Here is a 72,089-nt window from a genome sequence, read left to right as displayed (position 1 = left end):
CAGAATCACAGAATCGTCCTGTCGTGAGAACCGTGATGTCAAGCTAGCAGTTAACTCCTCGGCTGCTAAACACGTGCATCCACTGCAGTCAACTGACTGTTTGTTACAGCTGGGAACTGCCGTTGGCCGTTGCTGGTCCAGTCTGTGTTTTCACATCATCTGTCTATCTGTGGAGAAGTGGGGCTAAAGTCACAGGTGCTGCCTTTACTTTCCCTGGGTGGCACATAATGGAATGTTTTTCTCAACCTGAAGCAGACAGAACAAGGCCTGTCCTCAGATTTGACCTCAATCCTTTTCCAAAAAATGCAAACTGCCAAAAAAATAAATAAATAAAAAATGTTTTTGATACAAAGAGCATCTTTCATGTTTCTTCCTGTTGTCATCATCAGGGTACCGTCATCCAGTTTGCAAACTTGTAGGCTCCTTTATCTCCTTTATTTTTGTATCTCATAACTGATGGCTATGATGCTTGGAAAAGTTAACTTGAGCACTGAAAATAGCACAGAGCCGTGCTCTACATCACTTGTTTATCAATGTATTCTCAGTCTATTTTAGAAGCTTCCTCCTCCATATTGACAGCTCCGTCAGTGAAGGTGTTACAGGGTGAGGTTGTTCTCCAAGGAGCAAAAGCTATTGTGACAGGTATTCTCTTAAATTAGTTAGGGAATGCAGCAGTTGTTATGGTTACAGGTTATAAATAGAGAAGCTGGCCTTGTATGTGACAGCAGCAACTGAGAGTGCCAGGATGAAAGAAAAAACTGAGAGCCATCCCAGAATTCATTTCTCTGAGTTCCCTCAATGAAGTGGAAAATCACTCTGAAAACTTGTTGGGTTAAACACACATACTTCAGGCGTGTGCTTTTATAAAAAGCTTGTAAAGCAATCATAGGCTAATATAGATTGCACAGCACTTGAGAATTTGAATGGAATATTTTAAATCCACTTATTTAAATTATAATTGATGTCCATTATATGTTATTTTAATGTGCTTTTCAACTTGGAATCCTTTTTGAACAGTTTACATGAGCTATCACAAAATTCTGTATCAATGTTTTGCTCACTCTGTCATTGGTTTCTTCCCCCTGACCTGCGACAAAATGTTTGTCCTTCACTTTAATCCACATACCAATGAAGGGAAGACACTGGCAGTAATTAGAAGCAGCTCACGACTTTAACAATGAGGAGTTTGCTTTGTGGCAGAAGTGCACGAGACATCGCCAGTGGCTCCAACATCAAAGTGGTTGATATGGTTTCTGTGCAAGGGACTCGGAAGGCAAAGTGGAGATAAGAAGTCATGACTTTGATTTGTAGTTCGTTTCCGTGGCACCAGAGCCATCCCTAGACGTTTGGGGGCCCTAGGCAAAAAATAATGTGGGGGGGGGGGCTTCAAAACACTGGCACCTTCTTATTCTTCTGTTTGGAAACCAATGCTGCTGCTTCTGCAGCTGTCTGTGCAAGATTAATAAGTATGTAGGCTGGTGGGCAAAACGCCCTCTCTCCACCTGAGAGAGACAAAGAAAAAACACTTGTTTTAAGCATTTACTGTTTCACATTTATTTCACTACATGCTGACATAAATTGCATCACAGTGAGCTAAGGGGAGCTAAGCTACTATTTTTATGAAATGTTCATTATTATTATTAATTTGACAGAAACAACTGATGGCAACATAAACCTGCTTTGACGAATTAAATGACTGAGAAGGCTTTGTTGATTAATACCACTATGAATTCGGGAGTCATGCAAAGATTTTTTACAGATCGATTTGTGAGGAAGGAAGGCGGGGCTCTACGCACAGTGCATGGTCTACCTTGTGGGAGGGACGGTTCTGTGTGGCACTCAGGCTATACGTGTTTGATGGGGAAGAGAGACATGCTAGTGAGGACACGGTTGGTTTTGGCATGAGACATGCTACTCAAACAAATCTCATGCCAAATAAAAAATACTGCAACGAAAAAGAAAGCCGCTCCCTGATTAAACAAATTATCTACCAGCTGGCAGGACAAAGTAAATGTTTGTCAGCATGGCAAACCGAGAAACATTCCAGAGAGACTGTCAGTTGGCTACCAACCCTCTTCTCCCCCCATCCATGAACACAGCCCCACACCCCCTCACCATCCCACACCCCCACCCACCCCTACCCAATCTGCGAACGCAGTAAATCTTAAATCTCACTCCAGCCAACTGACCTAAGTTGGCAAGCCCGGTTTTCAGCTGTGTTCTACATCGTTTGTTGTGTGAACTCACAGAGCAGGTATACTGAATGTGATGTCAAAAGCACAGTTCTCATTTTACAATGTGTACAAGAAAGAAAATATCATTTTTATTTTATTCTGTGATGACTGGGTATGAAAAGCTCTGTAAAAATTAATTTCTCATTAGCATGGATTGCAATGCTTGCTTTGAAGCTAGCATTACAAATTTTGTAGAAACTCACACAAAATGATTAAATAGAGGACCAGCTCTTAGCTGACATAAATTAAGGCACAGTATGTGGTTGTTCAGTAGTGCTGGCTTGAAAGCTATATATAATAGTAAATCAGCTATCTAGCTAGGTTATTTAGCTAGCCAGATAAAGAGAATATTGAATGGCAATTTTGCAAGTAATATGATTTTTTATTTAAACAAACCATATGTAGCTGGGTAGTGCAGTGTATAAATGTAGCATGTGAGCGAGAGGGTTAAATTAAGATTCATGGTGGTGTTAGGGTTGCCAGATTTAGGATTTCTCAAAACCGGACAACCAAGGTAGGAAGCTGTCAAACTGGAACGTGGAGTGCTGATTTCTCCTCGGAACTGGAGTTGGACCAGGGTGCCGTTCGGGGACTCATTGACATGCCAGTTCATTACAAACATATAGGGGCTGTTTATTCCTTTAATTGATAAAGAAGTGTTCCAGGAACATTTAAATGTGCATCATAAGCCCAAGGACTGAAATTTTCCTTCAGTTCAAAACCCCACCATCTGTGTTGGAGTTTACCAGATTAAGGAGAAGCGATCCTGAAATATCCCTTAATCATGATGGCCACAGGTGAAAGTATCAGATGGTGGGTGTTTTTATGCCGTCAATAAACCAGTATCTGAGAACAGAATACAACATTCACTAGTCAGACTACAGGAAACCCAGAGCCATGGCACTGATGACATTTACTTTTGGTTTTGTGGTGGCATTATGTACCTCGTGTATACAGACACTCTGTGTCAGAAGAATTTATTAGTGCTCATGCAGCAATGATGCTATGGTCCAGCCTGCTGGATCTGTTTGTGAAAAAGAGATGTTTTCAACTGCATTTGATCAATAGCAGGCCCTGAAACTCTTTGCTTCATCGAATCCCTACGACTGACTTTGCTCTTGACATTCCCATTTTATTTTTTATTTATATAGTGAGAGCAGACAGTGCACCCTCCTTTTGTATTTTTTACTTTATTCAGATGGGGAAAGGGGAGAGAGAAGCAGACAGAGAAGGGAACCGGCACAGGAAGAGCCATGGCAAGGATAACACCTCCATGTCAGGGGAATTTGTGTATGACTTGGGAGTCCAAGTCAAGTTTGTTCATACCATGGGTTAGTTTGTCTGATAAGTTTGTCATATCACAGCTGTACCATCCAGCTTTAAGTTGTTCCTCATTGAACTCTAACTGAAAATAAGGATAATCTTTAGGGTAGGTCACTAGTGCAGAGGCGTGATCACCAACAATATGAGGTGTCTGTCAGAACTCACTGAGTCAGATATCAGAATTAGTGGGCCAATTTTATTGTGAACATTACACATCATGTGTGCACAGGTACTTGAGACATAAAGGTGAGTGTGTTTGAATTTGAATGACACAGTCTTTGTTTTGGTGTAGCAACATGCTCTTCATTATTTAGCAGGCAGTGGAGAGGTGGATATGCACTCCACAGTGATATTTTGCATGCTCTGATTGGATAAAAAAATCAGCATAATTCATTCCTAATGCCCCTGACTGCCCATCCAGCAGAGTCTCACTTTTGCACACATTTCTGCCTCTCTCAACAGCATGTCATCAGAGAAGAAGTGTACTGATTAAAACAGTGTTGTACATACACATTATTCCTGGCCTAGCTTTTTTCAGTTTTATAAACAGAACCTTATAATCTTATTTTACGAACTAATGAATCCGCTATCACACTGAAATTCTTCCATTACTGAGATTACTTTCCATAATCCTCTACCCATCACCATCCTTGCCCTCTCAAAAGTGTTAGGACAGCAAAGTTGCAAACTGATATAAGGAAAACAGCACTGCTGCCAAGTATTTCTTTTTTAAGAATTTTCCCCTTTGGGCTAGATATTCCCTAGTGTTTTAAAAATGCACCTCATTTGACATCTTTTATTTATTTAGCAAGGTTAGTAAGGCACATTTGTTTCAGTGTGTCCCAAAGGTGAAGGGACAGAACTGATAAATGAAGTGAATTTGGATGTGTCTAAAAGCAGTCTTTTGTGGCTTAATTGGTACCAGTTTTCAGAACAATGCTTTCCTTTCAATGGCATATTCTAGTTACTCTTTTCTTGAATGTCCATTATTGGCCTGTCGTCTTAGTTTTGTACTATTAGCTGTAGAAAAATTCAGTGGGACCCGTCCATAATTAAATATCCTCACGTCAACTTTTAGTAGAAAACGTCTGCGCTATAATTGAAGTATCTGCTGTTGCTGTCACCAACCCTTTTCATCTTGCTCCTCCAGTTAATTTAATTGGGAGTTTCTCCAATCACAGTTATCCAATAAGTGTGGCCTTGATAGAACACATATTTGCAGTTGACATAACTATGGAAAACTGATTAAGAGCTTGGATGGCTTCAGAGTCCCTCCTAACTGTGAGATAGGCGTGGGGGTGTTATTTAAATGGGATGACAGAGTGTGTGCCCGGGTGTGTAGCCCGTGTGCACTCTCAGCGTCCCGTGAGAGCTGGACCCCAGCGGGGGCTGTGGGGAGCCAGGGTTCCAGGCCTCCCAGGCTTTGATGTTCAGGCCAACAGCTGCATGTTCTTGGGGGCAAAACAACTCGGTTCTCTCGACATGCCAAGTGAAAAAAGACAAAAATACATCTTGTTGTCACCCAAGCCAGTTTAAAGCCAGTGGAAAGCATTTTGTTTTCATTTTTCTGTTGATATATATTGAGAATATATTGAATTCCATAGCAATAATACAGTACACACTAAGTAAGCAAGTAAATTTTATTTGTAAAGCACATTTAAAAACAACGGCGTTGACCAAAGTGCTGTACACAAATAAAAACGCAAATAAATAATACACTAGTGTGATACTAGTACATCAAGTGCAGTAGGGATTTGTGTTTTTGTCTGGATGTCCGTCTCAAATACATGTTTTAGAACTGCCCAAGACATACTGTATACTATGAAAGCATAACCCAAAAGTGACTCAGCAGATATATGTAAACTCAAACAGACATGATATTATCATCTAATATTTTCTCTACTGAGAAAATTGTTGCATATGATTTTTTAAAGTAATATGCAGCTGAACTGACTGGATTGAACTATAAAAAACAACAACAGTCCATTGGTGATAAGTGACTCCATCTGTAGCCTCTGGGTGAAAACATAAAAACTGGGAAACTGGATATCATTTATTTAACTTTTCAAGTGCATACAGGTTCTGACCTTTTGTTTTTGATGCATCATGGCTTCAGTGAATTTAGCTGACCTGCGTTCCCTTCAATGTGATTATTCATGTGGATGAAAACCAGAAAGAATCTGGCACGAACGCATAACGTTCACTCATCTCTCCCCGGAATAACTGCTCGGTACGTGCCCTTTGCTGGGCTTTTGCTGAGCACAACACTTGCCAAATTTGCTGTCGTGTTTTAATATCACGACCGTCTGGGATGTGCAAAGACAGGGGCAGCAAAAGCTCTTTTCTTTCACCTGCCCCTGTCTGTGCTCTTCTGCTAGAGGAGACGTGCAAACCTGAGCACCGGCTACAGCATTAATCAGCCACAGCATGACGCTAGTTACCCCATCAGTGGGGAGGCACTTCTCTAAAAAAGATGCAAAGTTGTTTATGTTGCTGTGAAGGTCTCCAAGCCTTTTATAATCGTGTTCATCTTCTTCAGTCCCTCGAGTGGCCTGTGAGTGTTCTTCTGAGCTCCCACACAGGACCACGCAGGGTAATAATAAGACACAGAACAGGATGTTCTGGCTTCAAGTGGAGTATTCATCCACTGTCCTTGCATCTTTAGACAGGTCGTCATTGATATTTGGTGTCTATATAACCAGGGCATAGTGGACACATGGAAAAATGGATGGTGTAGGGTAGAGACAAGCATAAATGCTTCTAAGGTACATATGTGGTGCCCAGTGCAATACAAAATACATTTATTACAAATTTTGTAATTTGGTCCCTATTAAAGATCAATATTGTTATACCATATTTAACAAAAACTCACAAAATATTTTTGTAAGACTTCAAAGGTTTTATATAGAAATTCAAGTATTTTAACAGGCTTTTAAATAATGTTATGACAAAATAAAATGAAAGCTACATGTTAATTATGCGAATTATCTTTATTTTCCAATATTTAATATATCTTTGAAGTTAAATATCTATTGCAGTAAAAATATTTAATAAATGTGTGTACTGTTTCAGTATATGAATATGTCATAGTAAATGCATTCACCAAATGTTTATTTAATTTACATTAATTTAGTGAATGTTTTCATGCATAGTCTTGAAAAGAGTAAGTAGTCTGTAATTAATTCTAGGCTGTTTCATTTAACAATTCTTGTAACTTGCATGAAACAAATCACTTTTTTTTTCTTTTTTTTTGCTGTTTGTACTATATAGTGAGTAATGTGCAAGGAAACCCGTTGGTATTTGAAAATGAAATATATGGCCTAACATTACTGAACTTCAGAAAGAGGTTACGTAACCAGATTTTGTAGCTCATTATTTGGTTAAACCTGAAACTTCAGGGTTAGGTGAGGACAGAATTGATGGATTATTTCAATCAGGAATTTTTAAGAACAACATATTATTGAAGCAATACAATAACACCAATTTATATACTCAACAGTATTTATGACCATTGACCAAGAGGACCAAAATGAAACCACAAACTTTGAAGATCAAAGTTTTTTTTTTCTAGATCACTCCAGATATTCCCCTACATATGAAAATAAACAACAATACAAAAAAAGAGGGTAAAAAAAAAGAGATTTGAAATGGCTGCCATGTTAAAATCACAGGCAGCCAATAAAACATTCCCCATAATATCTGCTCAACATTATTATGGAATATTTTAATCAAAAGAAGAATCTAGTAGTAGCCACTCACTCAAAATAATGTTTCCTTTGACTTTCTGGTCACTTGAGTTTTAATTAAACTGTCATCATGGTGGCTGAGAAGTGTAAATAACCCAAACACAGACACTTTCCCTCACCATCTCGATATCTCCCTAATTAACCGCTGCACATGTCACAGAGGGATTCTCTTTTGGCAGCGTGATGCTGTGCTCCCTGCCTCTGCTGTCTCCCTGTCTGTGCTTCGGGCTGTGTCTCAGTAGAGTTCTCTCTCCGTGCTTCAGATGATTCTCTTACACACCTGACAGACGGAGGCGTCGCTGGCTCTGTGTGCATCCCTTTGTTGATATTTATATGAAACCAGGGAGTCGGGAAAGTAATCACCCAGAACGCACGCCGGCTTTGTTATCCGAGTTTAGTGCACGGCAGTTTCCATGGGAATGCTGTGGATCGCGCGGTGAGAGCTTGAGTTTTAGTTATAATCAGCTCAGCCTGCTCTGTGCTTTTAATAGCTCACCGGCGAAGATGGGTCTGTGGTATACCTTTACAGCTTTCATTTAGTACGTCTGTCAAATCCCGGCTTGAAGTTGACTGTAAGTTTTCATGGCAGAAAGTCAATATTTATTTGGAAGTGAACACCAGGGAAAGTGCTTAGCAGGACACAATAAACACACACCTTGTCAGTACAGAGTGGATTTATAAATGTGTTGTGTTGTGTGTGTGTGTGTGTGTGTAACTGATTGGTTTTTACCTGGTTTTTGTAAAACCCTTGGTACATTAACTGAAGGCCAATTGGACCACTCGTAAAAGCTGCTGCTAGTACGTCTTCGTCTTGCCAAATCGATGCAATAATAGTTTTGTTTATTCATAAAGGCTGATTGCTGCAGGGGTGTCATTTTATTGTTATGGTGTGTTAATATGCAGATAATAACAGCCTATGGATCCTTATATTTACAGTAAGAAAGGTGCATCGGTCCATTGCAGCAGTGCAGGCAGTGCAAGTAACACCCAGTAACACATCTGTAAACTGAAAATCACATGCAATGTGACACATCAGCTCTGAAATAATTTCACAGGGATGGAAATTATTTCACAGTGTCCCACTACATATTTTAGCTGGCATTTAAGAAGATGAATGGCTACGTAGTAAAATGTCCGGTGTTAATTCAACTCCAACAGTGTTAATGAAACATTCCCATTGGGACCAAATGTTATCTGTTATCGTTGAATGGACATTTTACTGTGTAATGTGTCAGAATATGGTGAAGTCATAAATGATTATATATTATTAATACTTATTCACATTCATGGTTAGTTGAACATTCATATTCTTTAGTAGCTATGCTATTATGATGGACTCCAGGGTTTGTATTAAAATTAAATGTAATAAAAGTCCAGTGATGTAATAAAATGATGTCATGTAACAGCATTTTTGCCAATAAAGCCAATTATGTAATAACTTATTTCTTTATTGAACATATACTACTACCAATGTCAGTTCCACAATGCTAGTATATGAACATTCATGACCAACCCAGGCTTTGTAGCCTTCCAGGCATGTGTAAGTCTATAAAGAATCACTTGAGTAGGCCACTTGGAGAGAAAATGTATCCAGTAGATCTAAAGAACTATCACTAGGGGAATGACATGTTTAGGCTGAATCCAAGAAAAAACAGAGGAATAATATGATGTGTTTTACTTCACATTGGCACCCCATAATTAACAACCTGCATTTAATCCAGTTAACTCCGCAATGTTAGATGCAATGCACTTGTTTCTTTAACTGCAGTGTATATCATATATATCATCTCAACCATAAAATGATAGTGTTTTCTCTGGAAGTTCACAGCAGGACCTGCTGTCCTCTGTGATTTCCTCAGCTGTGACAGTATAATCAGTTTCCTTCCAAAGAGCAGAAATGACCCTTGAAATGCTCAAACCCGGGTAATGCTGAGTTTCAACTGTATCTGCTTTCCATCTGAGTGCATGCGTCAGGATAATACACCCACAGCCCATGCTGGGTGTGATTCAGTTAGTACCATAGCAACAGTCAAAGCCCTGTGCTGTCCTCTCCCTATCTTTTGGATGTACTGTATTGACAAAAATTCCTTCTAACAATCACTCAGAGAAATGTATTTTGAGTTCCTTGCTGGTAACCTTTTGTTGCTTTGTTGTTGATCCTTTGCAGCCTGTTCCAGCACTACTGGTACTCTCAAGGGGGCATTTGTCACACCTCCAACATCTGCATCAGTGGAGGGTGAAGCTAATCCCGTCAAGCAGGACAACTGTGGGTTTGCTGGCGTCGGGTGCATCAGAGAGTGGTACAGAGAGCCAGAGAGAGAGAGAGAGCGAAAGGGCCTGCAATCGCTCTTCAATCTCCTTTATGAACTTTCAGTTCACACAGCCATGGCCATCTGCTAAGCATGCATATATGTTCTTCTCTGTCCCTGCATGTTTCTCTGCCTGTATCATAGACACAGTGTTCATAACAGGCAAGTGTTCCCGTCTGGCCGCTGGGATTGTTTCAGGCTTTCAGTTCAAGGCTCCACAGTTCTGCTCTGTGCTCAGTGCTCAGAGCCATCAGCTGGCAGTGGGAATAAAGATTTAGGCTCTTTAGTTCGTATCACGGTGAAGCTTGGCACACTGGGGAGGGGATTCTCAGCATGCGTGCTCAAGCCAGCACTGTGACTGTACACTGGGGTGCCTCTCTATGCACGGTTTAGGCAACTGTCCTGTGTTCCTGGATCATCTGTCTAATTACATGTCTTATGAGAGACAGCTGTTGCACGTAGGGGCTTGAAATCTTTCAAGCAGTGCCCAGTGTGAAAAATGTAAAATACAGTGTGATCAGTGTAATGATTTGTTTATATAGATGCCATGGTGTTGTATACATTGCTTATTCATGTATGATGGTGTTCTGTTGGTGATGAGTTAACTGCACCATTCTCCATACCACAGGTCTCCTGCACTCAATGTCACAGAAGAGCACACTGCACTCACTTAAGCATCAAAGCGTCTGTCAATAGAGGGATGGAATTATGGATACAAATCTGCTGTAACCAACAAAGTATCATGGTCAAAGCAGTTTTCTCTCGCAAAAAGTAATTTTACTCCATGTTTGATTCATTATCAATATGCATCTGTATGTATTTCATTATTGGTAGACTATTTTTTCTGTTTTCTTGTCCTGCACAGTCCCCAGATCTTAATCCAATAGCGCACATTTGGGTTGAGGTGGAATGGGAGGTGTGCAGCTCATGTGTGGCTGAAAAATCTGCTGGAACTGCGTGATGCTATTGAGTCAGCATGGACCAAAATCCCTAATGTTTCCAGCACCTTGTTGAATCCATGAAGCAAAGAATCCTGGCTGTTCCAGAAGTAAAACAGGGTCCCGCTCAATATTTGATAGGTGTGCATAATAAAGTGGCTGGTGGTTGTAATACATTGACAGTTACAGTACAATGATCCTTCTTTAAATCACCAAAACAACGCTCCTGTATTATGGTTACCAAGGTATCCCTAGTAACAAGGCCATTGAGGGAGGAGGCATGTGGTAAGTCATTTTATTGAACAATTACTTACAAGTGTTTACCAGCCTGTAATCCCAACTGAATGCCTGCTGAAGACACTTGTTCCAACTTACCTTAACTATGGGCTTTGCCTCTGCTTTTTTCACATATTTTCTGTGATTGCTGTCTTTCAGCAATCCAATCATTTCTAATGGTTTGTTGTTGAATGGATGTATTTAGTGAGACACCTCCCTCTTGTGTTCATTTTTTGGAACTACATCACTTTTTTGTACTCAGAGATGCTATGTACTGAATTGTAACAAATGTGTTTTTACAAGCACTAAAACTAGTACAGGTTTACATGGGCAGCTAAAACAGTAAATAATTTTCTGTATACACTGCATATGGGGGCACAGTGTACTCTTAGTAAAGACTATTTCTGGAGCTTATTTATACATGATTATTTTATATCTGCTTCTCATAATTAGATGTAGCACAACTTTCATGTGAAAAACAATATTGTTTCACACAATACTGAAAGACTGAATTTATTCATGCAGGTCTGTATAAATGCATTCATTTTTAATTTTGCGTGGTAATGTGAGAACCATGCTTAATCATGGTACTAGAAGTCAACAAAAATCAAACAAAAACCATGGCTTCTTTGAAATTTGCCCCCCAAAACTCCCCCTACAATCATATTCATTCTATGTTGCAAAACGATTTGTAAATGAGTCTAGCACAGCTTATAGGACATTGCAAATGGATGCGTTTTGAATATTTCAGTGCTTGCAGTTTGTGCATATGGGCCATTGTAAATTAAAAACCTTTAAAATGAACCTTTGTAATGGCAACAGTGCACAACATAGCCTCCACCAATCTCTAATTAAATAAAGCAGTTTAATCATTCCGAGTAAAGATAAATGTTAATGCCAACATTTGTAACCTAATGAGGACATGGTCAGCTTAATGCCTTTCTATCCATCACCAATAATGAACAGGAAATGGAAAGTGCTGAGTGCTAATGAGAGCATTAACTTTTGATTCTAGTCGTAACTGTCGCTTATAAAAATACTGTATTGCAAGAAGAGGATATAACTATTTTGGGTGTGGGTAAAAATTATCAGGGCGTATAGGCCATTCATTGAACATGGAATATCTTTTTAATAATGTACAGCATTAGTGTACAAGATGTCCAAGTGATATAGCATATTAAAAGCCAAATTTTTTGTATACCTCTTGTTAAAAAATGCCCTAAAATAATGAGTATTATGACCTGCATGTAGCTTATGAATATTTTGGCATGAATGGGTTTGTTTAGATAGAAACAATACTGGTATTTGTATTATAGTTGGTTCACCACTTTCTGTCAGACAAACAGTTTTCATTTCAGGTCTAGCCATTTAAAAAATTATAATAAAAGAGCCCCATATATCTACCTTAGCTTTTACTCCAGAATGTACCACTGTCCAGGTAACCAGCACAGTAACAGAGAGGGCAGTGTGTGATCCTGAAGCTGGTGCCCATGGGTTTTTCATGTAGATTGAAATTGGCCTAGTATTCAGGCTACACATGCTTTGGATTATTTTGCAGTCTGTTTGACATGGTGTGGGGTTGGGTTTTACTGTCTCACCTGTGACGTGATTCTTCCCAGCCAAAGGTAAGTTCACACCAATCCTAAGTTCCTTCTGCTCTCTACAAGCTGTCATTAAACCAGGAACTGTCATTTTTGTCTACCAGCTGAATCTCTAACTTCTGTTACACTCTGTGAATTAAAAATAAACACAACTAGAATACAGCTTTTACCGCTATAATATCACCAGACGCTTGTTTTTTATTTGAAGTTGCTTCTTTATCATATTTCTAGTAATGTCCCACTTCAATTCAAACACATACACTTGTGTATACCCTGAGGACTGAAGCAGTTTTAAAAACCAATGCCTTTTAATAAGTGCCTGTGAATCTGAATGGTGCATTGAATAAGATCTCTCTCTCTCTCTCATTGAAATAAATATTTTATTTAACCTAAGGATGGAGCAGAAAGCAGTTCAGTGAAATGCTTCCTTTCACAGCGTTGTTTCTGGAATAATCTCAGCTCTGTTCTTCCCAGCAGTGATAGATACGTGAGCACGGTCACTGATCACTCTCTCAGTGCATCCTGGATATCACTGCAGAGCCCGGCTCTCTGTAATTTAAGCACTGGGCCTGATTCAAAATCTTCCACCTTTTCTGTGGAAAAAACGTTCATTATTTATGAATGCACGGCATCCCTCTAGCGCACATGAAAGGTGTACATGACTGCAAAGCAAAACTATCTCTGTTCAATGTCCAGTACACGTGATAACATACGTCATGAACACTACAGTGTGCCCCATATAAAAGAATGTATTAGGTCTACATCACAATATGTGTGCTGGCAGGGATTGCTTTGCCTATTTTTATTATCTTATTTTAATAATGAATAAATTATGAAATGCACATTTAAAAAAATTACTTAATTGTAACACATTTAGGAATGTGGTAAAATTGTTGCCATTGCATTACAACACAAGGATGTATAGTATATCCTTTGCACATATAAATTATTGATCTTTTAATTCATTTAAAAATAAATTAAACAGTTGTCAATTAACTTAAAATGAGTTTACTGTAAGAATCTTTTTCAGAAATGGCAGCTGTGCAGGCTTGAAAAATGAATTGCACTCAGTTCTACCTCTATAGGTGTGCAGCAGAGCAGCTTGGTAGATGGACACCTGAACTCATAACCAGAAGGATGTAGGCTTGTGTCTCAGAGAAGACAGTGCCGTTAAAGTTGCTTCATGGAATGCAAGACCCCAGCTGAATAAATTTAAATGTCATAATGTATGCCGTGCTCTGACAGCAGTACTGACTAAGCAATTAAACAGTGCAATCTAGCAAATCCCAGTTAGATTCAGGTCTGCCATCTGGCTTCAATTTATTTATTTGTTTATTTATTTATTTGCTTACTAACTAACTCATCGTTTATTATTTAATGTCTGAAAGAGGCCTGACTCTGGGGCCCTGTACTTCTCCCATTTCCTCCTCACTTCCCCTCCATTGCTGCAGTGGCAGAGGAGACAGCTGGGTGAACACGCTGCTGACACAGACCCGGGAGACAGTGACAGGTACAGACTGCAATACCAGCTACTTTTGCCACTGATTCTGTGCCGACCGGGTGCCATGGAAACCCCTCAGAGTAAATGAGCAGATCACCAGGGCACCAGATCACCATGGCCAGCAATGCTGATGAGATGTTTGGGGCACTGTCTTGTCTTGTCTTGTATTGTTCCATTTGAATATGAAACAGACACTCAGTATGTGTTAATAATTAACACATACTGAGTGTTGGCTTCATATTCAAATACATGTATTACTTAGAATGTAAAATAGGGTAATCTAATTATAATTATAAAGGACAACTCATTGCTTTTCTTGTTTTCCTTGAATTTTTTGTCCCTAATTATAAAGCAGACAGGCAACAAAATCAGTGGAATAAACTCTTGGGTTCTAATTGTCTGAATTTTGTGCATGTGTACTGAAACCGCACATTTGGTTTTGTTCATCACAGAACAGTTTTACCATTCTTTTTCCATGTTAGTTACAAGCTAAATTCCAGGTATCTCAACAATTCAGTATCTTAGTACTTTTTTCTTGGCTTGAGCCCCTGCCCCTCAAAATGTCTGTTGACATTTGACATATGATTTCCACTTCACCTTGTTATTTTCTATTAATCATTTGAATAACCAAATTATACAGTGACGTTGTTTAAAATGAACAGAATGATCAATTAGGATTAGGATAAATAACATCCCTCGCCAAGGTTTCTACATAATTTGATTGAAGCACAGGGTGCAATGCATTCCTGCACCCTTCTGTGTCTCCCAGATCAGTCATAAACAGCACTCATAAGGCATCATGCTTGAGCAAAGCTCTCCAATCCAACGTTACTGAGTCAAGCCCTCATATTCCACAGTAGACACCAAAGCAGGAATCAGCAACACACAATTTACAAAAGAGGCCTTCTCATGATAATGTAATTCCGCAACAAATAATGTGCTAAAATAATTTCTGTGCCAGAGCCATTCACATTGTGCTAAAATAATTTCTGTGCCAGAGCCATTCACATTGCTATCACTGGAGTACTTTGGAGCAAGATAAAGATAAGCAAGTGCTTGGATTGTAGATACTGACATTTTTAACATTAAATGTGCATTACAGTGGGAATGTGCTTTTCTTTTACAATATATGATCAGATAAATTCTGTAATGTCCCATACTGTATGTAAATCATATGGCTTTATGGATATTTCCAAGGACCATGCAAATTGACCTAAGGATAAGCAAATTAAGAAAAATCTTAAAGGTAATACTGATAAAAGCTTTTACTCCTGTAAGCTTTCAGAAGTAAGAGCCCATTATTTTTTATTTATTTATTTCACCATATAGCAAATATAGTGTGGAGGGACATTAATTGCTATGGTACAGAGGTTATTATTATTTGATAAGTAAAACATATGTTCCAGTCACAAGTAATCAGATGTTACATGTCACATGCATACTTCGCAGTTTTTTTATGAATGAAGTTCCCAGGGGTCCAAAATCTTATCCATTTGACTACTATATGCATGGCTCTGCTTAAAGCACAATCGTCCCTGGTGTAGCACAGGCAATCTAGATTCTAGTGGTGCACTATATATTTTTCCAATTAACTTGGTGGTTGTACCAATCAGAAACATGTAACGTGCATAATTTGGCCAATGGGATCTAAATTTTTGCTGCTGAGAATGTGAATTTGGCCACCATAGGCAATGTCTGCAGATGATTGATTGCAGTCTTCTTTCAGTGGTCTAATTGTTGACAGGATGATCGTTGAGTCCCAATGGACAGGATGACTCTCTGCAGTCTAGTGTCTGCATTCTTCATCTCCAGGAGGACTGCCATGTGATAGCTTTCCCCCAGGGCAGCTGCCAATGGTGAGGTCTGCTCCATTGATGACCTGGATCCAGGAGAGGGTGGAGTCTTCTAGGATTAAACTGAGTTTTCATGTAGTGATATCCCTGTTTATCCCTTAATTTACTGTCCAATCTGGTATGTCTGGTGTATGTGTGCACATTGACTGTTCTTCCATGGTTGCTAGGGTCTGAAATAGTTTATGGTTGAGGAAAAAATTGCAGCTAGGGTTAAGGTTGGAGAGGTTAAAAATAAATATCTCATATAAACAATAAAAAAGGATAAAAAAGAAAATAAAAAAATCTACTTCACTGAAAAAAGCAACATTTTCAAGGCGAAAGTCTTTTGTAAAAAAAAGTAAAACTAAATAAGGAAAATTCAACATTAGTTTGAATCATTTAGTGAGAAAAATTCAGCAAAATACATTATTCTTACGTCCAAGGAATGAAGATGAAGCAAAATTGTAAAAATTCCATTTTTTAATGCAGATAGAATAGAAATCACATTTATTGAACAACCACAGTGAAATATTTCACACAGTTGAGTGGGAAATCACACATCACACAGAAATAAATGAACAAAAATGTGTTTGAAGACATTTATGATGAATAATGTGTTTCACTGGAATATCAGCAAAATACATAAGACTATAGTCTTATGTCCAAAAAGTGAATATCATCTAAAAAATTTAAATATGAATGATTTTCACACAGTTTGGTGGGATATCACTTTTATTTAAGTCCCACACAGAAATAAATGAACAGAAATGTGTTTGAAGACATTTATGATGAATAATGTGTTTCACTGGAATATCAGCAAAATACATAAGACTATAGTCTTATGTCCAAAAAGTGAATATTATCCAAACATTTTAAATACGAATGATTTTCACACAGTTGGGAGGGAAATCACTTTTATTCAAGCCCCACGCAGAAATAAATGAACAAAAATGTCTTTGAAGACATTTATGATGAATAATGTGTTTCACTGGAATATCAGCAAAATACATAAGACTATAGTCTTATGTCCAAAAAGTGAATATTATCCAAACATTTTAAATACGAATGATTTTCACACAGTTGGGAGGGAAATCACTTTTATTCAAGCCCCACGCAGAAATAAATGAACAAAAATGTGTTTGAAGACATTTATGATGAATAATGTGTTTCACTGGAATATCAGCAAAATACATAAGACTATAGTCTTATGTCCAAAAAGTGAATATTATCTAAAAAATTTAAATATGAATGTTTTTCACACAGTTTGGTGGGAAATCACTTTTATTTAAGTCCCACACAGAAATAAATGAACAGAAATGTGTTTGAAGACATTTATGATGAATAATGTGTTTCACTGGAATATCAGCAAAATACATAAGACTATAGTCTTATGTCCAAAAAGTGAATATTATCCAAACATTTTAAATACGAATGATTTTCACACAGTTGGTGGGGAAATCACTTTTATTCAAGCCCACGCAGAAATAAATGAACAAAAATGTGTTTGAAGACATTTATGATGAATAATGTGTTTCACTGGAATATCAGCAAAATACATAAGACTATAGTCTTATGTCCAAAAAGTGAATATTATCCAAACATTTTAAATACGAATGATTTTCACACAGTTGGGAGGGAAATCACTTTTATTCAAGCCCCACGCAGAAATAAATGAACAAAAATGTCTTTGAAAACATTTATGATGAATAATGTGTTTCACTGGAATATCAGCAAAATACATAAGACTATAGTCTTATGTCCAAAAAGTGAATATTATCCAAACATTTTAAATACGAATGATTTTCACACAGTTGGGAGGGAAATCACTTTTATTCAAGCCCCACGCAGAAATAAATGAACAAAAATGTGTTTGAAGACATTTATGATGAATAATGTGTTTCACTGGAATATCAGCAAAATACATAAGACTATAGTCTTATGTCCAAAAAGTGAATATTATCCAAACATTTTAAATACGAATGATTTTCACACAGTTGGGAGGGAAATCACTTTTATTCAAGCCCCACGCAGAAATAAATGAACAAAAATGTCTTTGAAGACATTTATGACGAATAATGTGTTTCACTGGAATATCAGCAAAATACATAAGACTATAGTCTTATGTCCAAAAAGTGAATATTATCCAAACATTTTAAATACGAATGATTTTCACACAGTTGGGAGGGAAATCACTTTTATTCAAGCCCCACGCAGAAATAAATGTACAAAAATGTGTTTGAAAACATATATGATGAATAATGTGTTTCACTGGAATATCAGCAAAATACATAAGACTATAGTCTTATGTCCAAAAAGTGAATATTATCCAAACATTTTAAATACGAATGATTTTCACACAGTTGGGAGGGAAATCACTTTTATTCAAGCCCCACGCAGAAATAAATGAACAAAAATGTGTTTGAAGACATTTATGATGAATAATGTGTTTCACTGGAATATCAGCAAATTACATAAGCCTATAGTCTTATGTCCAAAAAGTGAATATTATCCAAACATTTTAAATACGAATGATTTTCACACAGTTGGGAGGGAAATCACTTTTATTCAAGCCCACGCAGAAATAAATGAACAAAATGTGTTTGAAGACATTTATGATGAATAATGTGTTTCACTGGAATATCAGCAAATACATAAGACTATAGTCTTATGTCCAAAAAGTGAATATTATCCAAAAATTTAAATAGATGATTTCACCAGTTGGGAGGGAAATACTTTTATTCAAGCCCACAGAAATAAATGAACAAAATGTTTGAAGACATTATGATGAATAATGTGTTTCACTGGAATATCAGCAAAATACATAAGACTATAGTCTATGTCCAAAAGTGAATATATCCAAACATTTAAATACGATGATTTTCACACAGTTGGGAGGAAATCACTTTTATTCAAGCCCCACGCAGAAATAAATGAACAAAAATGTTTGAAAACATTATGATGATAATGTGTTCCTGGAATATCAGCAAAATACATAAGATATAGTCTTATGTCCAAAAAGTGAATATTATCAAACATTTAAATACGAATGATTTTCACACAGTGGAGGGAATCACTTTATTCAAGCACCAGAAATAAATGAACAAAAATGTGTTTGAAACATTTTGATGATAATGTGTTTCACTGGAATATCAGCAAAATACATAAGACTATAGTCTTATGTCCAAAAAGGAATATTATCCAACTTTTAAATACGAATGATTTTCACACAGTGGGGGGAAATCACTTTTATTCAAGCCCCACCAGAAATAATGAACAAAAATGTGTTTGAAGACATTTATGATGAATAATGTGTTTCACTGGAATATCAGCAAAATACATAAGACTATAGTCTTATGTCCAAAAAGTGAATATCATCTAAAAAATTTAAATATGAATGATTTTCACAAAGTTTGGTGGGAAATCACTTTTATTTAAGTCCCACGCAGAAATAAATGAACAGAAATGTGTTTGAAGACATTTATGATGAATAATGTGTTTCACTGGAATATCAGCAAAATACATAAGACTATAGTCTTATGTCCAAAAAGTGAATATTATCTAAAAAATTTAAATATGAATGTTTTTCACACAGTTGAATGGGAAATCACTTTTATTTATGCCCCACGCAGAAATAAATGAACAAAAATGTGTTGTAAGACAGTTATGATGAATAATGTCTTTCACTTGAATATCAGCAAAATACATAAGACTATAGTCTTATGTCCAAAAAGTGAATATTATCTAAAAAATTTAAATATGAATGTTTTTCACACAGTTTGGTGGGAAATCAATTATTATTCAAGCCCCACACAGAAATAAATGAACAAAAATGTGTTGTAAGACATTTATGATGAATAATGTGTTTCACTGGAATATCAGCAAAATACATAAGACTATAGTCTTATGTCCAAAAAGTGAATATTATCTAAAAAATTGAAATATGAATGTTTTTCACACAGTTGAATGGGAAATCACTTTTATTTCTGCCCCACGCAGAAATAAATGAACAAAAATGTGTTGTAAGACATTTATGATGAATAATGTGTTTCACTGGAATATCAGCAAAATACATAAGACTATAGTCTTATGTCCAAAAAGTGAATATTATCTAAAAAAAATTCATATGAATGATTTTCACACAGTTGGGTGGGAATTCACTTTTATTCATGTACCACACAGAAGTAAATGAATAAAAATGTGTCTGAAAGCATTTATAGTGAACTATTTGTTTTGACCATAAACCATGTATCCACATACATACTTACTAACCGGAGTTTCTATTTGATGAGCAGGGTAGAATGAAAGTCAAGGCTGAGAACGAGCAAATCAAACACAAAATCCAATCAGGAAACAAAGGAGAGGGCTAGAACCCAATATAACGGGCAAATGGTCAAACAAACTAAATCAGCAGGCAAAATAGGAGGTCTAAGCCTAGAACTGGAGTGGAAGGGGTCAGTCTGTGGTCAAACATGAGATCTAATCAGCAAACAAGGTAGACAGGCTAGACAGGATTTGGAATCAATCACTGACATTCAGATATTTAAATGATAAAGGACAACAATACTGTTTACTTAAATTGCGAGTTAAATTGCGAGTCATACTATATGAATCTAAAAACACGGCTCATGTAATTTGGCTCATGTTCAAATAGAATCTAAGCCTTGATTTTTCTGTAGCTTCAGCAGTAATTTTGCATCGTGTCCACTAGATGGAACCCAGCTTCTGAAGATCCCCTTTCAAATAAAATAAAGAAGTACTTCAAATAACAGCGGCAATTTTGGTTTTGCTGATTTTTTTTTTTTTAAAGGTGAAATTTAAAAGTGGTTACATACATTAAGACTAACATTAAGACTTCATTGAGAAGGGGTTGATACTTCACAAGAGGTACAAATCCTGTGACCTTAATTATGAACCCACACACACTCCAAAAAAAATAATTACTTTAAGCGGTAACAGCAAATTCTTCCAACCATAAAAATGAAACAAATCAACACTTATACACACAAGAAAATTGTGGGTGCAAACAATTGGACTCAGTGCATTAAAACTATGCAACCATCATGGTCCATTCATAGGGATGGTTTAGTTATCAATTAGCCCAAACAGTGTAATGTGATATGAGGATATTTTGTATATTTACAGCAGTTTATGATGACTGGTATAGGGACATTTGGGCATTGCGTCTTTCTTGCTTTGGACATGTGGTCCAAAGCAAGAAAATACACTTCACATAATTGCAAAGCAGCTACAGTGACGTCATGCCCCCAGAGTACATGTACATGTGTACATTACCTGATTATTCTTCAAAATGTTTAATCTTATGTTTAGTCTGCATCCTGAGACCACTGCATTCAAGGAAAGAAATGCCAGCGTGATGTGAAAACTGAAATTTATGATTAGAATTGTGAATAAATTTAACAAATATAAAATTAATAATTTCCTCTGGAAGCTTCTGGAATCATAACAGCTCTGTACAAGCTGTCCAGGAATTAAATTAAGTGTTTCTTTAGACCACAGACCCTCACATGCCCCTGTACCACCAATTGTAAAGCTGACAGGTCATCATAAACATCTTTATATAGAATGTATGGCACATAATAGTCATCTAGTCCAATCAAAAGCATACGTCCATCCATCCCAGGAAATAATCCAGAAAGTGTACTTTTTAACAATCGTTTTAACATTAAGTTTAGCCAGAGCTAACGTGTAATTTCATAACGTTTGTGTATACTGTGTACATTTTTAAATCACAGCATGAGAAAATAACTAAGCACTTTGTGAATATCAAATACAAATACAAACCATGACTAACTTTATTATTATTGAATATACTATCATGTGAGGTCAAAAGAACGAAGAAAAATGTGTATTTAACTTACTTAAGAAATACCAAAGCACGTTAAAAAAAGTTTTCTTTAATTATGTAAACGTTGTGACATCAAAATATTTTAAAAAAAACTCAAACCAGCAAAAACAAAAACAAAAACAAAAAAAACTAAAACAAATGAAAAACATCAAAAACTGAGGTGACAAGCCAATAAATGCTTTGTGCTCATTGACTGGAGAGGAAATAACACCAAAATATTTCATGTCAATGTATTTTTCAACATAAGATAACATACTGTATCACTCACTTACATTTCAGGTTACCTCTGTTACCAGCTCTTCCTGTTGGTAAGACAACATATGATGACCACGCATTTCTTAACAGTACCTGCCTGAATAATACTGTTCAGTTTGAATTGCATCTTGTACGGATTATGAAAGACCTATTTTACAACACATTTTGTAACACTTCAAGTAGGCAGGAAATATAACTGTCAATTACTGAGCATTATTATGCACCAATGTGTAGCTGCTGATTTGTGTCAAATAACATAAGTATATTGCCTACTAAAAATAGCCCTTTGGAACAGATATGAGTATGCAGTATGACTTGTTTTACATCCCATTTGGAACTAGCTTCAGTATTTACTGTCCCTAAAACATACAATAAAACAACATTATTTCCATAAAAGAAAATATTGGGCAAATTGCATAGTACATTGTCATTTTGAAATGTAAGTTACCTGACAGTGACTCGAAATCAAATTCTAATATCGGATTCTATTTTAATTCAGCGAAACTGATAAAAACCTCTGGTTGTGGGCACCACTTTAGGGCTGAAAAGACCAACTTTATAATATATCTGATGAATGTCTTAATCTACGGAATCAAATACCAGTGAATTAAATACAATGCCCACAAACTAGTATACTGTACATGGGTAGGTGAAAAAGAGGTCAAATAATATATAAAATTAAGAAAGTCATGTTCACATATGGAATTGCTTTTGTCATCCCGCTGGTCCACTATTCGTGACTGGATGATGTGCTGGAACAACAGTTTCAGTTGCTTCACTCAAATAGGACAAGCCAATCTATTAGTACCTACAGGCCAAACAAACATTAATTACAGCATTTTGAACCAGCATATAATAAAAGTTTTCTCCATTATTGTAAATAATGCACAAATATCCTGCAGAGCAGTTTCAGAAGTGAACTTTAAGGGATAATTCAGTAACAATCTTAAGTGATATGTTACATAAATATGCATGAATTACAGGCAACATGATTTACGTGCATGCATTCACATTTACATGCAGAGTAAATTCTGGTGATGTAGTGTCAGTTTCATCAGCAGCAGCTGGGAGACAGGCTCAATTCTGAGATTACAAAAACATCAGTTGTAAGTAATGAAGGCAATATTTCAATTATAATGTATAATGTATACTATAAATTATTTTCTTTATTTTTACCCTTATTTTTATAACTTGAGTTGAACCTGTGCTGCAATTTTTCCATCTGTCTTTGGTAAAGTTAAATTCTGCGTAACTTCTAGAAAAGTTATCTAAAACATTTACGAACTCAGAAAACATTTTTAATCAACAAATAACAAAACTTAGTAAACCTCAATATATAATTCATAATTTCCTCATAAATATGCATTTTATAAAGTGATGAGGCATACAAAAGTAGACATTCTATACAAAATGTTGAATATAAAAGAATACAAAAAATAAGAACTGAACAGATTTTTTTCAGTACCCCTACTGGTAAAACTTTGATACTGCAATAGCTGTTACCATGCAAGTGAGGCATTCTACCAGGCAGCTCAGTCCTTCACAGCCAGCAAGAATACAGTACAGTTACAATGTCAGAATCTGGGAAAAACCCTCCAAATAGAAACTCTGAAACAATGCACCGTGTTCTCCATGGCTCCCAAAATGTTTTTGAACTTAGCGGAGATTGACTTTACCTGTAGATGAGACCTGAAATTATCTGTCATTTCACAGTTTATCTTCAAACAACGTAGGCAACAAGCATAGCACCTGTAGCACATGAATTCGGACATGAACTCACCCCTTTTGAGCTGCGGGCAATGCCAGAGAAATCTCGCCCATTGCACTGCTCGCACCCTTTTGTCCAGGCAGTGTTTCGCCCATTTCCATTGAAACCCCAGCGTGCGCTCCAAAGGGTCTAGTATGTCAATTCCTTGGCACCTTCTTAGTTATCAGTGGAGGTGTTGTTCAAGTACACTGTGCCCACAGTGCCCTCCAGGACTTCTAGCCCAGAGGCTGGCTGTCGACTGTGTCAGCGTGGTCAGCTCAGGCTCGGTGTGGACACAGTTTTTGGGCTCCCCCGAAGATGGCCCTGAAGGAGATGTCATCTGCGTCCTCGGTGACCTGACTGCTTGCGGGACACTCGCATGCAGGACGCACAACAAGCCGTCTTGTAGTAATTATACACACACAGCCGCGCTTGAACCACCACGTTGCAGTTGAAGTATTTGTCTCGACAGTTCTCATCTGAAACATAAACATACAGAAGTATTCAATGTAAACCTCACCCAATAAAAAACTGTACATCCATCTCCCCAGGTAATAAACAGCTACTCAGTCTGAATGAATTAAAATTTAATCCTTAAACTATTCTTGTAAAGTACTTTTATCGTTCTGAATGGCAGTGGCCTGTCAAACTACCATATTTCACGGCAAAGGGCGATGTGGTGCTCTGTGGGGTGCGCTCTTGGAAGCAGTGCCATTGATAACAAAACATAGTTAGCACCCAGCCACAATGTCCCCCTGACTTGGCTGTCTGTGACATGCTCACCCTGCAGTGGCAGAGGTCACATGTCACGCGATGTAGGCGTGGCTTTTTCGGAGGTCACTTACCTATCTCGGGGACGCAAGGGTCCGGATTGCAGGCGTCCCGCTCCTCCGGCCTCAGCTGGGCCTCGCAGCCCTCGCTGGGCAGCATGTCGTCTGAGAGACAGCGCACCTCTCGCACGCGGAACCCCCCCTCGCACGTTTTGGAGCACTGCAGGGGCACAGACCAGTCAAGTCCCTAAAAAACCACTTTACATGCGCCAACCACTCGCATAATATATCTGTTAAGATGTCAAATGGCACAATATTACGAAAATTCATAGCAGCAAGTACATTCACTATATAACTAAAGTTAGGTGTTTCAGTAAAAATGTTATATGTATATATATATATAAAATCATTAAATGCTCTTCATACAGAGTCACCTCTGTACAGGTGAATGTGAGTGTGAAGTGTGAAGTGGTTGTTCTTGCTTCTTATTCCCAGTGTAGAGGGTATTCCTGTTAAAAACAATGTTAAAGCTGGTCAAACTGGTTAAGCTGTGTTTGACACTTCTAGCTGTTTCTAGCTGGTCAACCAACTTAACCACCAGCTACAGTCAGTCCACCAGTTTAGCCACCAGCTTTAACCAGCTATGACCAGGCAAAGACCACTTAAAACCAGCAATAGACCTGGTCTCAGTTGGAATTTTTAGCAGGGACGTGTGTATCTAATGTATCTAACAGGACTTTTGGCTTTGATGGTGCGGTACACATGCCCCTCCTGAGGACTCACAGCGCTCCAGTCGGTGTGGTACCACTTGGCACCACAGGCCTTGAGCTGGCAGCTCTGCTGGCTGGAGGGGCGGTCCAGAGATGAGCACTCATATGGGGGCAGCACCGTGAAGCCTTCGTCTGACATCATGAGGCACACCACCTCCCTCTGCTGGCTGCCCACGCCACACTCCGCAGAGCACTGCGGGAGAGACAGCCATCACACGCATCACTCAGATCCCACATGTCACACACCTCAGGACAGCCACGATGCGCACGCACCGCTGTGACACACCAGAGGAAATGCAGTCATCCTGCGCTATATGAATGAACTGAGGAGGGGTAATAAGAATGCCATTACTCACTTGGCTCCACTGTCCTGTGAACCACTCAATACGACTGTGACAGGGGCCGTTGTTACACGCTTGGGCCTCTGGAGGGCGCACCTGTCCACAGCCCTCCAGGGGCAAGCTGCTGATCTGATTGGTTAGGCACAGCACGCTCCGGGTTCGCACTCCCATTCCACACTCAGCGGAGCACTACAGAGATGCAAGACAACACCTCACTGCAGAGCGCTACACAAGCACTCAGCAACACCAACTACTGAAGACGGACCACAATGCACACATCTAACATAGTGTGACAGAGAGAAACAAGATCATAATTCTGCATATCTATGGCCTCAGAAGGCAGCAGTTTCTAAAGTGGCTCAGTGAAGTGGCGAAGAGATTGGCAGAACCCTCCGATATCTGAAATACTCACGTAATAGACTAATGGATGAGTGCAGAGTGGGCGTATAAATAAAGCCATTGTCTGTGACACAAGTTGCCGGTGGGCGGTACCTGGCTGCCCCACCCTGTGAAGAACCAGCTCTTGGCGCAGGGGCCCATGTCGCAGTTCTCCACGTCGTTGGGCCGCAGCTTCATGTTGCACTCCTCGTCGGTCACGAAGTCGCCCACGTTGCTGACGCAGCGCACCTCCCGGGACTTCTGGCCCACCCCACAGGGAACCGAGCACTGTGCAAACACAGGGAAGGATCGTGGGACGCACCACACATTTACACCAGATTGTTTACAACTGGGCCTGCACATGCACGTCTGTTCTCATAACAGGCAAACAATCATTGCCCACTGTCATCAGTACTATGACGGCCAGGGATTGGTCAGTACAGAAAATAAAAATTTCCCCAGAGAGAATTTGTTTTATGTAATGTAACATGCATTTTATATTTGAATAGAAAATGTAATGTAAGGTTACAATCTGCAGGAACGGCCAGCTGAATGTAATGCTACAGTATGCTGCTGTCGCTGACCAGAGGCACAGAGCAGTGACTGATGATGTTACTCACGGTTGTCCAATCGGTGCGGATCTGCCACTCGCTGCAGATCTTCAGCTGGCAGGTGCTGGTGGTCTCGGGCCGCTCCAGGTGGTGGCAGCGGCTGGTCTGCACGTTCAGGGTGCGGTTGGCATACACCTGCCGGCAGAGCACCTGTCTGTGCTGCATGCCCAGGCCACAGGTTCTACTGCACTCTGACCACTCGCCAATGTCCCAGCTACAAACACAAGACAATGCAGACAGCTTCTGTGAGGCACATACTGGGTATGTATTACTAAGACTGATCAATTTTTTGCAGTCAATCTCAGATAGCCTGGCTTTGTGAACTGCAAACACATTCATATTTTGAGCCTGGTTTTCTGTTTCTGCTTAAATACATGTCAAACACTTGTTTTTTTGCATACTCTACGTATGTTCATAATTATATGATATGTTACCTTCATTTGACAATGCCTTTATACAACACATGGGTTTTCTATCTCTGTTAGCCTTTACATATTTATCTCTGTTCAAATATATAGTTCTTTCCCGTTTCTTATTCCTAAGTGCCAGAATGTTCTGCCTGCCAACATTAAAACTGTGCAGGCTCTTATTAACTTTACTCGGGTCTCAAAGGCGCACCACCATTAAACAACTCTCTACACCTCACATTGTAATGCCACTCCTCTTAAAAAAGTACCCATAATTCCTCTCCTCCCCAGCAGATGTTTGATTTATATGAAATGAATTAAATCACTTGTACAATAAATTTATTTATGTGGAAATATTTTTTGAATTTGTCATATATTTTATATTTAAGACCTGTTTTCACGTTGCACTGTGTATAAGTTTTCAGAGTACTACGAGACGTGCATCTCGTCACAAATTCTGTATGTTCCGCACCATTAATAACAAGCCTCCCATGATCTATTACTGTATAAATTAATTCCATGTGATCTGTACATATGGCTACTGTGCAGAGGCATATCTAAAGCAGAAATATTTTTTTCAATACATAACAATGGAGAGACTGTTTACGGGTGATGTTTTGGGCACTGTTACATCCTGCTTGAAAACCAGTAATAATAGAAGATGTTTTTTTTCTCTCTTTAGCATGTCATGATAATGTATTTAGAGCACTGCCTCTTCGTTCACACAGCACAACGACCTCTGGGCACAAACATAAATGCCACGAAGGAAGCTGCCAGACCAGATGAAAGCCAACCAGATGTTGAAGCTCAGCTTTTTATGAAACTGTAAACTGAAATATTAAAATGTAGCAGCCAGAGCCACATGCACAGTGAAAACAGAACTATTCTGGGCACCTTTTCTACTTTGAGGCCCTCGTGGCTTCCCACAGAATCATTTATGGTGGACCTACTAAATATACAAATATATTGGGGATATTTTCATTTCAGGTTTTGAAGTTTCTAAGCTAACCTGCTGGCTAGTTTATACCATCTGCAAGCATAAAAGTCAGGGAGACTAGAACATAAATCAGTTTCAACAGAATGAGCCAAAATGCCAGATAACGTATAACAGCTACCTAACTATGTGCTGCAAAGGTCATGATAGCTGTTGGGCTCAAAGCTAAGCAGAACGCCAAGCTGCAGAAATTACGGTATACAGCCCTCACTGTGCTGTTCCTCTATGGTCCTTAATATGTTAGACACGAACATAAGAAAAAACATAAGAACAGGTAATTCAACCCATTTATGCCTGACATTATGTCTCCTGTCTACAGAGAAAGGAAATCAGCTTTATATCCTTTCTACGCTCTAATTTATTCAAGCAACAGAAGAGATGCAAAGATTTTAAAAAATCATATAAGTAAATGTTATGTGAGATGGTGAGTATTAGTTAACAATTTCTGTGCACTGATTGTTCAGTTTTTTTTTTTCTGAACAGTCTGTACAAACAACAGGTCTATTCAGGGTTTACCCAGGTTGCCTTTCAAGCACCCCCCTCCATATCTGGGGTAATGCCTAGCAGGGCTAACCCAGGTGACAAAACCTGTGCAAGTCAAAGGGTTAGTTGCCATAGCACAGAACAACTCCTCATTATAGGACTTCATATGGTGGAAAATCCAGGAAGTAACATCACAAGACACAAATTAATATACAGCAGGAGAGTGGAGAGAATGCTCACAAGGCAGGGCAGGGCTGCATATTGCAAGGCTCCGCCTGTGTGCTGGGCCTGAAGGCGCTGTCGCACAGGCTGTCCGTCACCTGCTCGTGAGTGGCCCTGTGGACACAGCCGAACACTGTGTACCTGGTACCTGCAAGCGACACAGGAGTCATGTGCACTGACAAACAACCACTCCTGCTGACCCAGGGCACTATGGACAATATAGTAAAGCAATGAACACTTCCACTGAAACTTCATCATGCAAATGAGCTCCTGTGTAGGTAGTAAGAGGACATGCGGTGAGGAGCTGAGTCGAAGGGAAAGTTCTCACCTTTGCCACAGGAGGCGCTGCAGTCCGTCAACCCCACAAGTTTCCAGTTGTGCTCTCGCTGGTGTCTGGGTGGCTGGGGGACTGGAAATTTGTTGTTGGGTGTCTGAGGAGGGTATCTGCCTGCACCAGCATGTTCATGTCCACCCTGACTATGTAAGGTGTTTCCTGTTCAGTGGAGAGCAACCTCTGAATCCTCAAAGTCGATTAATGACAAGTACAACAGTATGGAATTTCACGCTCTATGCTCTGTGTCTCTCCTGCTGTAATGTGAGTCGCTGTGTCTGTGGCCTTTTGTGCTTTCACAACTGGCATGGAAGACACTCACCACTGGGTCTTCTATCCAGAGGAACCTGTGGACTGACTGCATTCTCAGCAGGGAGAACAAACTCATAGTGGACTCCAGGATGGGGCTGTTGGTAGATCATCTGCAAAGATTGCAGCAATAAATGATGTGTACATGAGCTAACCACTATGTTGTGTCCTTCATCATATAATAGGAATCCCAGTGAAATCCAGATGTAAAGCTATGATTCTGCCACAAAGGTACCACACATTTTGACTATAATGAAACACGAATATAGGTGAAATGACACAGATTAAAGTATGGGTCCAACTGGGAGTAGCTGAACTCCAGTGATTGGTAACTCACATAAACATCCAGGATCTCATTGGTGGGCCCCTCCGCCAGGAATGACTCTCCAGCAGTACTGCGTATCTCATTGGGCCGACGGTAGGTGAACATGGTGCCCACACCTTCGTACTTCCCTGGGCGGTCAATTGCATAGTTCCCATTGATGATGGAGCGACCAGAACGACTGCGTAGAGCTACATGACAGTGAGTACATGCCATTAATTTATATATTCAATTATTAGATGTCCTTTCAAGAGAAAGGCTTATGAACAATAGCATACAGTTTTCATACTGCCCTTTTGTACAGCATTATCATTACATACCCTTGCTCAAGGTACTTAATACAAACTTCAAGTCACTACTTTACAAAACAGTGAAATTTCTATTTTAAATTTTAAATTTCTGGTACATTCATTTAAATTAACAATGCAAGTCACATACTCAGTTAGCAATAAGTTCCACAACCCAATGTGTGAGCAGTTTAAACACTTGGAAATCCGTGAAAAAATAAATGTAAATCCATTACAGACCAAATTTGAGATGAAGGGTGCTCAGGCTAATGCTCAAATGAGAAATGATGGCTTTCATCAAATGTAAAACAGCAACGAATCAAGGCTTCTGTCCCTAGCAGCTTTTCATTCTTAACAGTCGTTAACTGTATTCATCACCTTCAAAGTGTTGTCAAATGTTCATGACTAACAGGTCATAAACACGATTTTCTTTTTGCTAACTTTTGATAATATTTTTCATGTATTCAACTAGATCCTTATGGCCACATTTGTAGTGCAGGATCTCAGGGCATAGCTTTATTTCTTTTACAAGTTTTGGTCTTTCTAAAAATGTCTCTTTAAATAAGGATAATTCAAGCCAATGTTCACTGAGACATTATGCTAATATAGCTTGCCCATTGAGTTGGCAACAAGGGTGTGGTCATTAACAGGAAAATTCTAATTAAACAACTTGCTCAAGGGTACAACTGCAGTACCCCACCTGAGATTTGAACCTAGAACCTACAGGTCACAAGTCCAGTTTCCTGACAGCCACCCTGCCATTACAAAAGGATTTAAGGGAGCTGTCAGTTGGCGATGGATTATCATGGGTCAAGACTCCAGCCAGCCACATCACGTCTCCACACGGTCCTCAACCCCCCAGGGGAAATTTTGGCAGTAGTCATCACCAGCTTTTGCTCACTGACCTACGAACTTGCCAGTAGTTTAACAAGATTGAAATAAGATCTGTTCAACAAGAGCCAAAACAAAGCATGGATGATGAAAGTAGGCATTGTTCTTGTGCAAATATTCCCCTGACTTAACTTTTGTCTTTATGTAGAAAAAATTCACAAAATATATTTTTCAGAAGTGTCCACAAAGGACCCAGCTTAGTTTTTAGTCAGCAATGAAATTGCCAAATGTAATTATATAAACAAATAGGGAAACAGGAGGATAGAGTACTAAAGAAAGCTTGTTTATATACTTTTCCAAAGGTAACTGGTACGACCTTGTCTACAGTCAGACCGTAGCAGGGTAAATGATAACGGAAATGAGTAGGGAAATGTACTGCAAACTGATCTGTAACTCTGGTCCCTATCTGCCTATTTAAATCTAACAAAAAATGCTGGCTAGTCTTCAAAGGTTACTGGGCACGGGGCGGCTTTGAACGTTGAACTTCGGACAGTTAGCTGATAGTCGGAAACTAAAAGCCTGAATAGCGTACCACCTACGAAGCGTTAGATCTCCACCCAGAGTAGCTTCAAAAACAATAAAGGAAAAATAACAAAGCAAAATAACGAACTTATGTCCCGATGGAAAGATTTTTAGTCCAGCTGGGAACACACTAACTAACCGGAGCACTATACGGCGAGTAGAGGGCAAAACGTGAGTCAAAGTCAAACACGAGCGTACCAAATTCCAATCAGCAAACAAAGCAGAGGGGCAAGGCGAGAATCGGAATCGAATATGAGAGCGAATGGTCAGAAACACAAAATCACAGGGCAAACAAACTAGAAGGGCTAAGGCAAGAATCAGAGTCAAAGGAAACAAATCGATAGTCATACACAAGATCAAATCAGCAAACAAACCAGAAGGGCGAGATGGGAATCGAAGTCAAACAAAGATAGGGTCAAATATGCAAAGTCAAATGAAGCAATCACAAAACACACCACAGCAACCACAAGTTCGAAGAACTAGTCTCCACTGGTAGGCAGCAAACGGCGGCTTTTTCAAGCCAAGCAACCGGATACGGAAATGACCAATTAGAACCAATGACAACCGGAACGAATAAACACATGCTAAGGTAACAAATGTAAACACAAACTTACGACTGGGGTCTTAACATAACTGTCTAGAGACTGATCTACTGCCGTTTTCCACGAAGGCCTAATTAAACCTGTCCTTAAAATAAAACCCATGCACCTCCATAGCCAGTCTTTGCCTAAACTTAATTATCGCACAATAATATTTAATGAATATGAACTGGAATGCTGATTGCAAGCCAGGCCTTACGCTCAACATCAGTGCCCAACCTCATTAATGCTCTTGCGGCTGAATGAAAGCGAATCCCTGCAGCCATGTTCCAAAATCTACTGGAAAGCCTTCCCAGAAAAGTGGAGGCTGTTACAGCAGCAAAGGGGGGTCCAACTTTATATTAATGCCCATGGTTTTTGAAATGAGATGTTCAACAATTATATATGAGTGTGATGTTCAGGTGTCCACATACTTTTGTATCACAGTGTACTGCCTGAAATGTATATCACAGTGTATGACAGGCAATGCCTTAAATGTCTTCATTATCATGCTGAGAACAGCTGGGGTGAGGTTGGAGCGGTTGGTCCGACTAACCCAGGTAATTCCGGCTCTTGATCATCTCGGTGATATTAATCTTGGTGGCGCCCTCCGGGATCTCCACAATTTTGTGGTACCCCACCTTCGTTAGGGTGTGCTTGAAGGTCCCAGAGACTACTTTGCAGGCTGTGTTGTCCCCGCCACACACTCCACACTTGTCCATCACCTTACCTGTGCCCAGAAACTCATCGCAGCCCAAACTCTATAAAAGCAGAGAAAGAACAAACAGCAGTAATGACATGTAGGAGGTAGAAGGGCAATATATAAACCAGACAATAAGAATATGTGTTACCATTTTCATCTATATAACAATTTCTTAATAATAATGATTAAGTACCTGAATCAACTTCTGCTGTCGTGTTATTATCAATAATTCTATTGCTATTTTTATACTATTATTTATTTTTAAGTATAGTAAAAATGTGCCTAAAGAAAACCCCCCAACAAAACAATAAACCTCAGATGATCTATACATATTGCTGCTATGCCTGTAATATATGAACCACTTGGGATCAAATTTGTTTCTTCCAGAAGCCTTAACTCAGGACAGCTTTGAAAGGGGTAAAAAAAGCCCATAGATCTCAGAGTAGCTGGATACATAAGGTGAAAAGACAAAGTTCAAACTGGAAGTCCATAAATTCATATAGTCCACCCGTGGAAGCACTGCTGTTGAGAACAGGTGCTGCAGGAGCTGTGTCTAATCCCAAAAGGTTACAGCCAGCCGAAACACTGACATAAATGTTTCTGGAATATATTGCCCCCGCCGATATGAAGCTGTGAATAGCTGCCAGAGGTTCAGAAGATTATAACAAAACAGTTCACAGGGGGACACAAACTGTGTACTTAATGACACTAAGATTCGGGCAAAATTACCTGGTCACGTTACCTGGTATACTGTGTTCCTATTAATCAATCCCACCCCACAGTTTACTTCAAAATAACAAAAAGACATTGTGAATTTACACACACACACACGTTCGTACTGCTATACTTGTGAGGACTTCCCATTGACTTACATTTATTCCGTAACCCCTAACCCTAACCCTAACCCCAACCACTACATGCCTAACCTTAACCCTAACCTTAACCTAATTGTAACCCTAACCCTAAATCCTAACCCTAAAACAGCCTCTTGACACATAATTTTCCTCATCTTTCTATCCGTGTGGGGACATTTGGTAGTATTACAAGTATCACACACACACACACACACACACACACACACACACACACACACACACACACACATATATATGTATACATAGTGCTGTGAAAAAGTATTTGTCCCTTCCTGATTTCCTCTCTTATTGCATGTCAGATTGAATGGTCTCAGATCTTTAGAAAAAATGCAATATTTCGACAAGGGGAACCTGAGCAAACACAAAAAAAAATGTAAATTATAATTGAACTTATTTAATGAAAAAAGTTATCAAATACCCATTTCACCCATATGCAAAAGTAATCACCCCCCTTATACTTACTATCTGGTTGCACCACCTTAAAAAGCAATAGCTGCAACCAAACCCTTCCTATAATTTGATATAAATCTTTCACATCACTCTGGAGGAATTTTAGCCCCCTCTTCTTTGCAGAACTGCTTTAATTCAAACTAATTTTTAAGTTTTCAAACGTGTTCGTTTCAGGTCCTGCAGCAGCATCTCTATTGGTTCAAGACAGGACTTTGGCTAGGTCACTCCAAAACCTAATTTTTTTTTGTTCAGCCATTCATATGTGGACAAACTTTTGTGTTATGGACCACAGTCTTGATACATAACCCAATTACGCTTCAGTTCACAGACAGATGACTGTACATTCTCCTTAGGAATTTCTGGTACAGACCAGAATTCATGGTCCCTTCGATAACGATAAGTTCTCTTGGTCCTGAGGCAACAAAGCATCCCTGCACCATCACACACAATGTTCCTACCGTGAAATGCTGTATTTGCTTTACGCCAGACATAATGGGTCCCGAGTTGTCTAATAAGTTCCACTTTTGACTTATCTGTCCATAGAACATTATGCCTAGGCTTGTGGATCAACCAGGTGCTTTTCTGCAAATGTGAGACGAGCAAGGATATTTCTGTTGGTTTGCGCCTTGCTATTCTCCCATGAATCCCATTTTTTCCAAATATCTTTCTTATTGTGGAGTCATGCACACTGACCTTAGTTGAGGCTGGAGAGGCCTGCAGTTCTTTCAATGTTCTTCTGGGATCTTTTATGACTTCCTGGATGAGTTGTCGCTGCACCCTTGGAGACATTTTGGCAGAACGGCCACTCCTGGGAAAATTCACCACTGTTCCAAGGGTTCTCCATTTGGAGGTAATGGCTCTCACTGTGGTTCAGTCTAAGAAATGGCTTTGTAACCCTTTCCAGCCTGATAATATTTCAACAACTTTTCTCATCTCTTCTGGAATTTCTATTCATAGTGTGCTTGTAGAAACTTTGTGGTGGCCACTTCACTCAGATGGTAAGTTTCAATATCAGTGAGATTTACATTCAACAGGGCTGGCAGCAATCAAGCTGCATTCAATCAGCTGAATCTAATTATCAATTAAATAAAAATTTAAAAAATTACTTTTTTACATGGGTAATATGGGTGTTTGATAACTTTTTTCATTAAACAAAAGAAATAATAATTTAAAAATTGTGTTTTGTGTTTACTCAGTTTCCCTGTGTCTGATATTACAAGGTCTGATACCATTCCACACGACAAATATGCAATAATAGAGGAAATCAGGAAGGCAAACACCTTTTCACGGCACCGTATATACACACATGCACGTGCAAGCAAGTATTCTTTCAACAGAATAGAGTAAACAAACATAGAGTATGTGGTCTAAAAGTACATAATTTAAAATGTATTTAATATAAAAACTGGATGTGGAACAAAAATAATCATTAAAAGGAGTTTTGGCTGTATTTTTCGCTTTAATAGTCTTAGATCAGTTTTGGATTAACATTATTTTGGGTCGAAAGAAGTAAACTGGGCTGGGTGGGGGGTGTTTGGCTTGTTATAACATGGAATAGCAGTGAAGCCAAACCTAAAAGAGAGCACATCAGCTCAGAAAGAAAAGTAATGATGCAAATAAGAGCAATAAGCATCCACAGAAGAAGCACACATCCCTCATGGTGATTCTGGCCCTAATTAAACCAGTCATAGGCAGTCAGGATTTCAGCCTTTTGTCTCTCCACAGTTTAATCACAAACACCCAGCATGCTACCCATAAACGCCCCTGTCCCAGCAATTTGGTTTCAGTGACTGCAGTGGCCGTACTACACTGAAATAAAACAATTATTCACCCAGTACACCCCCAGCATTCCTGTGCTACCACTCACAGCTCCTGTCTCCCTTTGTAAGCAAATTCAAGAACCGGAGTACCGCTGCAGAGCCCAGGCTGTGAAGCTTTGCATGTTCAGTTTCTCATATAGCATTTATTTTCAAAAGCCATAATACCAAAAACATTTAGCCAAGAATATCCATTAGTGATTCAAACAAACAAACAAAAAAAAATACAAGATCAATGATGGTATGACAATAAATAAATATGGACGGGGTAAGACGTGACTGTGGCGAGCTCTGACACACAGGAAATGATATGCCCCTCCACTGACAGCCAGGCTGCCACAAGCAATTTCATCCTTTTTTGTGAACTGCTTCGGCTTTCACAGAACAAAAGAGAAGATTTCAACCTTGCACTTCTAACCCACTGTCAGGTCAGTGGGTTCCAAACTGACTGAAAAAAACATGACCACTATTGAGTTGAGGGGTCAGGTCAGGTTATACGAAGTCATAGACCCTCAAGCTTAAGTATTATTCAGGGGAAAGATCTTTGACCCCATCCTCTGCTTTGACACTGTGGGAGTTTAAAAACCCAGGGTTGAGCAAAAGTAGGAGGTTCAAGAAACACAGATTAGCTCTTATACTTACATATTTTCCCCTTTAAAACCTCTTGGACAGAGAAAAGCTCTCAATCCAGGGCAATATCACAGAGAACACTTGAAAGGCTTGTATGAAACCAAGGAGAAAGAAAAGTATCCACAATGAGCTTGCTGAGCAGAGAGGTGACCAGAGACTGCTGGTCTGTCTGATAAAGGCCTGAATCACTACACAGGTTGTTAATGTAGGAGCTTATTATGGTGCCATTGTTCTGAATTACCCAAGAAAGACATGTCACTGGGAAGCTAATACTGTCAGAAGATAATAATGTCGTTTGATAGTTATTTGCGGGGACACAGTGAAACACTGAATTTTTTTTCATTTCATCCCGTTTTTCACCACAATGTTTCCAGGTCACTGAAGCTCACCTTACAACAGGCTCAAACCTGTAATGTCTCTGCCTGGGGGGGTCCAGCCTTTGCTTCGGGTGAGCACTAACTTTTTGACATATTACAAAGTATCAACATAATATGAAGAGAACTCATGGCCGTTAACTGAATCAACTATTAGTAGGTTGTGTTTCACCTAAATATTTAACTAACTGGAACCTGCAAATACTTGAAAAAACATATACATACATCTTATGTCCTCACAAAATGTTCCACCGGTTATACTTTGTCTTTTTAAATCCACATTCATCTGGAAACAGTTAGACCTATCCAAGTGGTGTAATGACTGACCCACAATGTACAAAATAACTTTATAACATATGCAGTATTCAATTCAATTTGAAATGATTTAACTTTTCCTTGTGCTTTGCCAAAATAATACAGCTTTAATCTGACCTGATTTCACACATTTCCTCTTTTTTAATTTTCTTTCCTTGTGGTGCTCAATTTGAAATACACACTAGCGCCGGTTGCTGCTTGTTTTGATGCTACCAGATTTACTTTGCACTTATTGCATCAGGATGCAGGCACCCAGTTGACTAGAGGAGTTGCTATTGCAACTAGCGCTGTAGCTGAATGGCCAAAACATTTTCCTCTTGAGACAATTAATGATCCATCCACTCTCTTTTATCACATTTATGTGATGCTAAATAGTTCAGAATCCCGGTCATGTTCCCTAGGCAACATGACCCAGCGTCTACCATCCCTCGCTCTGCACGGAATATAGTTGGAACTGGACATGAAAAAAACAGTCTGACATAGGGTGCTCTACCTTATAGTATTAAAGGGTGACACATGAACACCTCTTGAACAAATAGTTGCGACGGAAGCAGGTGACACCGCTGTGTCACTGCTTAGCACAGCACATGGCCGCGCAGATTTGAGCAGTCAGACCTGGAGCGGCGGCCAACAACATTCTCATACAGTCTACTCCACAAACTCAAGGGCCCTCCTGAAGAGCTCTTGAGACACAATGCTCAACCAAGCTCTAAGATACTCTGCATGAGCTGCTCTGACCCCACTGTCTTTGTGACTTGAGTCTTTGTGTGTAAGGGTGACATTCGCATCCAATTTATGGTTCTAGGAAAAGGGTCGTTCAGTCCTTCAGTAAAAAACAAAAACAAATGACAGGCAACAATAGTGGAACTCTCCAAGGATTTCTGACTCAGGCTATTCTCAGTGTCCATTTACATTGGGTAAATAAACATCTTGTGTCTTGATTTTCAATTCTTGAAGCAGTCAGTTTTCACTGCATGACAGACAGAGAAGGCAAGTTTTCTTCTGCCTAACATTAATTGCTGAAGACATTGAACAATTCTGATTATGCCACAAATACAGAAACCCACAAAACAAACGATGTCAGGTAGGAAATCTAAATGTTTACTGTTGGCGGCATTTTATTTAATTTTATTTTTAGGATGGAAGCAGAATGTTTTCTACAAGCCTTAATCTACAGTATATTGAAGACCACAAAATGTCTCAGATTGCCTCTATACAATCCAAATTAAAAACAGAAAGAGCTGTAAAATGTTATTTCTTCTACTATGAGTCTACATCTGTGAGCAGCCTGGAATATGGACACCATTCACAGAACAATCAAACACTGCCACCTGGGGTTTGGGAGGGTTCAACGGAGGTCATGTTGATAAATTACCATCTTAAATCCCTGAGAGGTGCTTCTGTTTGTTGAAAAGGCTCTGGGAATTTTTGTTTACCATAGATAAAGGGAAATGACTAGATGACTATAAGCAGCAATTTATTTCAGTATAAGACACTAGCATAAACACTATAAAGATATACAGTTGCAATGGCACTGAAAGCAATTCAACATAATAACTTTCACACATTTCACACATGCTTGCCTGTATTTGTGCAGCACAGCACTTCACCTGCTATAATAAAACTATGAAGTGGGTGGCTACAATCTGTGCTTCTCCCTGAAAAAATGAAAACGAGTGTGAACATGAGTGCCCCCAGTGACATCAAGAGCAGATTAAGAGTAATGTTTTAGAAACATTACAGTTGATACACAATTGCTTCCTGTTGAACAAACATGCGTAAGACTGCTGAGAAATTCTGTTCTGACATACACGCACTCAACAGTTGGAAAACTGAAATTGTTTATGAGATTCCATGCTTAAGATTCAGATTAGCCTTTACACAAGAGTAATGTGATGCAGAGGTAATTGACTAAACCCAATGGGGGAGGGGGGGGGGGTGATATTGTAACAAAGCTGCAGCCTTTAATTTGTCTATGGTGTATGCAGCTGAATTCAATACTGGCTGTAGAGAGACACTTAAAGAACCACAGCAAAACCACAATGTATTCCACACAGCACACAAATTCCTGATTGTACTATGATTTTGGATTTAAATCATGGCACTGTCCATCCAATGAATAACACACAAAAGCATCACTGTAAACTGTGAATGCAGCGATTACTGTCAGTGTCTCCTTTCCTGCCCTTGGAACTGGTGGACCAGGTCTCTGCTGGCCACTTTTGACTGACTACCACAGAGAGACAGAAGCTTGTGGTCTTGGTTCCCTTAGCTCAATCAGCCAGAGGTTTCTGGAATTTTCTCTCTATTATCAAGACTGGTCTTGTAGTGATATACCAGCTCATCTGGAAATGCTATTATTTCACATTATTTGACTACCGACTTGAGAATACAGCAGTACAGTGACCAACCCTGTCAGCTATTTATCATAACTTTGGCCTTACAGTAAGGTAGTTTTGGATGGGAATTATGTAAGAAAAACATGCCCACTTCCTCATACCCTGAACATCTCATTCAATCATGTCTTGATAGTGGCCAATTTGTAAAAAAAAAAACTATCTGCAGATGTTCAGAACTGAGACTATAAATAAGAATAAAACTATTAAGGTTGCATGTAACCACATTTATTTCAGTTCAAATGACTGGTGACTTTGTGCTCATGGTTAATAGCAGGTAAAGACACTATGTCTGAGCCAAACATGTGCCAAATAAGAGATGAATGTCTAAGTTGTAATAGGCTTCTTCAGTGATGGCCATATTTTGCACAGTGCTGGATCAGGAGTTCAAAAAGCCAGTTCATGGCTATAAACTTCTATGATAGAAGAAATCCCTGATATGCCGTGGGAATGTGTTATGCACATGTGCAAAGAATGTGTTTGGCAGCCATACTGGGCATGGGTTCTGACCTGACCAATAAAACGATCTTCATTCACATGAAGACACTGAAAAAAAAAAACAGTTTCAGGCAAGGAAAAGTTATATTAAAAACCTCAAAATATGCATTGAAAGGTTGCATAGGGTGCTACTGGGAGTGCCATTGCAGGTAGACTGCACACAGCAAGCCAGATCGATGAGTCAAACACAAGATCAATGTGCAAAGCTATATATTATACATAAAAACATGGATGCCAGATGAATGAGTCAATGTTGTCGAGAGTGTATGACGTGTAAAAATGTGTTTGGTGTCTACAATGGAGGTGACTTAGAAATCAGGGAAATTATTTTACACACATCATGACACAATGAACAATTTAAAAAGTAGATTTCACATATCTCATTATTTGAAGTGAAAATATTATTTTGCAACCATTGAGTATGGCTGGCCAGGAGCAAAGATGAACAGTTTGCATTTGTATGCAGTAAGATCCATGCCTGAGTGAAGTAAAACTGAGGGGCAAACAACTGAATGCCGTGAGAATGTCCAATGAGTGTGGGAAATCTGATCACGAGTAGGCCATGTCGTTACGGGACGAAGAAAGACAAAAATAAAAGAAATAAAGAAAAAAGTATAGGCTGACATCAGCCTTATAAATTAAATTAGAGGTACTGAAGCAGAAAAGCTGGGTGCTAATTACCATCCTCACTCTGGGACCATGCAATTAAACTCTCCCATTCAATCCAAGTCCAATTGAATGTGGTTGCTGGCCCATGGCATGTGTATTGCACATGGGTGATACAGCACTGTACGATGTTCAAAGTTTAGAGTGTTAGCCTACAACACTGCCCTTTTCACTAGCTTTCTCATCTCTATTCATATCTGTCTCTCTGTTACACGTAGAGACATAGAACTGATATATTTGCCACATTGTGGTGTCCTGAATAGAAGTATAAGTCTAACAGAGCCACCTGCTATTTAGGAAACAAAAGTTAATTTTAAGTAATTTCTGTAGAAAGATTTGGGGTGGGACATGGTGTGAATGGGAGGTGTTGAACAAGTAAAAGACTGAAAAGCATCTACTGCCAAATGACTTAACAAATTAAGTAATTTGGCCGAAGAAGCAGCATTAGAATAAGGTATCCCAGCACATGAATCTTTAGGGTGGGCATAGCTTCACATTGTAACGTTGGCTCCATTCCATTAAGCTGGCAAGGGTCTGAAATTGTATTGAATTTGTGGTGCATTGCGACTATACATTTACAAAAAAGATTTGCCTTGAGGATAGCTGAATAAGACAGACAGGATATGTGGACCACCATCACATTGTGGGTATTACTGAAGGACAGCTCCCAGAATCCCAGACATTACTGAGTCATTCAACAGACTCTAAATGCTTTTCCCAATCAGAATGAAATTCTGGAAGACTTGTGTGCTTTGCATTGAATGGCAACCAGTGCAATGAGCTGAGCTTGTAACCACTAATGAAACATAAGCTATTGTTCCTTTTTTCTAGGACAGTGTCTTAACTGTTGTTCCCAAATATTATTTTGTTTCTAAAAAAAAAGAATCACACAGATAAATCAAAAACATAGGGCTGAAAACTGGACTTGAATGTTAAGTGGTCTGTTAAAATGGGTAGAAGATCAACATGATAGAGAACACTGTCCTGCAAGCAGCTACACAGAGACCAGGCGTAGAACAAAATACCACAATCCCTGCCCCGTGCCAAGGGCATTGCTGCAGTGTAAACACACTGAGCTTGTTAACCTTTCTAAAACAGTATCAGCAGCATTGTTTTTACAGCTAAGAAAAACTGACTGGGTTTCTTTTAACTTCAGGAATTATTTGCTTATGACACAGATGGGGGAAAAAAAACATTGGATAGATTCTGAATTATAGCTTAAATTTTCACACATAAAATTTATTAAGGAACACCATTCTGTTTCAGGCAAAAAATAAAAATAAAAATAAAAATAATAATGATACAGATGTTTACACGTACAAATGCATTTAAACGTGTTGACTATGCCAGTACAGTAAAGCTATGGGGGTAGCTTCTACCTGTCCTTGGGGACTGTGCCTTTGAGGAAGCGTTAAGCCAAATATATCGCAATGCTAAACACTCTTTCCACAGACAATTCCAGAGAGTGCCAGTACAAAAATCATTCAACACTGAGCCCGAGATTTATCAGAGTGCAATGTGTCCGTTGAAGGGAAAATGGGAATATTCTCAGCAGATCACTTACATTAGTATAATTATTACAGACTTGCAGTACTTGCTTAAGATGGCATATTTTTGCTTAATAAAATATTGCAAAATTCCAATTTAATAGTGAATGTGTTTTTTAAAAATCATTTCCTCCCATTAAAATAAAATGATTTTAAAATATCATTCCAGCCTTGTCTACACAGGGGACATCCCCGCTGAAAACCAGCACTCAATCTTTGTGAATGAATTCAATATTTTAACAATGCGCCTGATCTTGTCATTTCTACACCTCCGGTCACACCTTCCCCTCAGGCTGTCACTGAATCCAAGCGATGAGGAGACGGAGAGTAAACCCTGCTTACCTGTGGCCACGCTTTCCCCAGCACGTGCATCTGAAGGCTGGGAAGGACGAGCAGCACAAAAGCGGAGAGCATTCTCTTACACGTCCAAGAGGCAGCGGACCAACATTCAGTCACACATTAAAGCAAGCCTGCCAGTTCCCTCGTCTCTCTCCCTCTCTCCCTCTCTCCCTGCCTCTGTACCAGAGTAAGGCCCCGTGGCACTGCAGCGTCAAGCTCTGAGCAGGGTCCCGTAAGCCGAGCCGGACGACAAGTGGGTGGGGGCGCTCATGCCATTTAGAGGAGAGGGAGAAGGGAGGGAAGAAGAGAGAAAGGGGAGGGAAGGACGAAGTGGAGAGGGAGAGGGGAGGGGGCTGGAGAGGAGACACAAGTTAGACAGACATCAGCTACTGTACGGCGTACAGGGCAGGTGTTGGAATACAGCCACTGAATACGTCTGAAGAGAACTGCTCCTGAGACAGAGATAAATTCACCGAGCCAAATAAAGGCAGGTCAAGATAGTATAACAGTAAAAATGACACAGTAAAAACTTCAACAGGCTGAATATGTGTTCTCCAAGGCAAGAATCCCAAAGCTTTCCCACACAAATTAGGCTTTCCCAGATTTATGCAAAATTACTTATTTTTTTCCAAAAGCAAAATAGCATCACTGATTTCCTGAATCAGGTATGCATCGCTAAAACTTTAAGTACAAACACATTGGACCCCTTACTGGAAAGCCACACTTCAGAAATAGGAAATAAAACAAAACTACAGCCAAAAATAAATAAATAAATCAGGAATCATATGGTTTTCTAATTCTACCTCAATTGCTTTCACAACATTAATTCCTTATCCATATTCTTTAGTATCAGCACACACTGGGGTAAAGAGCAAGGTTTTCAGGATGAAACACAAAGCCTGTGTTCACATAAGGTTTTACAGCCATACTGTATGCATCTGGATATTCTGACTAGGTTTCTTTATAAGACAAAGTACAATCTGCATGTGTGTCCTTGGAATGATTAATAACAATAATTGCATATTTTCCCACCCTTGAAGTAATGTTTGTGAGACCGTGTCAGACACATGTAGCAAGCAGGTCTGTCTCCACAAGATGAGTGAGCATATGAGCTGGCACAGCCACATGTGGCCCACATTGCTTTTGCTGAGTCAGCAGTTGACACCCCCAAAGCCATAGACGGCTACATGCTTCTATGACTTTTCAGTGCAAAGCACTGCCTGCCGTTGGCACATACAGCAGCCATTGGCACATACAGGCACACATTACAACCTAGAAGAAAAAAAAACATGTGGACAGAATGACACGTTTTGAAGCGTTTCATATCCACACTCCTGCTTGAGAGTAATGTTTCTTAGAGAGTGTAAATCCTGCATGAGGCCTGCTGACGGATTAAGGATGCAGAGCGTTTCAGCACCTGGCTGGAGCTGGCTCGGCTTTCGTGAGGCTAATGGCAGGAGGTCCTCACAGTGCTGTGATAGTGACTGCCGGTGTGAGGACGATATGAGATTTCAGAGAGCAGCCCCTGGGGGGGGAAGGGGGGGGGCTCAGTGTGCTGTACCGGCACTGCACATCTGCACGGAGCACACAGTCTTCACAGCACGTCTGTCCATGTCGTTAGCCACTGACTGCAGTCTTCATAAACCTATACGCTCACCATACGGTATTTCAGTTTGAAATCACGTCACCTTGAGGCAGGGTGTGGCCTGGATCAGGATTTTCCCAGGAATTCTACTTTGTTAAGGTGCATTTGGGGAATTACAGCATTTCACCCTGCAGAGATAGGAAAGATTGTTGCTTTCCAAAATATGTCGCAGCCAGTATGTTATTCATATTGGGGCTGTATTTTAGGTATCATTGCTCAATCTTCCAAACTAACTATGCATATTACCATAGTCATGATTTCAAACAGCAATTCTGTCTCACTCCCTATATAGTTTCTACTCTTCCAGAGAAGTTCTCACCAGTCACACACATCAATTATTTTTACTCTGATGGGATTGTTTTCACTGACTTTTTATGTTATGTCCCCCTGATAACCAGCCTGTGTTTTTAAAAGCTGTGCACTTGAAATGCATTCTTACTTCCAAGAAAGGAAGCCTGAACATCGTGTAGCAGCATTTAAAAAATGGAGACAAAAAAATATCTATATTTTTATGCATCTGGGATACATATTAGCAGTGCGAGGCCAGGGATGCAAGTCCCTCGATTGTATCCATGGAGGTAAGCTTTGACTATGGAAGGCAATGAGGGCTGTTAATGAATAAAACAGGGAGAGCTGTTGAAGATGGTGGGGGTGGGGAGCTGTCACCGTTTTCCCTTGGCCTCTCTGCATCATGAACCCGGTTCAACCCGGATGAGATTGACGTCACGTACCGACAGATCACAGGGAGCTTTCGCCGCAGCAGCGGCAGCATAATGACTGTCACCTTTCAATGGGGACGGGATGATTTTGATGATTGTCGCCCTCGCCAATGACCTGGAACAGCCCGTATTTGCGTGCGAAGCCATTCAGTATCTGGTTAATGCATTGGCATCAGGAGACCAATGCGATGACAAACTGTGATATTAGCATGCTTTTAAATATCATTCAACAATGCAATAAAAAGTTCTCCTGGAGTTCGAAAAAAATTAATAAAACAAAGCGTTCTTGGACTAGGATGAGAGAAACCCCCCCAACGCACCTGGCCCCAATACACAAGCTTGACCGACCGCACGTCTGTGTCATGCACACAAAAACACACACTGAAAGAAACGTATGATAACCATCCTAGAAATAGCAGTGATAAAGACTCCCCCAAAAAACAACAGCAAACAACATAACAATGAACAAAACCTTTAGAATAACTCCTCTGGTTAACAAGCAGCAAGTGAACAAAAGAGTGGCATTGCAGATGCCAATTGCCAAAATAACCCTTCAGTCCCCTTGATAACACCCCTTCCCTCCCAATAAAGCTGTCACCATCCCTTGCACTGAGAGTGAGGGGGCTCCTCTGTCCCATGGCCACCCAGTGAGATACATTACAGAGGTCACCAGGTCACCAGAGAGGGGGAGCCCAGGACAATAGTGAGGACAGTCAGGGGATGGAAGCTGATTAGTGTAATGTACGCAGCCAGCGTGAACGGAAAACAATTTCAACAGAAGAGCACTCTGAGAACCAGTAGTCCATGTTACAATAGCCACTAAACATTCAGTACAAAGCTCCCTTAGTTTTAGGCTTTCAAACAGTTAATTATCATTTTTAAGTGAATACCTGTATAACAAATCAACTGGGCATACTGCACAAATAAAAGAATAATTTATAATGGTTGGTTTCATGTCATGCCAAGTTACTACTGCATTCCTCCCTACAGTTACTTGATACTGTAGCTACATGGAGTATCACTACAGTTAGCTACTTCCCTTTTTATATACTTTAATACAAAACTGCAAACTTTCAAAGTGTGTACGAAATACAGGTAACTGTATTCATACTTTAATTTACCACATTTGATTCCTTCACAATCTACTGCAATAGAATTACATAAAATAGCTAATTTCACAGTAGTGGAACTGATTCATTCACACGTAACCCCATCTAGGATATTTATTTATGTTAGTAGGAAAGTAAAACCATTATACACAGCAGTTTGGACACCGCTATTTTCATGAGGAAGTTAAATATTCAAAATCATGCACCATGCATTTACTAAACTAGAAATAACTTGTGAATCTCCAAAAAATGTGTTTTAAAAAAGAGTTTTGTTTGGTCTGAATTGAATTAGTATTTGTTCTCAAATTTGATTTATAAATAAGTTTAAACTTTCTGTAACACAGAAATGCTAGACAGAACCACAGAAATTTTTTTCTGTTAATTGTATTATTTGAAATGAAATTCCAACATTTAAAAAAAAAAAAAATGTATACGTCTGAAAGAAATACACATCTGGAGCCAAAGTCTGAAGTTAAAAGTGGTAAAAGTGAGATGATCCAAGATACCTTACTCTTATAATGTCTCTGTTTTCCCTTGAATAGAACATAACATTCCAATATGTCTAGAGCTTGAATCACAAGTGATAATTGATATTCAACACATCAGTAATCACAATGACGGTTCATTAAGAATAATGACTTGATTTATCCCCTTTTTCCTTTCAAAAACTGGGATTGGGAATGAATTCACAACCGTAAGCTATGGTATATAAAAAAATAAGCGCTTTTATAAATTAAAGCATTGAGAGGTCCAAAAGGAGATGGAGCTGCATCTTTGTAAGGGTTTTAAGGACTCAGCCACTCTGAACAAAACAATGTGTCAACCCCTGCTGACCCCAAAAAAGTGTCCTGAAATGATGGATGAGATTTTATTGGGCTGGACTTTCCAGCTAACAATATAACACAAAAACCAACACTGACACATTTGACCTCCTTGTGGCTAGAGTCTATATTCAAATTTAAAAAAATAATATCACAGCAGAAGCCCACTCCAAAAAAAGTAAATGAAATGAAGCACGCGACAGCAGCTGAACACAACAAGCACATCAGATTTCCTTGCCTACATTTCACATTGCACTTCACGGCATGAAAGAGTTTTTTTGGAGCATGCCATGATTCCCGAGGTTAAGGACTCCCCTGCCAAATGACACACACTTTATGGGAGTGTTAAACTCCCTGCCTGGGCTGAGACAGGCTGGGTATCGCTGGGGTGACCAGGGCTGGGGTAACTACTGAATACTTGTGCTTCGCTGCAGGGTCTACATTCTTCAGTGGTCCATTTCTCTCTCCAACCCGCCACCATCCATAAAATCAGCCTGCACCTCCATGGTGAAGACTGGAGGAAGGGTCATATTTCATTCCCCACATGCATCTTTTTGTTTGTTCCACAATTTCTTCACAGCTGTCCAGGCTGCCTGTCGAATCGCCCACAACAAGGTCCTGTTGACAAAAGTCCCTTTTATCCCCAGAAAATGGCCAATAACATGCTGGGAGCTTGTAGCTGGGGCTGGTGAAAGAGAAAAGCTGTGACCTCAATGTAGATCATGGCAGCCATGTTTAACGAACCCCGGATTTCCATGTGGGGAATGCTTAAAACAGACATATAGTGATGGTCCAGCGGTCCAGAGAGATGCCTGCCCCTCAGGTAGGCGGAGGTCATTTAGTAGGGTTCAGGGAGGGACTGCACCTGCATTTACATGCATTACGGATATGTGCTCTGGGACAGGCACACTGCCAGGAATTTTGGACTCCATAAAAAGATACGATACTTGGCCTCTTAAAAAATATATTGATGGCATTTACATTATCCAGCCCCTCAAATCCATACATTTTGAGCCCTATCCAACCTGAGGGCCCCCTGAATGATTACCACTTTACACCGCACTGACGGTGTCCCGGGTCTGGGATGCAGTATAGTCAGAGATACAAATGGAAGATGTGACCGGGTTGGTTTTGGTTTTTCAGTTTTGTTTCAATGAGACCTTTGGCAATATTTAAATAATTTTCTAATGTTACTTTAAGAGAGTGGAAATAAGTGTCTAACCAGGAGACTGATTTCTTTCAGATTTAAGCCAACATTCTTCAGTAAAAGTGTGTGTGGTCACAGACCAGCCATTAAATACACTGCCTTTTCTGGTGTGTAGTTACTTATGGTATATAAGACACAGCAATTCACTCCCAAAGGGAGCTCCAAGTCAGCCTGTGATGTATGATCACATTCAAACATTTCATATCTCTCATAACTGGGTTTCCTGAAATACATCTCCATCAAAAAATTCACTCATCCATCAAAAACATGGATTTAAGACTGGAGGACTGCATTAACATTGTGAACAAGCTTGTGCAACCACTCAGACATGATGGTGTACGTTGCTGGGAAGTATTCAGTAAACAGGCATTTCCTTCTAAAGCAAGACATTTCCTTTGAAAAACAAAGTTGGCGGGAACAGCTGTAAATGTGGTTACAGTTTGCGAAATATATCTACAAAAACACAGCAGAACTGAATATTTGTCTTTCTTGCCACATTTAAAGCCATCCCCTGACAGAGAGCATTCATCAAACATATAAAGGAATAGTTCATGTTAGAACAGTACTATCATCTACACCAGTGCAGCAGGTGTTTGCTGGAATTGTGTTTTTTTTATGATAAAAACAGCTATTCTTTTTACATATAGGTAGAACAAACACAAGGAAAGTATTTTGCAATAAGGCTATTGCATATTTTGTCCAGAATACCTGTGGTGGCCATTTTTAAAATTTTTTATTTCAAAATGCCGACCCTATCAATGAATAACGTCATCAAGAGTCCCAGGATAACTCCAGTCCAAAACTGACTCTCTGCTGATAATGAAGAGGTCCTGCACTACACTGGCACCGTGCCCATCACGCTCACTGTGAAACATGGTACCATTATTTTGGAGTTTAGTGTGGTGTGGTGGCCTTCCTGTCTGGATGCCAAGACCCTTAGATTTAATCAGTTACGCCGCAGTGTTTAACCAGTCACGCACTGCTGCCTAACTGCACTGAATCAACTCACTTGTGCCACTGCAGCACAGCTGGAAGACGACACATCTCGAAGAAAAGTGGAAGTAGTAATCTGCTCAGCACTCAGGCACGCAGAAAAGACTGAAAGCCCAGAACAGAGCCTAACTGTTCAAGTGCTGTCTCAGGATGCTGAGTCTCTTCCCACACAATGCTTTACAAACTTTGATTCTACAACAGCATCCTACAATTTCTACAATATCTATACTTCCTTTGAAATGTTTAAGTGGATTTATCTTCAGAGCATCAAAAATAATCATGTATGATTATGCACAAATTGCAAAGACATGCTATCCAATTTCTTTGTTGGGGGATAGGTGGTACAACAGGATTTGAGCAAGCTCAATATCTTGCAGTCAACAAGGACTGAAAGAATTAATAATTCAAATAAGAGAAGGATGCATGTTCCTTGGACTGCAACTATTTACCCTATAGTCCATACAATAATACAGCAGAAGATGAATCACAGAAGTGTACTTGCTGTGACATAAGGTGAGGTAATGCAATGTAAATCACACCATATGGATGACCTAAACCAACCTCCCAATCATAATTGGCTAATTACATATACTATATGGCCTAAAGTACCTGGACACCCCTTGGTCTGGGGCTGTTTTTCATGGTTTGGGCTAGGACCCTTATTTACAGTGAAGGCAACTCTTAATGCTACAGCATACAATCACATTTTATATGATTCTGTGCTTCCCCAACAGTTTGGGAAAGGCCCTTTCCTGTGAAAAACTTGACTGGCCTGCACAGAGCCCTGACCTCAACCACATCCAACACCTTTGGGATCAATTGGAAAGCTAACCTCGAGCCAGGCCTAATCAACCAATCAATGCCCAACCTCACTAATGCTCTTCAGGCTGAATGGAAGAAAATCCCTGCAGCAATACTCCAACATAGTTTAAAGCCTTCCCAGATGAGTGGAGGTTGTTACAGCAGAAAAGGTTGGACCAACTCTATATTAATGCCCATAATTTTGGATGAGATGTTGGATGTCAGGTGTCCACATACTCTTGGCCATGTAGTGTAGTCCAAATGTGGTCCTTTAATGTGTAAGCCCTGCAGCCCTGCCTGTTTTTGTGGCAAACGCCTTTACAGACTAAGCCACTAAGCACAATTTTGTGAAGTGTTCATTTCCCTTAAGCTATGCATGCATTTCTACAAGCCTGCAACTTTTTGAGGCTAATTCATTCTTAATGCTAATTCATTCATGAAGAGTGTCAGTCCTCACCCCATAGCTCAGGACCAGATGTCTGAACAGTACAGGAGCAACTCTAAAATTTCCTGAAGACTTACTTTAAACTGATCTTGTGTGAACCCAAACTCCAAAGTGTAACTCCATTCCTGCCACTGCTTCTCAACTCCATGTTAACTGTTACAGCATGTGATGAAAGGCAAAGGTCAGAGGAAATGCAGTTTATTTACAGCCCTGACAGGGAGACGGTGGTGTCCCGTCAGTGGGAAGCGTGAGATGAGAAACTGTGCAGTGTTGCAGACGAACAGAGGCAGGATTCTCCCATTCCCGGTGACAGGGAGGAGCAGAGTTCATCAGGACAGCTATGTGACAGGTCACTTCCTCCCCCTAAAAACATCCAAGCTCACTCCACAGGCAGGACCTGGTGTCAGGGCTGGCAGCTCTACTAAATCTCTTCTTTTATGCCACTTCTTTCTTCTATCTCTCCCTTATTTTGTCTTATTTTTTCCATTTACATTTATTTTTTTCTGACAGAAGGCACCAACAGTGAAAGTGTTTTGTTTAATATACCAAGAATTTACAAATCTGCCTCGTGGGGTACCAATTATTTAATGTCTAAAATCAAAATCCCAGAGGGTTAACTGCAAAATACCTGAATGAAAACAAGAATAATTGAGACTGATACTAAACTCCAATTTGATTGGATACATGAAAAATAATAACTGTGAGGTAAACTGCGGATCATTTGCCGCACAGTTATTGAGAGCAGCTGTGCATGGCCAGTAAACGAACACTGTGGCAGAAAGAGATGACCCGAAGGGCTCTGGAGGGGGCTCTACAGCGTTCCTGGGGCTCACCCCAGCTAAGCACCAACAAACACAGAGGACAGGAACTCAAATTAAAATGTCAAAGAGCCACATTGGGAGGGGGAGGGGCCGGCACACAGCCAAGATCACAAGGTGCTGTGGGAAACCCAACTTTCCCATTTTGTATATAGGTTTAAACTTGGTGCACAGTAAATAAAACACAGAGCGTATAAATAAACACACTTAAGTCAGTGTAGCAACATGTACCTCACGTGCGTGAGGTTTGTGATTGTTTCCAGAATCACATCCTTTTTCTCAAAGTGCCCTGTCCATGCTCAGCATTGGGGCCGGAATCCCTGCTGTCTCAGAGCTCATAAACACAGCTATTAAATCAGGTTAGCGAACAGGGAAACAGGGAAAAAACAATTACATCATATGAAATAAGCCAGCCCTGTCACAGCTTGCAATGGTACAGTAATAATTTTGCCACAGAATTGCTGGTGATTTGAATACAGAATTAAATGGAAGGGTTGAACCGGAAAGAAATGCTAAAACGAGTTTAAAAACTCTTGCTGAACATGTTCTAATTCTGCGTAGGGAAATGCATTGCGGTGCTATGAAGGGAACCAACAACAGTTTTGCTCTTCCTTCAGGAAATGGGTATTCAGGCCAGGGAATGAAGAGCAGATGTTTCTGTAGCCAATTGTCTGCGTGCTTTGGCCTTCTATGATAATTTATGGCAGCATCTCATTGCTACTGTGGGACATGCCCTGACCTGTGCAAATCCCTGGACTGGGAAATAAATCCAATTGGATTCCACACTCTTCATAGCATTCCTCACAGAATTTCCAGCCATGGCAGTGTGGTCTGGGCCTGGGCTGTGATTCAGGGCATGGGGGGGAGGTGGGCTAGGAACATCCCATCAGGGTCCAGAATAAGGATATCAGTGTCTCAGCTGGGGGGCAGGTCCCCCCAGCCATCCCACCCCTCTCGGCTGGAAGCACCATCGCTGGCAGACACAGTGTGCCCTCCACACACTGTACCTCCGCCTCTCTCTCCTCTCTTCCTTTTTACTCTGAAGTCTCACAGCAGGAGAGAACTGCGTGGTCACATGCTCTCCCTCCAAAAGCGGGATACACAGAAACCACCCAAGCAATAAATCTGATTCTTCAAATATTAAAAGCGGAGAATGTGTGACGTAAATACAAGTGCTTATCTCAATTAAATCTTAATATCACATTCCCTCTGAAATGCGAATCTTAATATTCTCATAATAATCCCTTAATGTTCCAGGGAAATATACTGACAAGGACCAAATTAAGGGAGGAGATGCAAACTAAGCTATGATTTATTGCCATGACGAAAGTACAAATGCAAAAAAAAAAAAAACAGAACACGCAAAAGGGCCCTAGAAAGATCTCAGTCAAGATTTGAAACTGTGCTGTGAGGTGACAGTGCTACCCACTGCACCACCATGCCGCCTCAAAACACCCAGAAGAAGGAGCTGTCTACCATCGATGCAATGATTCCAGATCTCAAATGTTCCTATTAGCCAACCTTCCTTGTTCTGTTGCTCACATTTTAAATGGTATTAACCGCTGTGTTATGCTGACCTCTGCTGGTGGCAATTACAGCAGAGGGGCACACAACACCGTGCATCCCTTGCATCATTTAAAATTCCAATGTTACATGTCCTGGGAGTGATAAGGATAATTTTACATGCATCGATGTCCAACAGGTATTCCCTGGAACACCATGAAAAGCAAAAAGGAACATTCTTTTCAAGCCAGCAAGAAAAGCCATTGCACCATTTATGGACTACACACATTGTGAGACAGTGATTTATGAAGACGATAAAAGAGAGCACCAGTGCTAAATGGGGGAGAAATTATACTTTCCTGGGGAGGAGCGAGGCAAACGGGATGTGGGCCTACCTGACACCTCCCGGCTACGCAGACGGACGTCCCGTTCTGACCACACGGAGTCCCGTCGATGACCTTCTCCGACTGCTGCACGTAGAAACGGAAGCCGATAGCCCGGCAGTTGAGCTGGCACTGCAGGTCACCCTGGACTGTATCGACAAAGGTGCTGTTACCAATTGAAATCTGCAAATTATCTGATGCCTCTTCCATTTCGTAGTATCTCATATACACCACAAGTGGGCAGTATTGCACATTGTCTAATTAAATCCACTCAGGTGAGCTGATGCACTGATAATGGGTACAGATTTGAGGCAGAACACCATTAGGGCATACAAACAAAATAATAAGGACAATGAGGTTGTATGGGGTGTATTCAATTTAACCAATGTGACTTTTTGTCTTTTAGTAACACATTTAATAATGTATGATGTCATTTTACTCATACACTGTACCTACAATAGCCTATACGATTACTATTTAAGTTCATTTAGTTATGTATTGGGAACACTGTAATGCTTGTTTGAAATTTTTGCTCCAAGTTAAGGGTAAGGCAGTTATATAGACCCTCTGTTCTAAATACAAGCGGCTTGAGTGGAATTCTCTGAGTATAATCAAGTAGCAAATCTGTCACAAAAAAACTAGGCTTTATTTGTTACAGAAATTGTGGTCAGATATTCAGCAATCTCCATCATATATATCTAAAATGTGGGATAATAATGAGGGATAGTGCCCAGAAAAGTCCCTGTGGTAGTTAACACTCACTTAACGTGTTTATTAGTACAATCCCATCACATTCTCTATGGTGGTGAATAGGAGTGCAGGGGCAAGCGGTCATTTTCAGAACTAATTCTCTGAGCCCTCACAGTGGGCATCTCCCTGTGGCTACCACTCTCACTGAACTGCAGCCCCCCAACCCCCAATATCAATATACTGTCTAAGTTTGAATTTACTCCATTCATTCCTGTTTGTATTTATCACCATACTGTAGTAACGGCCTGCCAAGGATGTCGAGGATAGTCATAACCGTGGGGGCCTGGGAAGATCTGCGTGCGACAAGTGGGCACATAATTTGGCATGTCCATCATAGTGAAATGAAGTTACAGAGCAGAGGGGTCAGAGTGGAATGTAGATTACCTGTCAGCACAAAACGATACCCAATTTCCCTACTGTGGTTTTTTCCAAAAGGCTGTCCTGTCCTTGACTAATTCAGACATCCCCATCCCCCCTCCATTTGTGTCCACTTAAACAAAATCTACCAAAAATGACAAACATGTACAATGCGGCACATTAAATGTGTTGTTTTTTTTGTGGGTGAAATGAGGCACCCATCAAGTGTGTGATATCAAGGTTAGAATCAGCTCAATAGACTTTTGAGAATGCGGGGGAACAGGCGAAATCAGGCAACGTCATCATGTCATTATATCTCACTTCACAGTTCAGCCCCTGAGATGGAAAATGGTCAGTGCTTCAAAGCACGAGGGAAATGTAACTCAATTCTCACCTTCGTTGAAAGGCTCCCAGTTGTACAGCCGACCCATGAAGGGGACACTGTTGTAAGAGGAACACTGTGCCGCTCTGATCTGTGGGCTGGCTGGGGGACAAGACTGCACGCACGCACACACACACACACACACACATATACATGCACACACACACACACACATATACACGCACACACATACACACACATGTATACACACAAAATATAGAATTTTATAAGTGAGCTGACTGGTGGCTGTTCAATACTTTCACAGTGTATACACATCTGTTTACTGCTACTTACTCCCATTAGTTTCTACAGGGTCAGCACCCCAAATTCTCTACAAGACTGCTAAATGTACTAAAGTAAAGTAATAAAGACCACAACTCTTTTGATGGCTTCTTGATGCTGTTTTAAAACTGTTATGTTTGAACCTGTTCTTAGTTGTGTGTACCAAAAACAAAAAATCTCATCTTCAGCTTTAAATATGCCACATTTAAGGTCAAAAAAGTTTGAAGTATGAAAGTTTTATACTAGTTATGCTTTTTCCACATCTTTGGAAAAGCATGAGGGGGTACTTAAAAAAGAGTGTCAGGGATAATTTATAGCCCAGGTCAAATAATGCTTGATAGTGTGTGCGCAGGTAAGTACGAGTGCGAGTGGCTCCTGACAGTGACTGAGTGGGAGAGATGACCCTGGGAAGGGTGACCTCTGTCTCTCAGTAATCTGAAAAGCGCAGGGATAACAGGAAGGCCGCATTCTTCCCCCAGGACAATTCCTGCCTTTACTGCTGCTGCCATGGACAGGGCATCTTCACAGCATCTTAGTATCTCCACATCAGCCTACTGGGCCTCTACACGCCCCTACTGCTGCAAACAGACACCTCTCCTTCCCAAACCACTCCCACACTTTAACAATGAGACACAGTGGGGCGATTACCACCCTGTGTACAGTGCTGTATATTACATCAGCTATGTACACCATTTATATCCAAGTTCAAGGAGCGATTTGACAAGATTGCAATTAGCCTTATAACAAACTGCCTATGTAAAAAAAAAAAAAAAAAAAGTGTTGAGGGGCCAATGTTGAAACAATAAAAAAAAGGAAAAAAGTGAACATAAAGGAGAATCAGACTGATTTACAACCGCGGACGCCTCAAAGGGGCAGGAAAGTATGTGTAAAACAGGGCTTACATTAGTGTTGCACATCATCAACTGCTTTAGGGCCCCTATGCAGGTGGGGCCGAGCTGCGCAGGGGAGGCCCGGCCGCTGGAGCGCGGCTCTTTCTGGGCGGTGTGGACCGGGCCGGGCTGGTGCAGGAAGGGCCTGGCCGGGGCTGCCCGTGGCTGGGACTCGCGGTGCGTGTGACGGACGCCGTCGTAGCCGTAGCGACGGCTGCGCTGCCTGGAGACGTGCCACTGGCTCCTGCGCTGGGCCTGGGAGCTCGGCGGAGATGGCTGAGATTCCCCCCTCTCCTGGCCAGGGTCCGTCTGCAGCGGCACGACGTACGGCATCTTCCCGTAGCCGTACATCCCCGGAGCGATGCGCTTCTCCCCCGCACCCCTGGAGACCGACACGCACAGTCTCATTAGTACAGGAAATGCTGCCCGTAAATGCACTTTAGAGTTAGTAATGACCGAGTGGAAAAAAGAAAAAATATCCAACTTTCATATTGCTCATTTTTGTGCTGAGCTGTCTGTTGCCAAGTTTGGCAAATGGAACAGATTTGTAACTGCTGATTGATATTTTTCTATATGTACTGACTCAATGTGATCACCCATGTGTCCCTTGTTGCTTCACCCTCTGAAAATGCACAGTTTTACACATAGTTTTTTAAAATCAATGTTTGTATCTATTGTATGAAACATGCCTTCTTGACCAGGTCAGTGTTGTAAATTATTGTCTCACATGAACAATGACACCTTTAATCAACAGTCAAACGCTGCCAATTTACAGTCACTCAAAAATCACAGGCTACAGACAAGGCAGACTGGAGTTTATTTCTAAGTGACCGAATGCGAGTTTGGCCATTGAGACACATGTTGGCAGGGCTTTGGGGTACAGTACCTCTGTGCAGAGGAAGGATACCCCAGCGGGTGCGTGCCATTGGGGTGCTGGCGGTGGAGAGACACGAAGGGACGCAGGGCGGACACCACACGGCCAGGGAGCTGAGGCACAGCCGCAGCACCGACCGGCCGGGACGGCTGGGGAACCGAGGGGGTGCGAGGCGGCAGGCACGAGCGGGACCGTTCCTGCACCCCTCCCCCACAGGAACGGGAGCACGCCGCCCAGGGGCCCCAGGGCCCCCAGGAGCCCAGCACTCTCCCCACCTCGCCTGCAGGGCCCCGTTGGTGTTCTATACCCACAGGGACCTATGCAGAAACACAGAAGTGAGAGTTAGTGCCACTGTGCAAACGCTATAATATTGGACTCGATTCAGCTAATATTTCGCTTAAATTTTGAATTGCAGTAAATGGCGTGACATGTGGGCACACTGGGCGTGGCTAATGAATGTTGGTATTTTCGTGACCAGAGGCAAGCAGCGTACAGCTCAAAATGCACTGTACACCTGGAAAATGGGCTGGATTATACTGGATATATTATCAGTGAATGCAGTACTGTACAGCTGGATTATTTCATAGCCAATCAGATGGCCTCTTTTCATTTCCTTTACCTTTTTTTAAATGAATTTTATTTTTATACAAAGCATCTCAGCAAGTATTGCCAGGCACAGTCAGCACTGAAAAGTGAGAGAGAGCTGGTGCTCTATCTGGAAGCTACACTTGGGACCCCCTATTTCTTTAAAACAAGTCAACATTACATAATACTCTAATTAAACAAAGAACATGCCTTGTTGCACCTTCACTAAATTCAAATAAGTTGCATCTGGCTGTAACTGCACCTGAGAGTACTGATTACCTTTACTGCCAACCAACTCTCACCACTCCACTCCAGTGGGTTTGTGAGTATTCACCCTTTGCAAATGAACAAGTAGTAAAAACGCACAGTGGGAAAAGACTTTAAAAACAACTGTAAGAGAATTCATGAGATGGGCGGGCCTAACCCACAACTTATCTCCTTCTCTTAGGGCATGAAGCCTGCTTACTCCCAGTGCTCTTAATCATGCCACCTCCGAAGAGACTTCGTAACTGTACCCCACTGTCTTCTTCAGGGTCAGGTGTGGGTCACATAGCCTGACTGGGAGGTGCTTCTACAGCTGACAGACAGCGACTGTCCAGACGGAACGGACTACCCAGAACGGCCCCTTCTGGACCAGCGAGCTTGGAATCTCCCACAGTACCCCCACTCATCACCCCTTCTCTCTTGTGTATTCATCGCTCAGGGGGCCGGGGGAGGGAAGGGACAACATGACAGCTGGCATCACCTTTATGTGTACCCCTCTGCTCTTCAAAGGCTCAGTCGCCACTGCCACTGCCCCAGCCCCAGGGGCCCAAACTTTTTCCAATCAGATTTCCAGAACACTTTTTTTCAGAATAATAGGTTTAGAATCTCTAGGTTTAGAATAGTTTTTTGTCCAATTTGTTTTAAACAAAAAAACTTTTACAAACTTACTAATGATTCTCATTTTCCATTAATCTCACACAGCACACCCTAACTGGCACCTGCCCCTGGAGCTGTAAACTCACGTGGGAGGTCTGTACTTCACCACAAAATATGCACAAGCACCAGTCTGAACTTCATTAACACCCCTATGAATACAAAGGAATAAATGGGGTCCCAAACACTAGTTAAAAACCTGTTTTTTGCAAAGGGCTGGGTTTTAACTAGTTAAAAATCCCCAGGCTCAATGCTACATCTTGTAGTTCTATATCTCCCTCCTCACCTTTCTGGTAGGATGACAGCCCAGAAGGTTTGACTCGAGCAACAGTAAAACCATGGAAATTCTGCGGAACAAACAAACGATATCCAATCATTTTCAGAAATAAAACAGTGAGCCTCATTAATTTCCCCCTGTCATCTTCATGCATTGCTCAATTGTTTATTTAGAAGAAAAACAATACAACAGAAACAACACAAAATACATTGTACTCATATTTGTGGACTGCAACCATATGTATAATTTGTAGACAATTAGGAATATGGAGATACTCTTCAACATTTTGAAGGAAAGGAATAACCACCCCCCCCCCCAAAACACACACATACACACACACACAAGAGGAGACTTCTGATGTATTAGCCCCTCCCTGCCCACTAAGCATACCCTAGGCCACTGGCCGTGGCAACAACACTGACCTACAGCAATAGACAATGCAGATGAAAATTCCTGAAGGTTCAGCACATGATGAGCAACTGAGTAATAGATTGCCTCTTACCGCAGTATTTGTGCAGAAAATCCTATCATAGCTTTCCTATAAAATGGAATAAAGACAAAAAGTGAATTGTTAAACTGTAAAACAAATAATAATAATTTCTCAAATAGAAAATAGCGATAATGCTTTTACAGTCTTTCCCAGGGTCACACGTGCTCACTGAATTCATGAAAACGGCAATTTTCTTAGAGGTATTTATCCACAACTCATTTTTAAAAATTCTCTGCAAATTTGAAAATTTGAAATGTCCAGCTGTGTATTTCAATCAATTTTTAATCTCATCCACCAGAACAGGTGAGCAGAGAGGAGATTTTCTTAGGCAGTGAGGTAGATGCCATCCTTCCCCTCTGGGAGATGCTATATTAGATCATTTGAAATAAAGAGAGAATATGAAGTTACATATTGCTGTGTTTAATCAAAACATGTATACATTTTAACTACATCAGCCACATGTGAATGAAGGCGAAAACCATACAACAGTTAATGAATTTAAATAACTTAAGCTCAGAGTCTGTATTGTAAATGCACTAAAATGCAGAAGACATAGTTTGAATAGGAAATACAATATACATTACATCTGTACATATTCAGAATGTTTATTTCAGTTAATTCAGTTCATAACATTTCCAGTAAATTTGTCAATGGGCCCCCACGGGGGACTGGCAGGGCCACTGCACAAATCTGACATGTGCACTGGTGTCTTCCTGGCCGGCCTGTCACTGCTCTCATTAGCCCCCGCACAAAGGCTCTACTCATGAGGAAAATGGTCTGGCATCGCCCACTTGACCTCACTTGATGACTTATGACCCCCTAATTGTGATGAGTACCCTTCTGCTTCAATGCTAGTCCACCTTGGAGCTGTGGACAGGACACATTCTGTGATCAAGCTTACTGTCTCCTAGGGAGGCATACTTTTGTGAAACACACGCACACAGAAAACCATTTCTACAAACAGAGACTTTCCATTAAGGAGAGATAAATTAAATTGTGCCTGGTGCTTTGCACAGCCTGCACAAAGGTTTATGATTTAAACTGTTGTCATCTTGTTATCTGAGAAAATGTTATTACAAGATGTACAAAAAAGATACAGAACAGAATGCCTACGCCCTTCCCCTGAAGCATGCTGGGATAAGCATGAATGAGTGTTGCATGTGGGAATGGAAGTGAATGAACAGTGTAGTTCCTGAGGTGTGAAATTAACATATGATTGATGCATTCATAAAACTCATGAATATACATCAGATGAACAAAGGCTTGTAATGTACTAACACTAGAGTTCTCTGAAATCTCTTAGCTTGTGGCAATGCTGAAAAGATTTCCTAGGTAGGGAAACCTTCATGCAGGATGCAGCATGTGTTGTGGCAGAAATTGTATGCATTTCATGGAATGTAATGTAAGCATCTGTGACAGTAAGTAAGTAAACTTTATTTATATAGCACTTTTCAAGGACAAGGTCCACAAAGTGCTTCACAAAGTGCAAATAAAAGCAGAAAGTGTATACACACACACACATACAGACAGCTGAGATTTACAGAGGCCAAAAATGCACTTGTACAGTTCAAAACTGAACACAACTGCTACAGTAATTATCATGATCAGATTGGAAGTAGGCCTATCAACTTTTCACACTTTGGACATTAGCCTAGCATCTTTCAGTCACTATGCACGATGTTTTTTCTCTCTTTTAAAAAAAAAACCTAAAACTTAACGTTTTATCATCCTTGCAACTTGGAAAATCATATTCTCCACGAAGAAGCCGTTACTGCAAGTCTACGGCCAAATACATCATTATAATCATCGCATAGATACCCTTATATACTGACAAGTGAACAAGTGGCAGTAGGGATTAACACGCCGAAAATGAATTCCTGTAGACAGGCAAGAAGAGCTGATGTTTTCTGAATAAATTCGGAAGCATCGAATCGCGCTAAAGGTAACGAGTGACTTATAATTCAAAACCAATGACCTTTAAAAATGTAGGCCTATATATTTTTTTTTAATAAAAAAAGAAAAGAAAAAAAAAACATTCAAACGTACAGAAATACCCAAGCGCCAGGCAGGGATCTTCAAGAGGGATTGCTTAATTTCCTTAAGGTGAAGTCTAGATGTCATTCGATTTTTGAACGAATTACATGTAATCGTTATTTAAGGGCATATTTTAAAACTAGATTAAATAGATAAATACATTTAACCACATTAATGCAGGCGGGGCCGAGCTGCGCAGGGGAGGACTGGTCTGTGGTTAACCACATTTAACCACAGACCAGTCCGAACTTCCAACGCAAGAATACACTAATAGATAATAATCCCAATTAATAAATTATTATTTTTAATTCCAAGCTTTGACTCCATATAATACGAACACCAAAAGTTTAATACTTGGAATCTTAAAGGACTACTCATTGTCTATGCCTAAAATAATACGAATTATTTCATCTTCTTCTTTTATTATAATTATTTCCAATTAATCTAATATTTCAATAATAAGATGTTTAAGAACATTCCGAATTTTGACAAAAAAAAAAAAACATTCTAAGCGAGACGTGCATGAGAATATTACCTTGTTACTTGTACAACTGTGAGTGAGCTGTGGTCCTCTCAAATCTGGTCTTCGTTTTCAGCACACCAAATGGCAGAACGGTGACTTGAAAAGTGTGAAGTAACGTGCAGGACAACATTTATTTAAAAATCCGACAAGGAGCAACCAGTTCTCGTGTTAAATATTAAATCCGACAGCAAATCAAAATAATAATATTTTTCAGATTCCACAATAAGCATTTGTCATCGTAGTTGTAGGGTATCCCTCCCCTCTGGTGCTCTCGGTCACCCGCATAGTGGCTAGTACTTTCTTCAGCGCATCAAACGTACGTGTTGAGGCAAAATAACTTTCTGCGCCCCCTGTCGCTGCTTTCGTCCTATAAAATCGCTGCTGTGGAGAGTATGTGAAGGTCAGGGTTTCGAATTTCTCAACAAAACATCTGTGACACTCACGATTATATTGAAGTGTGATCAAGTCTGTCTTTTCGGATATACAGTACCCTGAAAAAGTATTTGTCCCCTTCTTGATTTCCTCCATTACTGCATAAAACACATAAAAATAAAAAAAAATAAAAAAGTATTAGTAAATATCCTTTTGACACTGTAAGCATTAGAGTCATGCCTGATACAATTGCTTTGATTTACAGAAAACCAAAATATTGCAATAAAAGATTACGTAGAAACACTGAGAGCTCCAAATTATTTCAGAAGCCTGGTCAAGAGGGGTCACCATTATACAAGTCTTACAGTGTCTCATAAGGGAGCTGAGCTAGGCAATATTTGGCACATCTGATCCTTTTCATAGTCAACCTCTGTTTATACATTCAGCTTGAGCAACTGAAACGATGAACCACCATTCCCAGAAGAGGATGTGCAGGATGTAACATGGGTGCTGGTCACCTCTACCCTGACCGCAGAACCTTTTATGGGCAGTATTTGGATAATGTTACAGATAGCAGTGCCAAATGCTTGTAATGTAAATGTAATGCAATGCAATCTATTACACTGAATTGAATTTAGTGGGATGACGCATTTTAGAGATTTGAATGTCAGGGAAAAAGAAAAAAAATTGACATTTAAAGATATCACATTTGGGCTAGGTGGAATTTACGTTCTCTATTACACACACGTTCAGGAAAGCTGTACCCATGACAACACTGGGGTTGGGGTAGCATTAGTTAAACAAGCTAGAACAACCACTGCAGTTCTTTTGCAAAAAAATATGTGCAGCTATCTTCATGGTTCGTGATACAAGCTGTGTGTGCATGCATATTGTACAGCAAGTGTTTAAAACACCCAGGACCTGAATAGAGGGCTGAACAACCATTGCAGCCACACAGCAATGGGAAGCCCTCTTACTGACCCAGTCAGTACTCCTGCCAGAGCAGAGCCACACTGAGTCCTGGGCCGGCTTCATGGTACAGTTTTCCACACTCTATGAGACTGAGACCAATGTCACGTGAATGTCTCTTTCTGCGAGTGATAGGGGGGAAAAAACTCCTGCTCTATTAACTAAAAGAAAGGTTTTGTGAAGGGCCACAGTGTTTTGTTGTCCTTGGCTTGTGGAAGAGCCTAAATTGACTCGATAAATGAAGTCTGTGCTTGGTTGAGCAGGCATTAAATGGCTTGCTCTATAGCATGTATGGGGGCTAAAGTGAAACCTTTTGTATTTTTCTTTTGAGGTTTAGGAACCTTGACCCTGGAGGTGCTGGAAATTAAATACACCTTTGGCACGTTTTAGGAAGTCCTAATGAATTACAGTTCTGGATAGCCCATTCAAGCCACACAGCAAGCATTTGTGACGGATTACTGGGACAGAATTTCATTGGACTCATAAATGAAGCCATATGCACCAGTGTTAAGTTTAACAGTACATTTTCAAGTCATTCTATGCACAGGACTGAACTAAATTATGTGAAAATAGTACTTTTGCAAATGCTGAGACAAAAATAATGGCATATCCTAGTCCTCTAAATGCTTTAAACTACAACTTTAGGTAAACTACAGCCCAGCAAACGCATTGTTTGTCATTACTTGATGCGCCTTGTCTAGATTATTTCTTGACAGCACTGAATATAGTGGACAAACAGTATGTAACTCTTGCTAACTGTGATGTATCCTTGCACAAAAAATCAATCAAAGTAAAATAAACGGTACCAGTCTAGTGCAAAATAACCCTTTCTGGGCCAATATGCCAGAATAAAAAATAATAAAAAACTTAAAAAATTATCATGAAAATACAGTATAACCTACCCCAGTCTTTTTCCGCCTGCTAATACATATTAAATTTGGGTTCTCATTAAAGTTTTGGACAGAATACAATAATGAAAATATTTACAATCACTGCACAATATATATTTTTAGCATACTAATACTAATATAAAGCTATTTACTAATTCTTCTAAATGTTATTATTATGTGCTGCCTGTAAACTAAATAAAAGGAATGGTCTCTACTGTATTTGACATACTATATATGTAAACATTTACATAATATATGTACAAGTGGAGTTTAGCAAACCAGAACAAAATGATACATCTGGCTTTATTTCCTGTTCAGCATGTCTGTGGGGGAGGGAACCACTTAAACGGTTTATGGCTTATTTGAGCTACAAAATTTCAGAAATCAGCCTCTTTTTGTCATTGTGACAGACTGCATTTTGTTGTCAGTGGGAAACGGATCTTAAAATGTCCCAGAGAACTGCAGGCAAGAATAGCGGTTATTGGGTTAATTGCAGTAATTCCTTATACTTATCAAGCAATTTGCAATTTGAGCGGTTTTTTGGAAAAATCAATATAATGAGGACACAGGAGAATTTGGGGACTGGATATGAAAGAACAGCTATAAGCACCAAGTCTGATTATCAGTTTCAGTTATTCCTAATGCATTACATTACATTACAGGCATTTAGCAAGCTCTTATCAGACACTACAAACATAGCATTTACATGTGTCATTCGCTGGATTTTGAAGAATTTTGTAAGATTCTCAGGTACACGGCAGTGTCTTACCCGGGAATCGAACTGACGACTTGTTACAGCCCAGTTCCTACCCATGTGCTATGCACTCAGCATCAAAGCCATGGTCTCCTGTGGAAACATACATGCCAGTGATAGTACATCGGAGTAAAGTACTAAACTGGGGATTACTTTTTTAAAATAAATATACATGTTCAAATTTCTACCTTACTAAGCAATTCCCTTGATGTGAACCAAGTCATAAAAAAGAGATGATCACAGTTAATTGGATTAGATCATCAGTGGAATACATTTTAATGAATTTATTCTCTGATAGGCAACTGTAGCGTGCCACAACTTATCAATGGCCAAAAGCTCAATGATGACCTGGCAAAGTGCTCTGCCTGCCCCCCTCCCCATTCACAAAACTGTGTTCTCCATAATCACAGTGTCCAAGGCCATGTGAGTTCAGCTAGCAATACAGGAGGACTGTACTGAGGACACTAGCGAGAAATAAGGGCTGGGGTTGCATATCATCAGACCAGCTGGGATTTATGATTTAGGTGGCCCTAAACAAAAATGAACCGGGGGCAACTGGAGAGTGCTGGGAAGAACAGGCAGGATCCATTGTCATTAGCAGGCAGGAAATACTAGTATAAACACTGGAAATGAGTCCCCGGGGAACCCCGCACATGCACATAACATCTCTGTCCTGCAGCTGATCATTTGCTAGCTCAGACTGTGCTAGGTCTGGACCAGAAAGACATACAGCACTAGTCCTTCATTTGTACTATATAGACTGACTATATTGAGTTTTACATAGTCACTGGCTCTCAGGCACATGCACCAGCTACAGGTCCCCTGCAGGGTGTCACAAATCATAAATGGTATAGCTGGTAATTCAGAACCGGGGGAAAAGAGGGAAAATAACTGGAACAGGGGAAAAAAACATTCAAAAACCGTAATTTGGGGGTGTTTAACAAAAATCTCCATTGTTGACCATGTGTTCACGTAAAGGAGATTTGCACCCTCTTTTGCACAGTTGTCTGGAAGCAGTTAAATTTAATGTTTATATCACTCTACATCCAGTTATTCATGCTGAGACACCCTATCAGCAGTCATCTTCTTGCATTTCTTTTTTATGTCTCTCAGAGGCCAGTGATTTCCATGTAAAGACATGGCAAGAACAGCAGACAACATAGAGGGACAGTCATCTGTTTAGGGTGCTGCTCCCTAGAGGGGGGGAGTGGGAATGCAGGGAGCAGGGGAGGCTGGTATGCTACAGTTCTCTATCCAAATCATTCAGGATCATTTATGCACATTTTGTATTGTGCATAAATGCTTATATTGTTATCCCTGTTCCTTTTTACTCTTGAAGTATAACTTCTCCACTGAATGAAAATTTCTCCTAAATAAATAAATACATAAACACATTCACATTTGGTCCTAATATATGAAAATGTAGTCTTGTCAAAGTTGTGTTAGATATAGTTCTGGTTAAATTACACATGCACATAATATTTTTGAATATGAATATTCTAAGAAGTCACTTACATAATCATGCTGGCAGTACGTCTCTTCTTTCCAAATCTGTTGATAAAAAAAATCACAACTAAAAGCTTTTACAAGCATACCTATTATTAAGGAAAATATTTAAACTGCTGTTAACAGCTATTTCCAAGGATACTTTCTCTAAAACTACTGGTTGGAAAAGAGAAATCTATTTGGCTCTGTCATTACAATATATAATACACTTGGAAATTCACCTCTTGAAAAAGCTAAAATATTGCGCATTATCTTGAAGGTCGAAGAACAAGAGAGCATTTCCTAACAGCTCCTACCGTCAGTAACACCACCACCTGCTACTGTAACAAGACCTCCATCCCCTTCAGATGGAGGGAAGCAAGATGGGCAGAGGGAAGGAGCAAGGGACTGTTTCTCAATAACCAATTTCATTATTTCAAATTAGTGGCTGATTAATTAAAATGCAATAATTGTTCAGTAGAGCTGAAAAACACCATGGCATATTGAAACAGTATGTTCTCTGAAAATAAAAATAGACTTTAACAGGTAGGTACCAGGAGCAGTAAGTTATAGCACATGTGGTTCAATTTTGAAATAGAAATAAGAATGGGTAATTTACAATTAAATCACTCAGGATGACTTATGAACACTTCTATTATTCTCTACTCTACTGGTATATTGTCTGAACAGAAGGGGGCTTAATGGGTTTTGACTGAAGCCTTTAAAATCTTTAAAGGGATTAATAAGGTTGAACACAGAGGCACTTTCAAGCTGAGTTCTGTCAGCAGAACAAGAGGGCGCAGGTGGAAATGAGTATAAAGTAAATTTCACAGTGACACACTGGTACTAGAAGGAATTTCTTCACACAGAGAGTTATTAATGCATGGCATAGCCTGTGGAGTCAGAAGCTTGGCTCAATGCTGTGATAGTTTCAATGCAAGGAAACAGTCATTTTAATCTGCCTTTTACTCATTCTTTAATGACAAATTGTTTTGTTAATAATAATAGCTGAGATAAAATCAGTGTGTTGTGATTCATTTTATTTCTAACAACAAGGATATTAATTCATGAGAAGATCCGTGCAAATAAAACTTGTTTGTACGAGAGATAGCTGTGAAAATATTAGAGCAAGAGATATGTTGTATATACAAAGACTGCACTGGCCTATTCTGACATTCTACAGAGCCATATGTTTAAAAATCACATCCTTTTGGCTTAAACTGGATGCTGTGATTCCTGGGAGGATTAGTCCATGCGAGAGAGAGAAACTGGGAAACTGGGGTCACATGCATCAGTCCACACCACTGTGTTCACCATGCTAATGGATCTGCACAGCTGCAACAGTAGTGCATGGTGGAAAGACTTAATAAAAACACAGTAAATGTGTTACATTAACTTTAATAGTTATGCAGTATTTTTTGTAAATACAGGCTACGAGGCGTTCCTGTACTGTTACACATGGCCAGTGTCCCTGTACAGCATGGAACTGTAGCTCTTGCTGAGAGTGGCTAGGAGGCAGTGACAAGGCACACAATGTGACGCCGTCCTTTGGACAAGGGATCAGGAAGTCTCTAGACGCGCATGCAATAAGTCACCACAGACAGCCTCCAGCTGGCCTTCAGTCTCCTGAAACTGTAACGATGACTTTAATTCGTCCTGAGGCCTCCGCAAGGACCCATGTCAGAACAATTAACACACCTGAGGGTGACAAAGTAGCTCAGCTCAGAGGAGCTCTCGCCGGGAGGACAAAACTAATGGGACACTGAGACAGCAATGGTATTGCGCAAAGGACAAGAGGAAAATGTTCACAGTCCTAAAATAAGATGTGATCCTTCACGGCTTTTAGATGTTTTCAGTTTAAAAGTAAAAGGTGTATACATGAAGAAAATGTGGCACCTGGAAGAGGAAATGTTTTACGTTTAAGACGTTTATTTTCCATGCCGCATCACACTCATAAATGAAAACAGTGAGTGAAAGGGCAAATGTCGATTGAATACAGGTAAAGGTTTATCATTCCGATTCCTTTTCCCCTGACATCATGTGCACGAACATTCCGTATGTACAGGGGATATGTAACAGACATATTCCACATAGACTGGCTTTGAAAGCTTTCCAACTACATCTGTAAGGTTTACCTAACAATACAAAATAACTACTCATATTTAAATGACTTAGATAAATTCAGAGTGGAAAAAGTGCAATGTGATTGAAATTCAAGGGAAAAATAGAAACCTCTTTTGTGGAAAACCCAGAGCGATTAGGTAGTAATTTGCCACTGCCTTCACAATGGATTCCATTGTACAAGATAATAAACCTGATCCTTTCATTGCATCTTTCTGCAGTTTTTCTCCTTTCTCTGCACAATCATTCTATTAATTTAATGTGTCATTAGATGTACCCCAAGAAAGAGGAAGAATGAGAAATTAAATGAAATGTAAGTGTGAGAGAGAGAGACATGAAGGTGAGTTGGGACGCAGAGAAATAGATGAGAGAAACACAGGCAGGTGAATGTGAGAGACTCATCAACAGGTAAATGTGTAAGACTGAGAAACAGGGAGATGTATCCATGGAATGAGAGGTGTAAGGGACTGCATATCCACAGGTTAAAAAGCTCTGTATGAATATGTATAATATGTATGCGTCTTAGTATAAAAAGGGAATGACGGACAAGTGAGAAGTCTGGAGTTTATTAACTGCTGTCAGACACACACACACGCACGCACACATGCACACGCATGCACGCACACACACACAACGCGCACACACACGCATGCTTGCACACACACGCACATGCGCATGCACACACACACACACACACGCACACACACGCACACACACGCACACACACAAAAGGGGTAATGTTTACATTTTAAAGTAAAACAAAATCTGAGTATAACATTGAAATTTACAAACACTACCCAAGGATAATACTAAAACATATAACAAATACCAAGAATGACAGGAAAACACTGAACAAGCAAATGAAGTATGGAATTTGGTTAATTCAGTTTCCATACAAAATTCCAAATTTCCTTCCCTAGAGCTAGAATATTACACTAATTAAATAAAATGGTGTTGTGTTTCAAGGGGCAGTTATTGACACAAGACTGGTCTTATAATGGCTTCAGTTGAGTACAAAATTGGGGCACTTGGAGGGAATTCCTGCAGGCAAAGATATCAGCCAAAATGGAGTAAAGACTCAGGCAGGAGACTGACAGGGCAGGAAATGATTATCAGGCAGCTGACTCTCACGACCAGACAGCTCCATTCAAGTGTTTCTGCTTGAATTGTTTCTACAAATTGTTAAAGTTTTCAACCTGAACAAATGCAAGCAAATGACTTTCAGGAGGGATAGTAAATATTTTCATATCGTTTTACCGTGTCTTTATGGCATTCAAAAGTTCAAGCCACCTGGATTTCTGGTCATGCCAAATGAAAACCACCAAACAAGCGAGATATGACACTTTCTAGTGCAGGAGGACCTAGGTCATGTACCACTTTTTAAAAAACTTTTTTCTGTAGCTGCTGTCATTGGGTGCTGCTTTATTTTAAATATGCTTTTATTTTTATTATAATTTCCAATTTAATGGACCACTGTGTTTTGAATTATTTTCTATTTTATTTACTGTTATCATAAAATAATATTTGACACATCCTGTTAAACTGCAATCCATGTATGAAAAGGTGCTATACAAATACATTTTGTAATTATTATTACTAAATAAAACAGATTTTTAAATGGGAAATTGGCAGGGTGAAAAACATATATATATATATATATTTTAAACGTCTGAAAATAAACCTAGGCTAATCCTTTACAGAAAAGTCCAGCTGAAAGCACAAACAGGAAGCTGAGGGGTGGCTGATTGTTTTCATATGGAGCTGAACTGACAGGAACTTGTTTGAATTACATATGGACGTCAAAGAATGATGACCTTTTTTTTAAAAAAAAAAGTCAATTTCATGGGACACAACCCCAAACCCCTGTCCCATGTGGTAAGTCTTCATTCCCATTTCTCAGTTCATCGCCTTCAAGAAATAAAGGATTGAACATATTTTCCTACACATTCAAAGAAGAAGACAGATTCCTCCAAATGTTCTACCATACTCTAATGTAACTGTGCATATGGAATGGGAATTAGGTTTTTTGTTTAACGTTTGTTGCACTGTGAACCATATTTTCCTGTTTCTGTTTTCTAAGGTGGACATTGACTGACAGGCCCTGAAAGATGAGCTTTTTCTTTCTCCAGTGACAAATAGCTTCACCCTCTCATCAGAGACAGACCACAGAGTAGCTGCTTTGTTGTGTGTATGGACAGGAAAGACCTCCTGCAGGTTAATGAGCTCCTCCCTTTACCCGGGCGAGCATGTACACACACACACACACACGCACACACACAGACACAGTCTAAAGTTCACTTCCCCATGAAGGCTGAAAGGGGAAGGAACAAGATGACACGACTGACAGGACTGACAGCAAGACACTGGATGCAACAAAAATAACACAGGCAGTCTCATTAAACAGCAGGAGAGAAGGAGAGACACATGAAAGACAGATCACTTCATAATACTGATCCCTAAATCAAAAGTGCACAGATCAATTTCAGTCAGACAGGAAATGTATTCCATTGAATGGCAGTAGTAAAAGGGTAAAAGGTCTTTACCCATGGAGAACTTAAAATTGAATTGTATAAAAATCATCTGCACTGGCTCTTGTGGTGTAACTGAATATCTCTAATATAGGCTTAAAATAGACGTTAAATATTTGGGAACTGAGCTGCTTATCGGTTTTGAGTGTTACAAAGTCCCAACTTTATCTGTGTGACTCCTACAGACATGGAACCATTTTAGTTCATCAAGACGAGAGTATCAAGATGCGGAGAGAGGGAGCTTTAGTGCAACCCTAAACACCTGGTTCTGACGAGAGGTCCCTCTGTGATGACAGGACTAGGCCAGCGAATGACAGAAGTCGCTTTTCTTAGCCGTGTTACAAATGCGATGATGGACCAGCGGCCTGGGACTTCCGTAGGAAAAACACGGTGCAGGGGATCCCTGCAAAAGCACAGAGCAAAACCATATGTGAGGATGAGGCAGCGGAACCCACTGTGTCTGTTTGCCTTAGTGGATTTATGTGGAACTAATTTGGACTAAGGCAGGTATTAGATAAACAGTGATTTTACATTAACAGTATTTCTCTTCTGTTTATCTTAAACCAGGTTATAGATGGTCGTCTGTGCTGTGGAACAAAGGGTCATTTTTAAACAATCGTGATTCTGTGAAAAAGACCTATTTTTATCTCCTCTAAAACTTTAGATGTGAGGTGAACACAAGATTGGACCCTGACTTACATCATATTCCACAATCGGCAAAGATGCACAGGATAACAGAAACTGGTCACATCAGGCTTCTACTGTAGTCTGAGGCAGCAGTGTCTGTAAAAGATGACTGAACATAGCAAGGAGACAGGAGAGAGTTTCCCAATTTTTAGAAGCAATTACAGTTTTAATTCTCTGGAATATTGGCCCTCATGGAGATGCTATGTTTCTCTGCTTCGACAGAGACTATAACAAGATCTGCAGACAGACTGAATTTTTTTTTTTGGATCCCTGGCTTCAAACAGAGATCTATGGTAAGATCTTCAGCAACAGACCTGGGTCAAACACACATATTAAAAGCTTTTACAATTTTGAAATAACATTTGAAAACACCCTGACCACCCTCTTGCTCATCCCTGACAATTTTAAATAAACAAGTTACTAAATGTGGAGTGTTAATGCAATGAAGTAATGCAATAAAAATAATATGGATGGATGATTATCTCTGTTCACCCCTATGAATCGAAAATAGGAGAACCAGCTTTAGCACATAACCTGAGCTTGTTTGCAGTTTGACATGATTTCAAACAAGAATTCAGGTGTAGAAAAGTAAGACTTCCTTTATTGACAACTAGCCACAATTTCCTTCTTAGACTAATCTCTAATAACCTACTGCTACACAGTGCCAACAGAAGCGCTTTCATAAATTTCCCTGCTTTGTGACTACACCATACAATGAGCAATTTTGGTTGAGAAATAAGAGCACAGTAACACAAAGCAGCACTGTGGGTTGCTCAGAATTATTAACGTCACGTTAGAAGCCCCTCGCCAAAAAAAGAAATGGTATTGGGTTCCAAAGGCAATTTTCAGTAGGCTGGTGGATTTCACTATATCTAACAGAAAATAAACATCTAACCAAGTGCGTGAAAGGCCCTTGGTAAGTGTATCCCTTCACCAACTGCCGCTGTTAAACAGTGGTGTCCCCGTATAGAGCTGGAATGTTAATGGGGTTGCCTTTAATGTGCAGACCCCAGGCCCCAGAAA

General features: G+C 40.0%; 1 protein-coding gene across 4 annotated transcripts; it reads right to left on the bottom strand.

Annotated features, from left to right (window-relative positions):
• Window positions 1–21,659: 21,659 nt before the first annotated feature.
• On the bottom strand, window positions 21,660–71,633 carry LOC135241852 (thrombospondin type-1 domain-containing protein 4-like). 4 transcript variants are annotated; one of them, XM_064312586.1, is made up of 20 exons: window positions 71,079–71,633; window positions 70,642–70,782; window positions 65,761–65,796; window positions 58,716–58,751; window positions 58,223–58,283; window positions 56,446–56,750; window positions 55,572–55,941; window positions 54,400–54,502; window positions 52,911–53,047; window positions 32,401–32,605; window positions 29,582–29,757; window positions 29,258–29,357; window positions 28,933–29,097; window positions 28,623–28,752; window positions 26,508–26,712; window positions 26,002–26,175; window positions 25,525–25,698; window positions 25,182–25,361; window positions 24,474–24,618; window positions 21,660–24,107 (listed from the first exon to the last, which is right to left on the bottom strand). In XM_064312586.1, the coding sequence occupies exons 1-20, from the start codon at window positions 71,081–71,083 to the stop codon at window positions 23,965–23,967; spliced, it is 2,991 nt and encodes a 996-aa protein (XP_064168656.1). In that variant the 5' UTR covers window positions 71,084–71,633; the 3' UTR covers window positions 21,660–23,964. The 4 variants fall into 4 exon arrangements, with proteins under 4 accessions (XP_064168656.1, XP_064168658.1, XP_064168657.1 ...); XM_064312588.1 differs by lacking the exon at window positions 71,079–71,633 and adding an exon at window positions 61,273–61,790 and having other exon boundaries at window positions 70,642–70,729; XM_064312587.1 differs by lacking the exon at window positions 71,079–71,633 and having other exon boundaries at window positions 58,716–61,790; window positions 65,761–70,776.
• Window positions 71,634–72,089: the final 456 nt, after the last annotated feature.

Source organism: Anguilla rostrata, chromosome 16 (assembly GCF_018555375.3).
Source record: "Anguilla rostrata isolate EN2019 chromosome 16, ASM1855537v3, whole genome shotgun sequence".
Lineage (NCBI taxonomy): Eukaryota > Metazoa > Chordata > Actinopteri > Anguilliformes > Anguillidae > Anguilla > Anguilla rostrata.
This window is presented reverse-complemented; position numbering and strand designations above follow the sequence as displayed.

Bases quoted from the DNA above. Each gene is read 5' to 3' on its own strand.
- LOC135241852 (XM_064312586.1), bottom strand. The intron at 53,048-54,399 runs GTGAGAATTGAG...TTGTCGATACAG, and splicing joins CTGGGAGCCTTTCAACGAAG to TCCAGGGTGACCTGCAGTGC. The intron at 24,619-25,181 runs GTGAGTCCTCAG...GTGCCCCTGCAG, and splicing joins ACCACACCGACTGGAGCGCT to TGCTCCAAAACGTGCGAGGG.